The 64,425-nt window shown below is 45.5% G+C and overlaps 1 long non-coding RNA gene across 2 annotated transcripts; it reads right to left on the reverse strand.

Annotated features, from left to right (window-relative positions):
• Positions 1–21,990: 21,990 nt before the first annotated feature.
• Positions 21,991–38,001, reverse strand: LOC129381772 (uncharacterized). 2 transcript variants are annotated; one of them, XR_008609894.2, is made up of 3 exons: positions 37,635–38,001; positions 27,580–27,697; positions 21,991–22,101 (listed from the first exon to the last, which is right to left on the reverse strand). It is a non-coding gene; the product is annotated as an uncharacterized lncRNA (long non-coding RNA). The 2 variants fall into 2 exon arrangements; XR_008609895.1 differs by lacking the exon at positions 21,991–22,101 and adding an exon at positions 24,177–24,399.
• Positions 38,002–64,425: the final 26,424 nt, after the last annotated feature.

The raw sequence follows: 64,425 nt of genomic DNA on the forward strand, positions 1-64,425 counted from the left end.
TTACTATCTAAATTAACAAGCACGGTTCGAATGTGCACAGGCAAACATGCACAAATCACATTCGATGACTGCCGACAATAACTGCCAGAACAGTGGCCTGGGGAAACGCAGAAGCAGCAGTGAGCGAAGTGACTTTTGTGCTATCTGTCGATTCAATGCAAAGTGAGCGTCGAGAACAGAACACGCAAAGCTACCAGCCATCGGCCAGCCTAGACTCTGGCCCCAAGGCACCGCGGCCCGTTCTATCGCGCCATGGCCGCGTCATACGCAGTTGCGGCTGAACTACAACGCCACCCCCACCCACCCTACTACCTCCACCCCCCCGTTTCGTCCCCGCTTTCCTCCCTAGCGAGCGCGAGCCGCGATTGTGGGTTCACCCTGACGCACTCTCACTCGCTCATACAGCTTACGGTGTGCGGTGACGGTGTTATCGCACCCTTGGCTTTAAAAGAAACATCGCGATGACGACGCCGGCAAAAATGCGCCTGGATCGTCCATATGTTTTATGTTGCAATAAAAGTGTTACATCTCCAACTACTCGGCCGCGGGCAAGCAGTCGGGCCTGGCGGCGAATGAACGCTTATTCTGGCAGCGCAGGTCGACTATAAGCTCGTACAGTGGAGTTTACGGCTACTCTGGCCCCATCTACCGCAGCGATGCGACAGTACTAGGAAGTTGACTCTGCGGATCGGCCGGTCTCGACGCGTATTACTTCACTTCGGCCATGGTTGGGGCTGTTTCCTTTTTTAATTATCCCTCCCCTTTTTCTTAGGATACGTCTTGTGACAGTGCAATGGCATGCACTTCATGGAAAAGCGTCGAAATTACGCAGGTGAGAAGAAGAACAAGTGGAACCGGCGATACTGCTGTGTAAGGCTCACAGCCCAGAAGGCCAGCCCGGGATAAATTGATAAATGTTTCCTCGCAGGCCTTACGAACTGGAACGGCGAAAGAAATGGATCGAAGCTGTGAGGGACGTTAAGTAAGTCAGCTTCTGTCATCATATTTATGAGGAGGCTTTGTTTTGTAAATCATGCGACACGTGCGCGTTTCGCAGCTTGGGCAACGCCAGCGGTCATGGTCGGGGCAGCTGCTCAACATTTAAAAGATATTTGTCACGTCTGCTGATTTGAAGACTGCTTAGTGTAGCCTTAGCATTTGCTATGATCAGAATAATACTCCAGGCGTTTGTGATGAGCAATATTTTGTGCCGAGAAAGCTTATTTTATTCTGGCAAGCGCTAATGCATAGACGATACTCGTTTCAGCTGCTGGCGTCAGATGCACAGTTTCACATGGTGCAATTTGCAATTTTTCTGGCGACTTTACATTTGCAAAAATATCCTTGCAGAAGCAAAGCGCATATGCAAGTAAACGAATTCGCAAGCGAAATCAGACCTTGTGAAAAGGGCATAATGAACCTTGATCATCGTACTTGATGAAAAACGAACATTCGCGTCATATAAGTTCAGATCTCGTTGTTAATAAATCTCATTTTTCAGCTGCAGATGGCTCCGAATCGGTGCTAAATCATTCAACCAGGATATGTTCTAACCATTTCGTCAATGGAGAAAAAAGTACAATCGAAAGTCAACCTGACAACAATCCGACGCCTTTTCCGGACGTTTACAAAGTGCGGCAACCTGACGAGAAATAAAAAGACCTGATAAATAAAGGCTTGTTTCTCTGACTTTCCGCGAAGCGACTGGTAGTTGCTCCGATTACGTTGGCAAGTAGGCCCCGGTTCTGTGTTCAGGAGTGAGCCGTGTCAGACCACTTACAACTGCTTCGAAACCGCAAAAGCTTTTGTTTTGTGTCGCGCCAGACGACGAAGCACAGAGAACGTCTGAGTACCGTGGTGTCACACAGTCACCTTCAATCAAGCTCGCGCCCGACCGGATCACATTTCTCAATTTCGATCAAGCAAGGTAACTGCTACACGGTCCAGTAGTTCAAATTGAGTTAGTGTAGCTGACTCAGCATGACGGACTGAAGACCACTTACAATCTCGATCGCGAAGCTCGAGTTCTGTGCGCGGATCATGATTGATTGATCGCATATCGAGCAAAATCGCGATCCAATGTGACCGTTCAGCTGCACCCGGTCCAGATCGAGCTTTATGGCGATCTGAAGTAACAATATGAGAAGGGCGTGAAATGATGGGCTGTGGTTTACAACGCGCAGGAGCGCAATGAGGCATGCATCGCAAACAGCGAGGCGTCGATTAAAAATTGGTCAACCTAATAAAAGCACAACATTTTCAGGGTGCCAGTTTAGTGACTTCAACGTTAGTGTCACGGTAGGCTTTATTGACGTGCCGGATAACATCGTAAAATTGTTTTCGCTACTGCGAGCGGCACTTCCCGTGAAAGTCCAGGTAGGCCACTTCTTTCGCGGAGAGAACATGTGAAGTAGCGTACAGCTTGTCTCGGTTGGTTAACGCGCAGCAGCATGAAAATACTGTCGTATTCCTTTAATATGCCTAAACCCACAAAAGGTATTTTGCGACATCACCGAGGACCACGCTTGCACCTTCATGTACACAAAAAATGGCGAATCACGGATATACGAGCGGATTTCGGCGACCTGTGCGTGAAGTTTAAATTTCGCGGCCTTCTCCATTCCCAGTGTCGCCCTGCTCGCCACAGGTGGCGCTGAGCAGCGCGGCACCGAGCTGCTCAGTGGCGCCGCCTGTTCACTGTATGGAGCCTATATAGCTTAAGGTTTAAGATCTTAAGCGCTTTTTTAAAGTCTAAATATATTACATCAATTTGGCTTGGCCTGTCAAGAACACTTGAAAACTTGTGAATTTAATCGTGTTACAGTAGAAAAACTTTTACGAAAACCACGCTCACAAGGGGAAGGTACATTGTTGTGGCTTAGATGCTTCTTTGGCGATAGCTTTCATTAATTTGCAGCACGATGAAGTTACTGATGTGGGATCAGAACTTCTTACTACTGGCGCGTCACCCTCTTTCGCCACAGGTACGGCATGTGCCGTAAGCCAGTCCGTGGTTACAGTAACAACAAACAAGAGACGCTCGAAATAGAACCACTATTGAAAGGAACATTCTTTCAGTATACCTGCTCGTTAAAACGTTTGATATGTCGTCTAGTCTTGGAGACGACTTGGTTTCAAGGTTCATATGCGCAAATATATCTGGAAAGGAAACGATGATGAACGATAACCTCGTGGAAGAGCGAGAGGTTAGGTTCGCTTTCAAAAATAGACTTGACGAAATATCCTCCGTATGTACATTCCATACAATGGTATTATCGAGAATCAAACTGCAAGGTAGAAGAGAAACAGTTCGTTCCTGTCCTGGGGTTGAGTAAGGACCGCCGCCTTCTTCCGCGACCATCTGAGCTTATTGGTTGCTGCCGCAGAAAGAGGGGCCTCGTTAAATACTCGGTCGCATTCCGCACATTCCCCAGCGTGCATTGTTTTCGATGTACTTCCCAATCAGGGCGGAAAGCCCAAGTCAGTGTCACCATTGTCCGACCGCGTTCAGACCCGACGAAGCGGAATCGCGACACGCCGCACAATCACCACTGCTTGAAAAGCCGCACACGAAGCATGCAGAGGGGTTCGTATTTAGCACGCGGAGGGCGCTGTTCTCGTTTCCCGCCTCGCTATCGGCTTCCTTCCGCGTGGTTTTCGGAAGTCGTAGTGAGAAGGCAGAGCCGGCTGTGCCGAGTTTGTGAGCGCGGTCGATGAAACAACGGCGTTGTGCTTCATCAGGCGTCGCCTCGTGCGCTCCCCGCCTGTCTTTGGCCGCTCGTGCAATGCGACGCCAGCAACGGCGGCTTTCAATTCATCCCGCCTGTAGCTACGTGTGCGGATGGCGGCAGTGTCAAATGAACTCCACAGAAAACTAAAAAAAAAAAAACCTGCAGCAGCACGAACTCCACAGGCAAGCCGTCGTGGAGGAGTAGTCGCTATGGCGCTGCACTGCTAAGCCCGAAGTCGCGCGATCGAATCGCCACCGCCGCGGCTGCACCTCGATGGGGGCAAAATGCACAAACTCCCGTATACCGTGGATTGGACACGCGCTCAGGAACCCCAGGTGGTCAAAATTAACTCGGAGTCCTCCACTACGGCGTGCCTCATAATCATGGCGTTATTTTGACACGTAACACTCCGGAATGTAATTTATTTTAGACTCCACAGGCAAGGGGGGGGGGGGGGGGCGGTCGCCATCGTGAATGCGCAATATTGTCGAAGAGCATCTTCTTCCTTTTCTTTTTTTTTTCTTTTCTTAATGCGTAAGCATTAACGAGGAAGCGCGCCCCCTTTCCGTCACGTAGGACGATCGCTTTGAAGATCGAACCCACAACAGCTAGCGAATTGTCTTTGGCATCAACGCAAACCAAGTGGAGAGAACACAGCGCCCACAAAGCTGCGCTCGGCGCAATGTGTGCCCATCGCAGAACGCTTTCAAGACAGGGCCCACGCATCTCACTTCAACGCGAAGCGACGAGAACACCACGCACACAAAACTACCCAGACGGCACGTCAGATCGGGCCAACGTTGGAAACGTATTGGCAGTTCCTTGCCCAATGATGGCCTAAGATTAACAGTGTGGTTCCAATATTAGCAGTACCATTCTGATTCCTGGCCCGATGATGGCCTAAGGTTATCAGCGTAGCGCGAATTTTGGCTGTGCCATTCTGATTTAGATCCAACGTTGGCCCACATTACACAGTCAGTAAACAATATTGGCTGTGTCATTCTGATAGAGATCCAACGTTGGCCCACATTACACAGTCAGCAAACAATATTGGCACTGCCGTTCAACAAAGCGGGAATTATTGGACCGACTTTCGTACGGATTTGCCAATATGGGTTACCAGTTGGCTTTATTTGGAGGACACTGGCCCGTAATAAGCCGGTTTTTTCCTTGTCGGTTCTTAGTGCTCTACGACTTGCTGAGATTGAACTGCATGTTTTGAAAACTAACACACTCATCACAGGCACACTGCGCAAGAACCAGAAATGTGTTTGCAAACTGCAACCACCTGTGGAACCACCTGGGGTTCTCCCATGTTAACTGCATGCATGGTGCACGGCCATTTATGCACTTCGCCATCACCGAAATGCGCCGCCTGAAGTGAAAAGCCAGTGCACAATGAAGCGAGCAGGAGAATTCGCATAACGGGCAAATTAGCCGCTGCTTTATTGATCATGCATGAGAATATAAGCTTTCCATAAGAAGCAACTGTATTGCGCATTTGCCTGCACATTGTATATTTTGCATGTACGCTCTGCGGCTTTGGAAGATCAGGATTCTGACGAAAATCGAGAATTACAGTGCCACAGAGCTGATGGAACCGTTTTATATTGCATCGAGATGGAGCACATATGTATTAGTGAAACCTTGTTAAGCATGCATGGCATCTTGCGGTGACATAATCATCATGTTCGTATTCCAATATATTTGTTTGTTCGTGCATGTGTAGTAAGCTCCTTGTATGAATGCCCCTGACAGAAAACAAAATAATTGCATGTTCTTGCTTTTCCGTGTCAACAACCTCTCGTCTTTGCCTGTATTAGGCACGGCGAATTCCGGATTTTTTTTTTCGGCCTAACTTTCCGTCCTTCAGCCCCCACTCGCCTCTCCCCCACGCACCCACGTGAGCCTGGTCAATGCTATCAGTCAAGCGCTCAGACAGCTACAAGCTGCTGTGTCGAATTGACTGCTCTCGCAGGCACGGGGGAAAGTCACTATTGTCCTCCTTGTCTCCCTCTGACGCGGCCGCCCAAAGAACGCGGTCGGGCTAGGTCCAGCGAGGGAAAGTGTGGTGTTGATGCCATTTTCTTCATTCACGATTTCCTTTTACCCTTTCCTTCTATGCATCGCTATCACGCCGACTGGGTGTAACGCCACCTGAGTGCTTGCAGTCTTGTCCGTTCTTGTCAGTGCACTCCTATCGTGAAAAATGCTTGCTTGCGGTCGTCATTCCTGTGAAGCCTACATCTTGAAATACATAACAAAGTGGCCACGAATTTTTGTGACTGTTAGAATTAATATAGGCGAAACAACAACTAGAAAAAGTCGGCGCTGGAGGCAACCGTCTCCGGTGAAGGATGAACTCGGATACACAGAAGCATGTATCTTACAATGGTGAGTGCATTTGTTTTGCGCACGTTATAAGTTTTGTAAGGAGCAATATCACCCAAGCAATATCACGCGGTTTATATATTACTGAAACAGCCCTGGCTAATGTAGAGTGCCTGTAATTACAGAGCTCTTTTTTTGCGCAGCCTTTGAATAGTGCCCGGAGTAGAAAACGTGTAAATCTGTGAATTTCACCCAAATTCCAGGACTATGGTTTTCTGAAGCCATGCGTGCGGCTTGATTCTGCTAGTCAACTCGAGGAGCCACGCTTCTTCTCAGTGTTCTTGATCAAGCATCATTTCCAGCTGACAGTATTTGTTTCTTTTTGTATAATAAACGCCTATTTTGCTAGTGTTTCCTGACGGAACTTCCCGGATTCCACACTAAAAATTTCGCACGAATGCCGCATTCTGTCTACACGCTCTGAAACTAGGCTGTTTGTGCTGTAGCAGGGTTTGCTGCAATTTTTAATTATAAAGTACTACGCTGACTAGGTGTGGGTTATAAAAAAGACAGACGGATCCTGCGCATTCTATGTTCGTTGTGAATATTCTGTTACACCTTCTACGCAATATGCCATATATGTCGAAATATTAAAAAGTGTTACCTGACAAATCTCTTGCAAGAAATTTCTTGATTTACCCCTTCGAACTCTCTGCTCAAACTTGTATTATTGTTGCGGTATGGCGATTTTTCAAATTAGAACACTGCCACATACATTTGTCTTACCAGCATCTGTGATAACATTTATTTTTATTTTACAGTGCAAGCATCTCCTCCAAGTAATGGTGAAGTCGCTATGGGAAGTGGTAGCAAAGTCAACGAAACCGCCGCGTTATCGTGGTCCTCGGGGGCCTGACCAGCCCGCCGTCATTCAAGCACTAACCAACCTGCCTACCGACGTCAGCTGCCTGCCCTGAAACCCCTGGCCAGCCCACCGTCTTCGGCACCTTGCCCAATTCCTATCCTGAGGGCAGTGCCTGTAAATAAAGTGTTTGAAGATCACCGAGCGTCACCCATCTAGGTCCACGGAAAATGCCTGCTCGTGAAAATTTATTCGCAAATAAACTGTCATAAAAGTCTATTTCCGTATTATTTCATTATTATTTGCAAGTATTGATGACTTCTGCTTCTTGACATAGTGTCTTTTTGTCGAGCTTTCCTAGCTACTATTGAGGAAGACGGTATGGGGAAAATTGCTATAAAAATGCCTCTAGCAAAAGGTTTGCGGCAAGAATGGCTGCGCGTTCTAGAGCCAGCGTATCTAAAATATTCGTCATGCAAAGGGCATTGGCTCAAAGCTGGCGTTAATAATGGCAACAATATGGCTCAACGCTGGTCCTACGCTGGCAGCACAATGGCTGCTGCATTGGCGTAACATTGGTTCAATCTTGGCCACCTGAGTGCTGGGCCAGCATTGATTCGGTTGCACTTTGCCAATATTTGTCTAATATTGGTACCAATTTCTGCCAGCATTGGGCCATGGTTGGACCATTGCTGGTGTGCTGTCTGGGTATCAGCAGCCGGAGCACTTTGCCCTCATTGCACATTGTCTTCAAGGTAGGGCCCGCGCTGCCGCGCCATGCGCAACCGCTGCCGGAGTACGGTTGATCACGGCTCATAATGGCTCGCATCTATAGGAGGCAGCGTCATCGACCAGGTGTACCTACGAGGTCTACTACACTGTTCAATTCCGTCGCATTCTACAATACGCTTCGGCCAGTGTTCATCTTCCGCGAAGCAGCGGCATCATCCAAACGCACCATCACATACCATGAGAGAACCTTGGTTTGGTTTTGGGGAAGACGACGAAGTGTCTTGTTGACAGAACACTTGTTTTCGCGCTCTGTAAATTTTTGCTGAAATCTTCGCCTTTCGAGATACTTCGCCTCCCCGTCTTGCGGCCATGGACGCGGAGCGTGCCAGAGGCCCGCCTGGCCAGAAGTCATCACGGCTAAACCGCAAGGAAGCGAGGTGGCTCCCCAACTGACACCGAAGACACCGAGCGGTACTCTATTTCGGAAGGCCACTCATCCGACGACAGCTTCATACCCGTCGGGAATAAGAGGGCGCAGAGAAAGATCGTCAACACAGCGCCGTCAACTCCTGCGAGTACAACTATTATGAAGTCAAGGCCTGCGCGCTGGCCACACGTCATCATCTTTGTGCCGGAAGAACGCTCAAGCAACCTACGATTGCTGATCAGGCAAGCCCTATCCCTTTTTCTGGAATGTGAGGTGCCGGATAAAATTAAAGACATCAGAATAAATACACGCAAGTATATACTCGCCATAGACGTGGACAACGCGAGTGCGCTTGGAAAACTTCAAGAAATCACGAAGCTAGGCGGAATCAAAATGCGCATCGGCCTTTATCCCGATCCATGATACATCCATAGCCGGTGTAATTTACGACATTGCCATTCCCAAAGATGACATACCTAGCCTCATCAAGCCGGCAAACGAAGGCACAATCATTACGCAAGTGCGCCGCCTTCGGAATACGCGCTGCGTAAGAGTAATATTCAAGGGGGGTTGTATACCACCCAACGTTAAAGTCGGACATTTCCGACATCCGGTTCGACCATTCATCCAGAAGCCACTTCAATGCCATCAGTGTTTCAGGCTAGGATACGTCTAGGCCATGCGTACCAACTCGCCACTGTGTCCCCGTTGCGCTGAACCTCATGAAGAAGAGACCTGCGGTGCCACGATTCGGAGGTGCGCCAAATGTAGCGGCCCTTGCGCGGCCTCGTCGAAAGACTGTCCCGGCATCAAGAAGCTTGACATCCCTTACATATCTTCGTGAGATTAGTGACCACAAAGTTATTCATGCTGCCTTCACTTTCGCTCCTCCATCCCGCGACATGCACGAGAAGACAATTGGTTTACGTGACAAAGGTAACTATCAGGCTCTAAATACTGAATTAAACGCATTCTTTGGTATCTTTTTAGATGAATTTAACAACCGTTCGATTTATGATAACTGACTGTGGTTTAAAAACAAACTCTGTGAACTAAAGAACCAATTTATTCCCAGGATAACCATTCGATTGAATAGATAAAAACCATCGTTTTCGATATCCTTAAAACGACTAGAAAATGAAAAAGCGCCTTTATCACCACGCTAAAGTTAAGGCAAGGTCATTTGCGTGGGAGAAATATTACGCTGCTGAAGCTGCGTACTTAATCGGAATTCGCGGTGCCAAGCGAACCTTTTTCCACTATTACCTGCCAAACATTTTACTTACTAATCCAAGAAAATTCTGGCAGGTGATAAACCCCAAAGAAGCGCGTATCAATAATTTTACTAACGAGCTGGGTGAATCGGCGACAGATTTAACCTGCGCTAACATGTTCAACAACGCATTTTCTTCAGTCTGCACTAATGAAATGGACACACTTCCTCCCCCGCCATCCACAAATATACAATGCAACATGTCAACCATCACATTCACAGTACGCGGGCTCTTATCTGTGATAGAAAATATTAAGTTGTCTTCATCATCTGGCATCGATGACATTAATCCTAAACTAAAAAAACAAGGGTAGCAAACCGGAGGTTTTAAGTCTGGTTAACCTCCCTGGCTTTCTCTCTTTTGCATTCCTCTCTCTCTCTCTACTAAAAAACCCGAAACACATTTCTGTAGAGTTGCTCTATTTATTATTTTTACAGTCACTTTCCACCGGCACCATGTCAGACGAGTGGAAGATGGGGAAGGTTACTCCAGTCTACAAATCGGGCAACAAAAATTCTCCCCTAAATTACCGCCCCATCTCATTGACAAGTGTTCCCTGCATGATCATGGAACATGTAATCTACTCTCATATTTTAAACTTTCTAGACGCTAACAACTTCTTTCATCCTTCACAGCACGGGTGCCGCAGGGGCCGTTCTTGGGAGACCCAGCTTACACTATTTCTTCATGACGTTCATGCTAATCTTGACCGTAACATACAAACAGACGCCATATTTTTGGATTACGCGAAAGCGTTTGACAAAATGGCTCACCAACGCCTATTACTAAAACTTTCTCGCTTGAATTTGCATCCTGATATCCTAAAATGGCTTGAGCAATTTTTAACTAACTGCTCACAGTATGTCTCATTTAATAACCACGCTTCAAACATTACACTTGTCAGATCAGGCGTGCCACAGGGGTCCGTCCTTGGCCCCCTTCTTCCCTTAATTTACATTAACGTCTTACCCTTCCATGTGTCCTGCCATATCCGTATGTTTGCCGCTTACTGCATTATTTACCGCGCAGTCAATGCCATCACTGACCAAATAACTCTTCAATCTGACCTTAACCGCGTACAAGAATGGTGTGATGTTTGGCTGATGACACTCAACTCTAATAAATGCAAACTTGTCTCATTTACCCGTCGACATCATCCTCTTCACTTTTCTTATCGGATCGGTGACGTCACCGTGGAATCAGTGTAATCCTACAAATACCTAGGTATCACCTTGACTAATGATCTAACCTAGAATGCGCATGTTACTAATGTTATTTCATCGGCTAACAAAACATTGGGATTTCTAAGACGTCAGCTTCACCTCGCTCCAGTGCATGTAAAACTGTTAGCCTATAGATCACTGGTAAGAATGAAACTCGAATACGCATCTGTAATCTGGGATCCACATCAAGCATATTTCGCCAATGCCCTCGAGGCAGTTCAAAATCGCGCCACCAGGTGTATTCATTCCACATACTCTTACAACGTCAGCATATCATCTTTAAAAAAAGAATCTTCCTTATCGCTTCTATTCCTTCGTCGCTGCATTGCCACCCTTTCGCTCTTCGACAGGTTCTACTATTCGACGCTTAATCGACCACCATACATTGTTCCTCGAACGCGCCGGTCACGACGCATTGGCCATCCCCAGCAGGTAGCACAACCACATTCAACCACAAATACATTTTCAGCCTGATTTTTCTACCGAGCATCTAAAGACTGGAATGGCCTTCCTCATCAAATCGCTGCCATCACCTGCTCTTCAGAATTTGTTCGAGATGTAACAACTCTTAATCTACAGAATTGAATGCATTAACAGACTTGTTTGTGTATGTTGTATTCCCACCCCTTATGTAATACCCCTACTACGGGGTATTTAAGAAAATGAAATGAAATTCCCTAGGGCTAAAAGCACGTATTACAGATTTTCGTCAGTTTGTGTACACGGATGTGTTTCCACTCATCGTCATTTTTGAGGCCAATTTGTCGAAACCAATCAGACTTTGAGGGTACGAAGTTATAATGTCTTCAACAAATTGTGCTTGCAGCAAAATCATCGTTTTTATTCGTCGTGAACTTACCTATATTTGGCAACCAATTGGGCCCCACGGCGACAATCAATATAAATGCATCAGAATTAAAAACAACAAACACTTGTTTACTCTCAAAGGCGTGTATATATCGCCTTCAAGCAATTTTGATACTAACAGATTGGCAGATACCTTGAGTGCTTGTCCCGCCCCATGGGTCATCATAGGAGATTTCAATGCACTCCATTCAGCATGGGGAAGTACAAGGACAAATGCAAGAGCGCGAAGATTAGCAAGCATCGCCTACAACCATGGCCTTACTCTCCTGAACGATGGTAGCCCCACCTTTCTTCAAAGCGTGACATACGGCAGCTGCCTCGACCTTGCTTTCGTCTCGAACTCTCTCGCCAGATATGTGAAGTGGTTTCCAGATATTGAGACACATGGGAGTGATCACATTTCCACCTATATAAACATCAAAGGCTTGTCGTCTAGATCTGGTCCACGGAATACCATTCGGACTATTCAATGGGCCAAATTCAAAGCTGATATGGAAGATGCCTGCCGCGAGCGCCTACCCTATGGGCTAGAGCAAACAATTAGAAATACGATGCAAAACGCCGCTCGCATGATGACGATCTCTTCCACGCGAAACGACTTCGACATGGAATTATAGCGACTTCGGGCACTTCGTCGGCGGGCCGAAGGTCCATTTCGGCGTACAAAATCAATCCATGACCTTAGGGCAGGCAGGAGAATGCAAAAGAAGATTCAGAGTCGTATGGATAGATTAGCGTCGGAACGTTGGACAACGTTTTGCCAGACACAAGACCCCGCAAACCACTGCCTCAAATATGGAAAACGGTGCAAGATCTGCGTTGCCTTCCGGAACAGCGTTTTCCATTCAAGGTACTCGCGCTTTTCCAAGAGCGGCAAGACATAGATGTCGCAGAATACTTTTGTGTCCGTATCGCACACCAAGCGACTCGTCCAGATCCTCCAGCCCGAGGTGACGTCCCCCATGCGCGTGATTAGCCTATGGACCTTTCTTTTACAGTGAACGAGCTCGCGGCAGCACTAGCTCTCTGCAGGCGCTTTCCATCTCCGGGTCCAGATGGTATATCATACCGAGCCTTGGGCTATCTCGCAGAATCCGTACGGAGACAATTACAACTTCTCATGGTAGGAGGGAAATGTTCCTGACGAATGGAAAGTAAGCCGCCTGGTGCCACTCTTGAAGCAATGCAAATCCTCACTAGAGCTCACATCTTACCACCCAATAGCGCTGGCCAGCTGTGTAGGAAAGGTAATAGAACGGATGATCTTGGCCGCCTGGAATGGTACCTTGAACACTACAAGATTTATCCGAATTCCATGGCTTTTTTCCGACGTGACCGCTCTTGCATCGACAATGTAGTTGATCTCGTTTCACATGTCCCGCACAAAACGTCCCGTAAGCATCTATCTGCAGCTTTATTCTTAGATTCTTAGATTCTTGTTCTTAGAAGGCACATGCAATAACGTATTACATGAGGCCATTATCGACGCTCTTGCGACGGTTGGCCTAGGTGGTCGAGTCTTTTTGTGGATTGCAAGTTACCTATCTGCACGATCATTCTTTCTGTTAACTTACGATGGCCCAAATACGCGACGCGATACCAGGCGGTTCCTTAAGGCGGTGCTCTCAACCCGATGCTATTCAGCCTCGCTCTTGTTGGACTTGCTGAATACTTGCCAACTACCATCAAGATTTCCATATACGCAGACATCTGTGTCTGGACTTCGGTAGTTACACGTCCTCAGATACGTCCGCGGCTTCAAAGAGTGGCAACATTGATAGCAAGCTACTTGTGTTAACAAGGTCTTAGCATATCACCAGAAAAATGTGCTCTAGTGGCATTTACTCGCAAACCAATGACGCCTTATGTCATCTCAATCAATGGGCTGACCATTTCCTATGTCAGAACCCACAGATTTCTTGGCGTCTGTTGGAGCCCGCACGTGGCCTACATGAAACGGCACCTGACAGCAACTACCCAGTTGTTTAAATGCTTGACAGAAAAACGTCGAGGATGTCAGTAGACGTAATGCTCCATAGAGGTCTTTTTCTCGGTTTCTTAATATATAGTCTACCTGTACTGAACAACACCTGCAAGACAAATATTCGTGTTCTACAGGCAGCACACGCTCAAGCACTCAGAGTTTGCCTTCGTTTGCCCAGATGCACGTCAACAGAGGCTATTATTGCGATTACTCGGGACCATCCAATGCAAGCTCACATTACAGTGGAAGCCGTGAGAACGCACATCATACATTTTGCTCATGCCCCTATCACCACCTTGCAACACTACCTTCAGACAGGCACCAAGTATCATTCTCTAAAACTATGGTCAAGTACAAAGACAAACTTCCCTCGGGCTTCGCCACTGCATCTAAATTATCTATAACCCCTGGTGTCTTATCAGGCCCACAGTACATCTCAGTGTACCAGGAATCGGGAAAAAGTCTGAGCTGTCGTCGCCTCTGCTGAAACAACTGTCTCTGCTTTTTCTGCACGAGAGGCGTGCGGACAGTGTACATATTTATACACATGGTTCTACAAACATCCAGTGTTCGTCCGGTGCTGTGGTTGTCCCAGCAAGAGCTATTACCATCACCTTTAGAACTGACAACCCATCGACATCGGCATCTGCGGAACTAGCTGCTCTTCGCGCTCCACTATTATCAACTACCTCAAGGCATAGTTTCCCCGTGCGGCTAATTGCGCGCCCCACGCAGAGACGCCAAGTTCGCGCTGCACTTTGTTTCGTCAACCGGGAAGAACCTCGACAATGCTCAATCCTAAGTGACTCTAAGGCAGCCCTACCATCTGTGCTGTCAGCTTTGCGTCGAAGGCCATTCGAGCATCTCTTATTCGATATTAGCTGCCTACTCCCTACATCACATGGAAAAGGACACCATGTGACGTTTCAGTGGCTGGGAAGTCACTGCGGCGTCATAGGAAACGAAGAAGCCGATAATGCCACTCGGGCAGCTTTTGCAGACACACAGGAAGAGGCCATACCACTTTCACGGTATGGCAGACTAGCAGACTCCGAGGGCTTGCACAGGAGATCAGACTCTCTCTATGATGCACATCAAGCAGCCAGACCGACCGGGAAAATCGTCAATACCACCTCTCCTCTTTGATGCATCTCTGTATGCCAACTCGACTCCGCAACTCCTTTATCGCTTATGAATAGGGGTGGCATTCACGAAACCTTACTCATTTCGCAGAGGAATGGCCGACAACGCTCTCTGCAATGCCTGTCTTTGCGAGGAGACGCGAGAACATTGTGCGACTGTCCTGCATATAATGTTCAGAGAAAGTCTCTGGCTTCCGTTCTAGCGCGCCTTGACAATAGACCATTATCAGTTGAAACGATTTTCACATGTCGCCGACAGAAGACATCGCAGCTCAAGGCGACGAAGGGACTACTTCGGTTTTTGAAAGAGACGGGCTTGGGCAAGCGGCTGTGACTGTGATTTCACGTACCAAGCAAGAGTGACGGAATGTAACTGATGATGTATGTGTTGTGCTATGTGTTCTCTATCTCTCTCCTCACCATCTTTCATCCCCCCCATCGTGCTCCCATGTGTAGGGTAGCAAACCGGTTGAGCTAAACTGGTTAACCTCCCTGCCTTTCCTTCTCCACTTTTTCCTTCCTCGGTTTGGTTTTCCTTCTGTGACGGCGCAAACCCACTGTGAGGGCTTGGCCAGGATTTGATAGTGCTAGCCCTTTCGTTGTCGTCTCATTCTGACCTCAGTTGACATTTCGGTGTAGCAACCAGTGCCGTGGAGACACCACCCCGGAATTGGAATGACTCCGTAATCATTCCACATTTTCGCGACACCAGAATGGGATGGCAATGAAATGTCGACAACGCTGGAGGAATGGAATGGGAATGGTATTAAGCGCATTTTACCCGTAGTAGAATGGTAATGCAATTACGTCTTTTTCTGAAAATAGAGCAATTTTTCGTCTACGCGCTGTTTTTTTTTTTAATATGCGGAAGAACCAATCAGCCCACGTTCAAACATTAGTAACAGCCTCGAAGTTAACAATAAAGCATTATTTTTAAAATGGCCTAGCTGATTACAAGCACGGTAGATTTACAAGCAACGCGCCTACTACAATTCTGTCATTATAGGCTGAGTGGCTCCGAAGTTTGTCTCAATTCTTCGCGTAACCACGAGTCTATGCCGTTGGTATCCTTCGAGCAGAACTACGGCGGCGGCATACTCTACCCTCCCTCACCCCGTTATGCCTTGTGATTTTTTTTTACGTTAGCGGCGCCTTCACCCCGGCCGCCTGTGTGTCTCCCCACCCTTAACTTCGTTGTTTTGGTTTCTGTCGCCATCGGCAACTCGAACGCATATTTGAATAAGCGCTTATCTAAGTTTTGATGCGTATTGACGCTGGCGCACAGCAAGCTTTCACATACCACCTTGCGCGCCGTCTCACCTCATACTCTTCCCCCACCCCCCTCCCCTAACCCTTTTGCAATACTGTCCTCCCTGTCTAGCTAGACACGCGGACGCTTTTGCTGGAAACTCTGTCGACGAAGCTCTCCAGGTCAGCGCAGCACACAGTCGTACACGATGAACTGGGCGCTCTCTGCAGCCACGGCGGTGTCTCCCCGAGCCTCGACGCGACGATTCACGCGGAAGAAAACCCACGTTCGCTCTATTCTAGGGAGCTCTCTTCTAGGGTGGGGGTAGGGGTGGCGGTAGGGGTGAGGGTAGGGGTGGGAAGCGCGGTGAAAAGTCCAGGTGGCGCCGCCCCCGCACTGGCGACTGTTGGCGGCTAGTGAAGCCCAACGCTTCATTTAGTAGCTCGCCCATACTGTGAATGCTAGACAATGCTTTGAAGCATCCCCCTCGTCTTCCTGTGCCACCACCCCCGCCCTCCTTTCCAGCCATCTATTGCAAATAAAAAGCGCTTCTATACAGTGTGGCCAGGTTTGGCTATATACAGCCAGATTGGGCTACAGAACAAAAATTTGGCGTCAATTTGGGCAACTTGGCTATATGGCTATATTTGAGCTACTGAAAATCTGCGACTTGGCTTTGTTTGTGCTATCCACGTTCCTAGGTGGCTCTCATCGAGTAGGAACATATCTCGAAGGCTATATTTTAGTTGGCCGAGGCGGCAGCGTGACTGTGCTTGTGTGCGTGCACAGTATGCCCCCCCCCCTCCCACTCAGTGCATTGCGCGGTGTAAATTCAAGTGCATCAAAGAACAAAGCCCATCGCTTTGTTCTTTGAAGCACTTGAATGCTGCAGCGCGCTTCACCGTGCTAGCATCTGTGCAGCGGCCGTGTTTGTCCACGCTTCCGTTGCCTTGGAATCCAGTCCGTAATTCTTAATGACCATAGGTTATCTTCCCTCTTCATTACATGTCCTGCCCATACCCATTTCTTTTTCTTGATTTCAACTAATATACCATTAACTCGCGTATGTTCCCTCAACCAATCTGCTCTTTTCTGATCCCTTAACGTTACACCCATCATTCTTCTTTCCATAGCTCATTGCGTTGTTCTCAATTTAAGTAGAACACTTTTCGTAAGCCTCCAGGTTTCTGCCCCGTACGTGAGTACTGGTGAGCCACAGCTGTTATGCACTTTTCTCTTGAAGCATAAAGGCAACCTGCTGCTCATGATATGGGAATGCCTGCCAAACGCACCCCAGCCCATTCCTATTCTTCTGATTATTTAAGTCTCATGATCCGGATCCGCGGTCACTACCGGTCCTAAGTAGATGTATTCACGTAGATGTAGATTCACGTAAGTAGATGTATTCCTAAGTAGATGTAGCACTTCCAGTGCCTCGCCACCTGTCGTAAACTGCTGTTTTCTTCCGAGACTATTAAACATTACTTTAGTTTCCTGCAGATTAATTTTTAAACCCACACTTCCGCTTTGCCTCTCCGGGTCAGTGAACATGCATTGCAATTGGTCCCCTGAGTTACCAAGCAAGGCAATATCATCAGCGTATCGCAAGTTACTAAGGTATTCTCCATTACCTGTTATCCCCAATTCTTCCCAATCCAGGTCTCTCAATACCTCCTGTAAACACGCTGTGACTAGGATAGGAGAGATCGTATCTCTCTCCCTGACGCCTTTCTTTATTGGGATTTTGTTGCTTTCTTTATGGAGGACTACGGTGGCTGTGGAGCCGCCATAGATATCCTTCAATATTTTTATATACGGCTCATGTACAAACTGATTCCGTAATGCCTCCATGACTGCTGAGGTTTCGACTAAATCAAACGCTTTCTCGTAATGAATGCAAGCTATATATAAGGGTTGGTTTTATTCCGCACATTTATCTATCGCCTGATTGATAGTGTGAATATGGTCTATTGTTGAGTAGCCTTTACGGAACCGTGCCTGGTCCTTTGGTTGACAGAAGTCTAAGGTGTTCCTGATTCTATTTGCGATTACCTTAGTAAATGCTTTGTAGGCAACGGACAGTAAACTGATCGGTCTATTATTTTTCAAGTCTTTGGCGTCCCCTTTCTTATGGATTAGGATTATTTTAGCGTTCTTCCAACATTCCGGTGCGCTCGAAGTCATGAGGCATTGCGTATACAGGGTGGCCAATTTGTCTAGAACAATCTGCCCACCATCCTTCATCAAATCTGCTGTTACCTGATCCTCCCCAGTTGCCTTCCCCCTTTGCATATCTCCCAAGGCTTTCTTTAATTCTTCCGGCGTTACTTGTGGGATTTCAAATTCCTCTAGACAATTCTCTCTTCCATTATCGTCGTGGGTGCGACTAGTACTGTACATATATCTAAAGAACTCCTCAACCATTTGAAATATCTCATCCATATCAGTAATGATATTGCCGGCTTTGTCTCTTAACGCATACATCTGATTCTTGCCTATTCCTAGTTTATTCTCTGCTTTTAGGCTTCCTCCGTTCCTGAGAGCATGTTCAATTCCATCGATATTATACTTTCTTATGTGAACTGTCTTACCCTTCTTGATTAAGTTGGAAAGTTCTGCCAGTTCTATTTTTACTTTAGGATTAGAGGCATTCATACATTGTCGTTTCTTGATCAGATCTTTCGTCTCCTGCGATTGCTTACTGGCATCCTGTCTAACGGAGTTACCACCGACTTCTATTGCACACTCCTTAATGATGCCCATAAGATTGTCGTTCATATCTTCAACACTAAATTCATCTTCCAGAGTTAAAGCCAAATACCTGTTCTGTAGCTTGATCCGGAATTACTGTATTGTCCCTCTTACCGCATTGATCGGCTTCTCAAGTACAAGTTTTTTTCCGTTCCCTCTTCAAGTCTAGGCTAATTCGAGCTCTTACTATCCTATGGTCACTGCAGCGCAGCTTGCCGAGCACGTCAACATCTTGTATGATATCATGGTTAGCGCAGAGTATAAAGCCTTTTTCATTTCTAATCTCGCCATTCGGGCTCCTCCACGCAGGCTGTCCCGTTTGCAGAAGAAGGTATTCATTATCCACATATTATTCTGTTCTACAAGCTCTACTAATAACTCCTCCCTGCTATTCCTAGGGCCTATGCCATATTGCCCCACTGGCTTGTCTACAGCCTGTTTCTTGCCTACCCTGGCATTGAAGTCGCCCATCAGTATAGTGTATATTGTTTTCGCTTTACCCATCGGCGATTCCACGTCTTCGTGGAAGCTTTCGACTTCCTGGTCATCATGACTGGATGTAGGGGTGTAGACCTGTACGACCTTCAATTTGTACCTCTTGTTAATTCTCACAACAAGGCCTGCCACCCTCTCGTTAATGCTATAAAATTCCTGCATCTTACCAGCTATATCCTTATTAATCAGGAATCAGACTCCTAGTTCTTGTCTCTCCGCTAAGCACCGGTAGCACAGGACGTGCCCACTTTTTACCAAAGTATATGCTTCTTTTGTCCTCCTAACTTCACTAAGCCCTATTATATCCCACTTTACTATAGCAGGAGACAACTAAAAAAAACATCAGTGGGCAACTAAGGCACCCGAACCGCGCGGAGTTCTTACTCCGGCAGCCAATCACGGAAGCAAACGAAATCGCTGTCATGCGACCATTTCAATATGGCATCGTGCTGAATACCTCCGGAGCGTCTGCTGTTCTTGAAGAGCCTTTTCATCGGCGGAAGCGATGAGGTGGGCAACAGACATGGACAAACTGTATGTAGTCTGAGCATTTCGCTCTTCAAAAGTCCGCAGTATAGTTCATTCCAGTGCTGACCCCGTTTTACTCACGAAACTTCACTGCAAACTGAACTGCAACTTGAACATCAATAGTTGCAGTGTTTTGTTCAGTTCTAGAAAGAATTAGGCTTTCACCGTTCCCCTATACCAGACGAATGAATAGGTACACAATCACGAGCTTATTTTATTTTTGTGGTGCCCGCCATATTTAGGTAACAGCGAAAGTTTGAAGTATGATCTATTTGCAGCATCGCGGAGGAACAGTGGCTGGCGGTTATGAGGGCGTGGGTGGAAGCTTCACTACAGACTTGACTTGTATCCGAATATAACATGGCTATGCTCTGAAACGGAGAGCAATAGCGCCGGCCATCGTGGCGCTGGCAGGAAAAAAGAAACGCACGGGTCGATGACCCGCTCCAGTGTGCTCATGGCCAAGGCTTCTGGTTGAAATATCGCGCCGGGCACAGAGTTCGACGTACTCCACGTTTCTCACGTTAAGCTTTACTGACATTTTCCTTTGCATGCGAGAGGAATTGTTAACCTGAGAGCGTTAATGGGCAACACATCGCAGAAAACCCGGTGTCGTTGCTGTTGTCCATATGGAAAATATGTTCCCGAACTACGCAAGCCCTACGGCTGGCGCATATGCCTTACTGAACTAATTGATTTTCTCAAAGTAATATGCTTCAGAAACTTCGTAAAGTACGCTTTACACACAACCTACAGGCATGATAGCTTCGGAGAGTAATTTCAATATACGAAAACATTATTCTCTCACGTGGAAGCTCAAACACAAACCCCTTTTCAGCTACCGTTTGAGGTCTTTCTTGTGGGAGCAGCGCGTCCCCTCGGTTCCTTGCAGCACCATCCAGATGGCACTCGCGGCAGCGGCGGCACCACCCATGCGGGGGGAATGAAAAAAATTCTCAGTGCCCTTCCATTCGGTGAAAAGGATGACCAGCGAAGCTGTGTATGTGGGCGCCTTAATGGCGAACTGCACCTCCGAAGCTGGTGGGTCCGGCATCTTCGGGATCGGCCCACGTATGGGAAGTACTTAACGCCTGCTTCACCCGCCGTGGTTGCTTAGTGGCTATGGTGTTGGGCTGCTGGGGACAATGTCGTAGGATCAAATCCCGGCCACGGTGGCCGCATTTCGATGGGGGCGAAAACACCCGTGTACTTAGATTTGGGTGCACGTTGAAAAATCCCAGGTGGTTCAAATTTCTGGCGACCCCCACTGAGGCATGCCTCATAATTGGATCGTGGTCTTGGCATGTAAGACCCAATAATTCGCTTAATTCTTTTAAAGCCTGCTTCACCTCCGCCGCAGATCAGACCAGCATTGCACTATCTTATCTTGCATGTGTGGGGACTGCTTAACGCCTGCTTCATCTCCGCCGCGGGTCCGGCCGGCATTGCACAATCTCCGCGATCGGCCCACGCATGGGGAGTGCTTAACGCCTGCTTCACCTCCACCGCGGGTCGGGCCGGCATTGCACATGTTCAGGATCGGCCAACACATAGGGAATGCTTAACACCTGCTTCACCTCCACCGCGGGTCGGGCCGGCATTGCATTATCCTCAGGATCGGCTCACATATGGGGAGTGCTTAACGCCTGCTTCATCTCCGCCGCGGATCGGGCCGGCATTGCACTATCTTCAGGATCGGTCCACGTATGGGCAGTGCTTAACGCCTGGTTCACCTCAGCCACGTATGCTCACGTATGCGGAGTTTTTTGCTTACGACATCGCCACGAAAATTTCCTTGGACGGTAGAGGACTACAGCTTCGCTGTAAAAAGAACGAGAAAGCTCGCCTTCGTGCACACCCTTATGAAAATTACTGTTGAATTTTAGTAGATATTCCATTGCCGTCCTATTGCTCAATCAACAACATTTTTGTTGAAATATCATTGTCCCACTTTTGCAGATTTGTTGACCAGCATTGAAAAGTGGCCACCGTGAAACCATTGTAATTCCATTTACCAGTTATTGTCTTGGCTTTCTATGGAATTCCTATGGATGAACAATTGTATTTCCATGAAATGTAATGTGGAATACAACAATAAGTTTATGGATTGTAAAGTGGAATGCAACAATAAGTTTATGGATTTTCAAGTGGAATGCAACATTAAGTTTATGGATTGTAAAGTGGAATGCAATATTAAATTTATGGATTGTAAGGTGCAATGCAACATGAAATTAACTAATGTTGATATTCGCCGTTGAGGCATCGCTTGGTCTCGGGACATCTTCAAGGTGCATTTTCTAGCTTTCCATTACAAGGCCTCTTTCCCTGTGGTGTTAGAAAAGAAACAACTTCGTGATTAACAAAAAGCACGTGAATCATTCCTTTTATATAATAGCCCACAAATTTATTGAGCTTCAGGCTCCTTCATTTCTCTTGCCAGCATTGAGGAGATGATGTTCTTTACGTGGGAGAGGCTGGCAGAGGGAAACTTGGAGCATGTGTAGTCTGGTAAAGAAATACAGCATAAGATTACCGATGCATACAGGATTTTCTAGCTTTCTAATAAAAGAATAACAAATTGAAGCCTTATGCTATGTTTAAGTGCAGGCCACACTGCTAGTGTCAGTCATAAAACATCATCACACAGTAATTTAGCTATACGTTGTGTACTTTGAGCCAGGGTCTGCAGTTATCAGGTGTGCACCACGATATTGTAGAGAGCAGAGGCAGAATGAAGCTAAACATCCCAGTACTGGCCCCAAGCTCTTTGGCATGCATAAAGAACAGGTCAGTGTGTTAGCAGCTATTCATTGGAATTTTATATAATTCATTTGCACGTACAGGTAATCCTCCATAACGAAGCCAGTAAAACCAGCACTTTACTTCGTTGTATAAAAATTTCGTTGAATGAAAATTTGACCTTTCATAAATTTATCCTCAAAGAAAATTTCTCTTACCCAAAAGGGTGCGTAAACCTCATCAAATTATCGGGCAATCGGAAAAAATGAATTTCAATGACAAAAAAAGTTGAGCTTCACCCAAGAGTGGAAGCAATGATGGCAACACTAAAGTATCACAGCTATATGAAGGCTAACAAGCGTTGACATACAGCCTTGTTGGTAAGACACACTTATGGGTCCCCGAAATGGTCCGGACAAATTTTGTAGGCACGTGGGGCACAGCTACAGTAAAACATTCGCACAACAATCTGTGTAAAGCATCTCACATTAGAGGGATCCCGAAATGATTTTGATGATTCCGTACATACTGAGCCATTGGAGCATAGGTCCTTCTGATCATTATTTGACACATGTAAGTGCTCCGGTTAAAGCACATAATTTATTATAAGATTTCAAAAATTTACATTGCTGCCGATCACAGCACACCACTCGGCTGAATTTTCAGTCGCATCTAACCATTTGATGCAAACTGTCCTAATGATGCTGGTAGGGCAAGCTATCCGACTGGCCGCGCAGCGTGCTTCATCAATAATTTTTTTAACTTTATGGTGAACCAATGTTGTTCTTAATAGTTGGAATGTTAGTTAATTTTTCTATAAAAAGAAAGTAACAGAAAGAGAATGCACAAGAAAAATTTCTCACTACACTTCCGGCACACAGCAAGTGTCGTCTGCTTGTGTTGCAACGTGCTCCATTTTTACGAGAGCTCCGCAGTCATTGTCGGTCTCAGTCCTTTCGCAAGAAACACGATTCGCCTTTTTTACGTTGAAGGCTGCAAACGTAGTAACTGGCAATATGTCAAGCTGCGACACCATGTCCCTCTGCAAGGCAGCAGACGAGCGAAGTGGCTGCAGCGCATCGGACTGTCGATATCGAATCGGCGCCAGAATTTGCACGTTTGCAGCTGTCACTTTACACCGGAGGATTACTAAAAACCACAATAGTGTTTCGCGAGTCCGGTATTTGGGTAAATGCAAGCATAAGGAGACAGGGCCTGGCCGTTTGACTGTGCCGTTTCACAGGATGAGCAGAAGCACAGCTGTATCCTACGCGTCTACAAAAATTGTCCGAACCGTTTCAGGGGCCCTTTAAGATTACTTTAGCCAATTACAAGTTACCCTCTTCCATAACCATGCTTTTTCTCCAACTCATTCGCCAGGCTAAGCTCAGCCTTCACTGGCTCTGCACCGTGATGTGACATCCTGTCATCTCCTTCTAGTTGTCTTGAGCCAGCACACCAAGCCTCTCAAACTTCTCCACCAGCTGACTGGCAGTCGATCCCAAGCGAGAGCTGTCGAAGCAGCATGTGTTGCGAGCATTCTGTCGCAGTGCCGAGCGTGTTTGGTTTTCTGTTAACCACAGGCAAAATTTGGAGATTTTGACGGATGGGTGGAGGCGTAAACTAAATCCTCTCCATGCTACTGTTGCTGTGATAAGGAGCTTTAGCCTAGACGTCCGTGAGTGGCCTGATCGCTCTGTACGGCCCAGCTACCTGGTGGTGCCGAGCTTAACCAGTCAAACTAAAAGCTAATATTGCTGTGCTGGCGCATATCTCTTGCTAAGTAACGCATGAGGAGATGCGAATGTTTAAAATAATATTCAAAACTGGAATTTGGAGTTGTACCACTAGGACTCGGATACGAATAGGGTCCAAGGCCTCCTTGAATGGCTGGATTAAGTGCAAGTTGCTCTTCCCACCCAGGAGCGGTTTGTCCCGTAGCTCCTCTGGGGTGAATACATTCCAGAAAAGAGCCCTGGCAAATTTACCAAGGCCACTTTCGCAAGCTCAGCATAGCTTATCTACGGTGCCTTGTTCAACTCTCACACCGGCCCCAATGTCCACCTGGGAACATGAAAAAAATATTATGTGGGAGCTGTATAGCCCATCAACTTTTGCAGAGTAAGATTCAGAATTTGCTGGCAATGACATATCTAACAAAAAATTAAATTATGCTGTTTTACATGCCATAACCACGATCTGATTATGAGGCACACTGTAGTGGGGGACTCCTGAATAATCTGGACCACCTGGGGTTTTTAACCTGCACCTAAATCTAAGTACACTGGCGCTTTTCCATTTTGTCTTTATTGAAATGCGGCCACTGTGGCCGGGATTCGATCCCACGAGCTCATGCTTAGCAGCCCAACACCACAGCCACTAAGCAACCACAGCGGGCGACACATCTAGGAACAAATAGCTAAGTTTAAAGGAGAGAAACAATGCGGTAACCTGCAGCAGTTACTGACATGGCTTACAGCAGCAAGTTGTTTTTCATCCACTATCATTTTGCTTTATCATTTCTACACTTAAATAAAAAAATACAGATAACTTCCTTTATGCTTTATTTGGCTTATCTGTTGGTTTCACATGATTGTGTTTAAAAAAATTGGGCCCCTCAGTTCCCTTTGTCTTTAATTTCATAATGAGGGTCTTGAATCAGGCAGGTTTGATGTCTCCAAGTAGCATACAAGAGTTTATTGGTGAGCTGCCTGCTCATAAAGATCACATATGCGTCACCATTGGCCAAAAGGATGTTCCACATCCAATGGATTGGCATGAGTAGAACTGGCTAACAAACCCACGGTTACACATAAACAAAATACCCAAGAATCTAGAAGTTGGAACAGTTGCCACGGTAACGCAATTTGTAGTGCAGAGGTTGTGGGTTCGGCTCCCACCGGAGGCAAGTTTGGTTTTTCTAGCACTTTCATATCCATTCATGATTTCTACACACAGCATAAAGGCAGAGGAAAAGCTCAAGTGCATACTACTCTGATAAGCACCATAGCCCTCAATATCAGGTGACACTTTTTTGTCATGTAACACCACAGTGACATCCATCAAGTGAAATTGTACAAGCTCATGACATTAAAGTTACTGTCTGGTGATGGTGTAAGTTATCAGTGGCTTAAAAGGGTTTGAACGCAAGCTCATTGTTATGAATTCATCGAACACGGATGAGAAAGGGAGCAGGACGTGTGCTTTCTAGCAATAGTAAGTACAGGTTCAGGCATGGATGCTACACAGCACACGTTATATTAGGACTATACATGACGTTTCTAGCCAGAAAGATAAATGCATAATTACAGTGAAGACACTGACAAGTTTCCTCAGGCATCAACCCTAATGTGTGCTTTCACAGACGAAATTGATATGAAAAATGCAGCCTATCAATGAGAGGTCATCCCGTTTACTACCTTTTTAAATAAACAGCAATTTCTGATAATGCATTGCTATACCAATGTGCATGTTCCTGCCTTTGACTCGAAGAGACTTGGGGCTTGCAGAGAACAAGTCTAAGGATAGTGCGAAAAATTTATTTTTCTGACACTACCATTTCATGCATTTATGTTAGCTAGCTAAGACAGAGGATATGATAGATATATGCACCTTTGGGCAAGCAACAAAAGCTCCAACTGTTTGTTTGGCTTGATTTACAACCTTGCCAAGTGCCATTTTAGGTCGTTTTGACTAATTTGGGTGCTTCTGCAAAATAAATTGGTTACGAAATTATGAAAGCAATCACTTATGGTTCTTTAAAAGCACCTGTCTGTTGTGATATACTAGATTGCACCACAGTCAAAATGCAGCCACTGAGCCATGGCAGCATGTGAAATTAAAGTGGAAGTGGATAAATGCACAAGTTACGCAGAATGAAAAAGCGATCACTTGCCACTTTGTTCATTTCATTGTGCTTTCTGCTGTCTTTTTCCAAGTTTTTGTGCTAGCGGATGCATGCACATTTTATTTCTTTTCTCTCGTCCTTTGATCTCTTGTTATATATTGAGCCTGTAGTACTAAACACGAGCGTTACTGTGCCATAAGTAAAGGGTAGTGCAAACTGATTTTATGTTGATTCCTTCAGTGCTGGGGTGGTTACGAGCCTCTTCAGTCAAGCAGAGCTACTAGATTACATGTATTTAGCAGCGTGTCGCTGTCTACTAACGGCCGGCTCGTCATCCTTACACAATACTGGGCAGCTCATTCCCACCAACTTACTCGTCTGATATTTACGAGAATCTGCAATTATTATTATTATTTTATTTATTGCATTCTGCCCAATTCTAACTAGATTGGCACAAGTAGTCGGGTAGCAAACACGTCGGCATCAATGCACTGCCCAATGCTGTGGAAGGGCACCAAGCAGGAAATTAGTAGACAGTGACATGCTGGTAAACACAAGTAATCTAGCAGCCCTGCTTGACTGAAGAGGCTCACAACCACCCTAGCAATGAAGCAATCACCTTAAAATCAGTTTAGACTAACCTCTATTTATTGGCACAGGAGCGCTCGTATGTATGCATTCCGTCTTTGGCGCTAAGAGACTTCCTGAAGTGAGAAGATGTATTGTACATTTTGAGATCGGTGGAATAGCACTTCAATATCCTTTTTTCTCCCTTAAAGCAAAAAATTATTCTAATAAAGCTTTCTCAGTTTAATAACAACACAATGAGCTATCACAAGAGGCAGTGTTTGCATATTTTTTTTCAATTCATTGTTAAATTAGCACACCGTATCAGCTTTCTTGAGTGGTCGTCACATGTGTACACTATTGTACCATATTCCGTCCAAGCATATATTTTTCTGCATTGTACAGGTCCTGACCATTTGCCTGATGCAAAATTTAAGCTTTTACTGGAAAAAATCCTAAATACAGACCAGTTTACTGCCTTTCGATGGCCTATAAAAATGTTAGAAATGGCTGATAATCGACGAATGCATTATGGTGTAAAACTTCTTTCTCTTCATTTACCTGAAAAATTTTCTTGTGCTTTCATAAGAAAGGAAGAGTGTTCTTGCCAGCGCCTTTTATGACATATAGTTTGGCACTTTGTGACCAAGTTCACATGGTAATAACGAAAGCAAAAACCTTTTCGTTGAAAAACATGTTTCATGAAATTAACTTCATTCTTATTTTGAAGGGTCTTCAACTTTTTCAAAAGCAATGACAAGTGGTCAAGCACCAAAGTTAGGACAGCTGCTAACTGTATAATGTTGCCAACATGTTTAAAGGCTTTTTACCAGAAATGCAATCGTGTTTTTCTGCCATCCGCTTCATATGTTCCACTTCATCTGTTAATTCCTGATTTTCTTCTTGAAGTGCCTTTACCTGAACAGTACAGGTGCTGCATGGGTTGATCTGAAATTTAAAAAAAGCATCTATTTTTTTAAAGACATACAAGAACAATTGGTTTAGCAGTATCACGCACACGAAAATTATCTGTGGGCAGTGCATTTTCACAGACTGTCTTCGAAGTTATCAACATAACGCCTTCTTACAAACACGCCTTAATTCAATATTGCCAATGGTAGTTGACAAACTACAGAAGCACCATTAAATCAGGCCTTCGGCAATACCAGTTATCCGGTTGCTTGATTCCCGACTTATTCAAAGATTAAAACTGGACAACCAGTGATCAGTCAGCCTGCATGGTTGTTTGATGAATAATATTCGAATGTTCAGATGTCCCAATATTTTTGTTTACTCCACACAGTTAAACGGTTTCAATGGAAACCTTATTTAAAAATATATAAACACAGACAATGATCACTTTAGAATAAAAACAGGAACAGCGCAACACAGGGCGAGCGAGTAAAGAGCACAGGACAGAGCGCTGTCCTGTGCTCTGTGATGTGCTGCTCCTGTCTTTATTCTAAACATGAACCAACCAGCCCCACTGAACACAATGCTAACAATCATCACTTGCTTCATCATCATCAGCCTGGTTATGCCCACTGCGGGGCAAAGGCCTCTCCCATACTTCTCCAACTACCCCGGTCATGTGCTAATTGTGGCCATGTTGTCCCTGCGAACTTCTTAATCTCATCCGCCCACCTAACTTTCTGCTGCTCCCTGCTACGCTTCCTTTCTCTTTGAATCCAGTCCGTAACCCTTAATGACCATCAGTTATCTTCCCGCCTCATTACATGCCCTGCAAATGCGCCCATTTCTTTTCTTGATTTCAACTAAGTTGTCATTTACTTGTGTTTGTTCCCTCACGCAACTTGCTCTCTTATCCCCCTTAATGTTACACCCATCATTCTTCTTTCCATAGCTCGTTGCATCGTCCTCAATTTAAGTAGAACCCTTTTCATAAGCCTCCAGGTTTCTGCCCCGAGATGGGTACTGGTAAGACACAGCTGTTATACACTTTTCTCTTGATCGATAATGGCAACCTGCTGTTCATGATCTGAAAATGCCTGCGAAACGCACCCCAGCCCATTCTTATTCTTCTTATTATTTCAGTCTCATGATCCGGATCCACGGTCACTACCTGCCCTAAGTAGATGTATTCCCTTACCACTTCCAGTACCTCGCTGCCTATCGTAAACTACTGTTCTCTTCCGAGACTGTGAAACATTACTTTAGTTTTCTGCAGATTAATTTTTAGACCCACCCTTCTGCTTTGCCTGTCCAGGTCAGTGAGCATACATTGCAATTGGTCCCCCGAGTTCCTAAGCAAGGCAATATCATCAGCGATTCGCAAGTTACTAAGCTATTCTCCATTAACTCTTATCCCCAATTCTTATGCTGTGTCAAGTCCTGTACATTTCTGAGCCAATTTTTATTTGTATTTACTTATACAGAAAGAAGCGGCGAGCATGGCCAGTACTTTCTAGCGATGCCTTTTCTCGATGCCAATGCCTTTCAGTGCTTTTCGCATTTATGAGTGGCCTCTTTCAAAGCTCCGCCCAAAACACAGCCTCGCTTGACCACTCACTAAAGCGAAGAGCACTGAAAGGCATTGTCATCGGGAAAAGGCATGGAGGAAGGTGAGCGTAGGAGAGGCGCCAGCCAACACAGACGTGTTGGAGGAAGTGGACGGAAGTCGCATGCTGTTTTTCGCAATGTAGCACTGGTAATGGTGCCCCAAATGAAACCTTGCCATAGCAACCATGCCCCTTAAGCTCTCACTGCTGCGCTAGGCCTCTGAAAAGTGAGATAAGCTTGTTCGACCCGTGTATTTCTTGCAGCACATTATGTTCACAAGACAAGCTGACTTTGAAGCGAGGTGTGTAAGCTTGAAAGATGTTTTGGGTCTGTGAGTGCAAGTGTCAGCAACAGACATACTCAAGTATTCTCGGTGCAGGTCTTTGTCATCTTCTTCAACGTGCCCCAGATGGGCACAGGATCGCGTCTGCTTCACTAAAACTGTTCAAGAAGTTTCACAGGCTTTGTTCTTATGCGCATCAGCAGCACACACTTCTGGCAGCTCATAGCAATGCAAGTTCAAAGCTCGTGCCTAACTGTTCTGGCAAGCTGATTGGAGGCACAAAGGGAGATGGCACACCAACATGGCTGCATTTCCGGCTTCAATAATGTGGGGTGCGTGACCGGGCTAGTTGGTATTCCATGGTGAAGTGACTGGCGCAAGAGTGGACACTAAAAGGCGACAAGGACAGGCGCTTGTCCTTGTCACCTTTTTAGTATCTCATTGTCTCATGTCCACCCTTGCGCTAGTCACTTCTTCAAAAATGTGACGTCAAGCCCTCCTACTTTGTTTCTTTCCTCCATGGGAAAAGGCATTGCTACAAAAACCGGCCCATGCTTGTCTTGACTAAGTAAGTCTGGTTAAGTACCAACCTAGTTTACATAATGAGCTTATTCGCAACCAGTGATAAATGAGGGTTAGTTTCTTAAATTTACAAAGATCTTTTTGGTAATAGTGTAATGAACAGCGAGCTATGTCATCTAACCTTTCAATCTCCCTCCTGTACTATATATACAGCTGGTCCCACATAGCTTGAGCCAAAGTTTTAAAAATGAAAGGCACTCCGGACGCAAGTTGAACCAAATTCATAATGTTGGCACTGTTCTAGAGTTACTCAGGCTGTTTTTTTTTTTATTTTCCCCTTAACTAACGGATTATTTATGTTTAATTAATCAACTTTTTAAGTATTGGCTGCAGACCCCAAGTGTGAGATGCAAAGTTGTAGAGCATTTACAGAAACCTCTCAATAAATTGTTTCTAACACGATATATTTCACATGGCCCCTTTTTCCGCGTTCCAAAAGAAAGCCCACAAAATATGAAAAAATACCACGTGGCGGGGCACTTGTGCACTGTTATTGTGCTGCTCTGATGCGTGCGATGGATGAACAGGGTCGGCTGCAGTGAGACTGGCCTGCAAGAGGGTGTTATGCCTGGTGTAGGTATCCGGGCATGCGGCTCTTATTGCAGGACGGTGCAAATGCATGCTGCTGGCCAAATGTTGCCAAAGCGATAAAGCATCTAAGGCCACAAAAGAGAAAAGATGAAAGCAGCATTTTGATTCTGCTTGAAAGAAGGAAAGGGCGAAGTGCATGGGAATGATGGAAAGCAATGACTGCTGCTACAATTTTGCCTTTGTACACAAATGACCTTGTAGAAGTTTTCAAATTGAACGATGATGCTACAACTTTAAACATTAGGGCTCGAATAACAGCGGATAAGTCACACGCGGACAAAACTAACTAATGGTAAAAAAACCTTGGCTATATTCAAGGCAGATTACACATGTCTTCGTCAGACAACTCTTTCCGTACTGGCCCCGTCTGCTCTCCTTCTCCCATTTACTGTCTACAAGACTTTCTTTTAGATCTCGCACCCCGCGCATGCACATCACTTTGTGGTCGCAGTATCGGGTGGCCGCGTCTGGCTTCACACTTGTGCCCTGTCACCAGCGTCAGTCCCCGAGAAAGTGCGCCCACAGGCTGTTCCTGTTTACCGGATGTAGATCATACCTTATGTACCTCGTCTGAACCAATTCCAGCGAACTGCAATGTTGGGGGTGAGGACTTACGGAGTCGCCATCTGTCAGAAGCGCCTCCCTTGCGTAGTGTGAGAGATCACGCGGCGTGCTCCTCATAGGTTCCACTTACAGCGCTAAAAAAAAAACACCACGTGGCGGCTCTCCTGGACATTTATGTAAGTACTAGCACAACGAGGGAAGTTTTTGACTGTCGATATAATAATCTTCGGCAAACTGAAAGCACCGAATCGTTTACAGACGCTATCTCTTTGCCGAATACATATGTACAGTGAGCGCCACTGCACGCGGTTGCCAGGATGGAGTCTCCCTAATTGCGTGAAAAGTAGGCAAACGCTGCGAATAAACTATGTGAAATATGTTCTTATAGTGGGCTGTCTGTATAACCAAATGGAGCATAACAGAATGAAGCCTCAATGCAGCGATCGCACGGGTTCGCAGCGACCGACTGCGCGTCTGCATGCATGTCCGCGAACAATGTTTTGCTTTCGCTGTGAGCGCGTTTTCGCACCGTGCGTGAGCTTTAGGGTGCAGCATATAAGCATTTGACAGTACAATGGCAATCTTTGCTGCATGGACGCTATCACAACTGTTCAAAAATAATTTTGTGATAGAGATTTCAACACCTACGGTGACTGTGATGTGCCGTCGCAACGATTCAGTCTTTTTTTGTCGTCTAAATTCTTGGACGTTTCAATATTATTTCTCAAGTTGCGTCGCACTGTATGCTTATCGGTCTTCTTAGCGTGCAATTTCCCTGTGCTTCTTTTTCGTAATTCAGTGCAATAATTCATAACACACACGTGACCATATGCCATGCCTTTTTTTTTAATGCGCTTCTTGCCGCTCCCTTTCCGTTCCAGTGAACTTGCCAGTATCTAGCATCAACAAGTTCATAGACCAAAACCGTCATGACATTAGCCAGGCAGTGGGCGCGGGCAAGCGTCTCGATGCGCGTTTTCTGCTACTCACCGAACATCGCGCAGTCCCGACACCATAGCAGAAACCTTCCTCGCGTCTGTTTGCTGCATACCGGAGTTGTAGGTGATGGCTGTCTGCCGGTTCTAAGTTTCGCGAGTCAAGCTTCACGTGGCTCCTTGTTCTGCGGCTACGTGTGAATAAGGCTGACACCAGGCTCCATTGCGTACGTCCGGCACAATGGCACCGAGCAGCAGCCTACCATGCTGCGCGCTTCCAAATGCAGCCACTACCTATTAGAGTATGTTCAAATATTGTCAAGCGGTAAAGCCTAACCACTTAATCAGAACCGCAGCACAGGTGGCACTTTAAACTTTCATTTTCAGCTCGCTTCGGTGCTTCCAATGCAGCCGATGCGGCCACTGTGTCCACGTAACCCCTCATGTCACGTCACGCCGATGGTGGCATGAGCTTTTCCAGTGGTGGAGCTCGCCCCCAATATCCAGAGCTCCTCAGGCACCCGTATCCCTGCGTGTTCTCTACAGCAACGCTATTCAGCTGTGACCAACGTTGAGCAGCGGATATAACTTACTCCAATGAGGAAAGGGAGGATATGGTTTTGGCTCTAGGTGCGTCAAGTGGACATAGAAGGCGTGCACTTTAGCTATTTCAACACTGGCATCCAGGTAAGCATCTGAGCTCAATGATGATTGTGCATGCATATGAAACGCTGAGACAGACTGGGACTTTACGAAGAAACAACATAAATCTTCAATCCTGGGCGAGGACGTGGAGACAGATACTGTGTAAGTTTTATTCAGACCCACGTGCAAGTGCTCGTAGTGCGGGTGCTGAAGCTGGAGTGCCAAATTCCTCAATGTGGAGAGTACTTAAGAAGAGGCAGCCTCATCCATACCACATGCAGCTGCACCAGATGTTGGAGCCCCGCTATTTCAAAAATCGAAAGAACTTTGCAAACTGGAATATAATCAAGGCGGAAGATTATCTTCCGCCGGGCTTTGCCAACAAAACATTGTGGACTGATGAAGCTACCTTCTCATGTAATGCCCAAGTGGACATCCACAACACTCACTATTGGAGCAACGAAAACCCTCACTGGGTTTTGAAGACATTACCAATATCAGCGGTCGGTTAATGTGTAGTGTGGAATTTACGGTGGCACTATCATTGGCCCCCTGTTCTTTAATAACATGCTTACAGGCGAAACATATGAACAACATCCTTGATGGGGCGCCTGAGGATTTTCTTTGCCGAGTTCCATTGACTAGGATCAAGGATATTTGGTATCAGGATGATGGTGCTCATGCACATGCACATTCCCGCAGCAATGGATTGGACTACATAGGCTCATTGCTTGGCCAGCATGGCCGCCAGATTTAACTCCCTTGCTTTCTTTCTCTGGGGCCACATCAAGGATCAAGTATACCGGACACCAACTACAACATCAAAGAACCTAAAAGAAAACGTAAGAAAAGTTTGCAACTTCATCCCTGATACCATGATCAAGAACGGCTTGGAAAATGTGCCTATGAGATGGTGACCTCTTCGAACACGCATTATAATCGAAAGGCGCTTTTTGGATTGAAAGTCACTGCAATATCATTCCTGCCCTAACGCCGCCTCCGTGCCCAACCCCATTACACTCCATCGGCAGGCCGCCAGCTCTTGTCCATTTCAAGAACAAAAAAAAGAAAGCTATCTTCTTGTTCTCTTTCGTCTCCTTAGATGCTTTATCGCTTCGGCACCGCTCGGCCAGCAGCACGCGTTTGTGCCGTGATGCGATAAAAGCCGCACGCCCAGATACCTACACACCACACGTAACGCCCTGTCGCGGGCCAGTCTCACTGCAGCCGACCTTTTCATCCATCGCACGCTTCAGAGCAAGTAGCACAATAACAGTGCACCGTTGCCTTGTGACATGGTATTTTTTGATATTTCGTGGGCTTTCTTTGGAACGCGGAAGAAAGGAGCACGTGAGATATATCGTGTTGGAAACAATTTATTGAGAGGTTGAAGGTGTTCTACAACTTTGCGTGTCACACTTGGTGTCTGCAGTCAATACTTAAAGAGTTGATTAATGAAACCTAACTAATGCCTTAGTTGAACTCGGAGTATCTCTAGCCAGTGCCAACATTATGCATTCGGTTCAACTCGCAATTAAAACTTTGACTCAACTTATGTGGGACAACCTCTGTGTGTGTGTGTGTGTGTGTGTGTGTGTGTGTGTGTGTGTGTGTGTGTGTGTGTGTGTGTGTGTGTGTGTGTGTGTGTGTGTGTGTGTGTGTGTGTGTGTGTGTGTGTGTGTGTGTGTGTGTGTGTGTGTGTGTGTGTGTGTGTGTGTGTGTGTGTGTGTGTGTGTGTGTGTGTGTGTGTGTGTGTGTGTGTGTGTGTGTGTGTGTGTGTGTGTGTGTGTGTGTGTGTGTGTGTGTGTGTGTGTGTGTGTGTGTGTGTGTGTGTGTGTGTGTGTGTGTGTGTGTGTGTGTGTGTGTGTGTGTGTGTGTGTGTGTGTGTGTGTGTGTGTGTGTGTGTGTGTGTGTGTGTGTGTGTGTGTGTGTGTGTGTGTGTGTGTGTGTGTGTGTGTGTGTGTGTGTGTGTGTGTGTGTGTGTGTGTGTGTGTGTGTGTGTGTGTGTGTGTGTGTGTGTGTGTGTGTGTGTGTGTGTGTGTGTGTGTGTGTGTGTGTGTGTGTGTGTGTGTGTGTGTGTGTGTGTGTGTGTGTGTGTGTGTGTGTGTGTGTGTGTGTGTGTGTGTGTGTGTGTGTGTGTGTGTGTGTGTGTGTGTGTGTGTGTGTGTGTGTGTGTGTGTGTGTGTGTGTGTGTGTGTGTGTGTGTGTGTGTGTGTGTGTGTGTGTGTGTGTGTGTGTGTGTGTGTGTGTGTGTGTGTGTGTGTGTGTGTGTGTGTGTGTGTGCGCGCGCGCGTTTCTTTTTTTGGGGGGGGGGGGACTTCGAGGCTTCGAGACTTTGGGGGGGGGACCGGCCCAGCACTCTTGTTACTACAAAATTACTTAACAGACAGAATGCAGGTAGTAACCATTTCAGCCGTTCATTCTAAAACCATGTTCACTAATATTGGCGTGCCCCAGGGTTCCATATTGGGTCCACTTTTATTTTTATTATGCGACAATGATCTGCCTAACTGCCTGTCCTTTTCGAAATGTATACTTTATGCAGATGATACTACTATTATTAATTCCAATAAATGTATCACAACCTTAGTATCTAACCTTAATGGCGACTTACACAGCCTGCTGGAGTGGTGCCATACTAACCAGCTACAGATAAACCCGTCTAAAACGAAATTTGTTGTATTCACTTCTCACCAACGAACACTTCACTGCATTCCTCCTATCTTATTGGGCGAAAGTTCTATCCCTGCAAGTTTTTCATGCAATTATCTTGGCTTAGAAGTTGACAAACATCTTAAATTTACTGAACACATAACCAAACTAAAACAGAAGATTACCTACGGGATTAGGGTACTTCTAACAGCACGAAACATATTTGACCATCAAACATTACTATCATTATACTTTTCATTTATTCATACCCACATTAATTACGGCGTTACTTGCTGGGGAAACACTTGCGTAACCCATTTAAACTCATTGCAAATTCTACAGAATCAGGCTATTAGGATAATTACATTAAGCCCATATAACAACAACGCCTCATATCTTTTACGAACTAATCACATTCTTACAGTCACACAACTCGTTAAATATAATCTGGGTACCTTTTTGTTCCGTCAAATCAATTACACACGATGCAAAAGCTTGTTACCACAATCTTCTCTATTAAATACTAATATTACCAGGTTTGCAATAAATAGGAACTTCATTTTACCTAAAATACATACTAATTATGGCAAACAGAGCGTCCATTTTTCATCTGTCGCATTCTGGAACACACTACCATTATACATAAAAACACCTAAAATTCACGAATTCAAGAAACAACTAAAAGATTACATTCTGTCGAATACTGATGCCTAGTCCATACTCACAACCTTTCTTTCAGGGTGCCTTCATTTCATTTTCAATGCCATACAGTTACGTTTCTGTTTCTGCCTCACATATACATTCGAGTTAACTAATTCTACTGTGTTCGTAACGTCATCTACGCAGTTACTTTATCAGTTGTCAACGAGATTGTGTTACAGTGCTCTTTTTCATGACATTTATGCATATGTAATTCTTCAACCATGGTATTGATACTAAAACCTGTAATTTTTCTTTGTTAACAATTTGTTGAAAACTGCTGTACTTTTGTTTTATTACGTTTAGTTTGTAAAGGAGGTCCCATTGCAGTCTTTGACTCCGGGACCTCCTCCTGAATATTCACAACTTGTAATCATTCTAATAATCTCAATAAAAACCGATTCTGATAAAAAAAAGCATTTGATAACGTTCCTCATGAACGCCCATTTGTAAAACTTTCATACGTTAATTCTTTTGCTTTTGAATGAATTTGTGACTTCCTAACTAACCGCCAGCAATTCGTGCACGCTAAGAAACAGTTTTCTGCCTACCTTTCTGTCATCTCGGGCGTGCCTCAGGGCACTATCCTTGGCCCACAATAATTCCTAATATATATCAATGATTTACCGAGTAATATTTCTTCTAACATCACACTTTTTGCTGACGACTGCGTGCTACATATATCGTCCAATTAACAACCTGTCTGACATTCACTCCCTTCGGTCTGACTTGCATAGGATCGAAATCTGGGGCAACGAGTAGCTCATGTCACTAAACCCCTTGGGTGCCCTGGAGAACCTGCGCCGCCTCTTTTGTTATAATCTCAAGTGCTCTTCTGAAGCGTCCGTTTGCCGGTTACATGTCCCCTCCGGGGAGCAGTGCTTGTAAAAAATCCTCCAATCTCTTGTCGCGACGATAAAAGCGGCCCGCGACTTTTATGCGACACTAGTCAGAACTTTGCTGAAATATCGAGCACAATGACTGATAGGCGGTCAAGCTGGCACGAATTTGTGGCTAGGCTATATTACATTGCGCTGCTCGGGCATACGTATCAAAAATGTCAAGGTCTAGCACACAAACTGGTCGCGTCGACCATATTCGCTATGTTTTTTTTTCCCGTGTCTTAGTGATCAACTGATTGTACGTGCAACACGCTACACCGGCAACCTGGACAGCGCATAAACATTTCTGATACAGGTTCCGTGTAACGTGGATGAATCCAACAGGCCTTTAGTTGGGATGCATCATGTAACCACGCAAACGACAACGGACGAGGAAAGAAACACACAGGACAGGCGCGGATGTTTCCTCGTCCGTTGTCGTTTGCGCGGTTACATGATGCATTCCAATATCGACCACCAACTAGCCCGCATCTACCTGTTAAATATGTTACTAAAACACGAGATGTACTCACCGAAGGCAAGGAGTACTGCCGGGTCCGGTGGCGCTCCTTCTTTCCAACTGATAAGTTGAATACTTCTTTAATTGACCCGTGCTGCGATATGAGACGGAAGGCCACATCCGCGTCGGCCAAAGCTTTCACGGGATACACGTCCCACTTGTTATCGTCAACTCACTTTACAAGGACGTGAGACATCTTACGCTCCAGCTGTCCGAGCAAACAAACGCACGTGCAGAGGCCGGAAAATAAAATAAAGAACCAACTTGCCGGGAGACGACTAACAAAAATACGTACGAAATGGCGACAGAAAAATGCAAACACGACGCAAACGAAAGAGATGGTATCAGTGTTTCCTGCTCACTTTTTAGATATGGCTATGTTTGGCGCAAAATTATTAAAAAAAACTCATAACAAGAACTTGAAACAAAACTTTAATAAATGTTTGCGGCCCTGTGAGTCACACACTATTGCCTAATACTATAAAATGCGTTTTCCAGACTTACCTCTTCGATATGCTGATCTAACGTTTCACTGTTGAGTCATTGAGCGTCGAGGCAGTTGATCGTCTGGCAACGCTTTAGGTTTTCTAGCCAGCGGGTGTACTACTACGTGATTGTATGACTACTCTGCTGTACTGCTCCGCATTCGCTGTTCGCTATGTTTTACTGTGTGTTGCGCTCTATATTTTATCGTAAAGTAATCGTGCAAGGCCCAGCGCCGTTCACGAATAATGTCGCCGAAAAGACAATTTGGAAATTACTTATGGGACCCGTCCATCGACGTGCCCATGCGCTCAAAATAGGTTCAAAAACGTTCATCAGTTGGTGCTTCGTCTGCCGCGTTGGACAGTGAACTGGGTTCTACTGATGCAAGTGAACAGTCTGTGAAAAGGAAGCAGACGCTGACGCAGGCCACATCGCACCGTTCCCTTCAATTGGCGCTGCAACTGAAGACTGTCATGCATTGGAAAGCATGCATGAAACCTTTTCTACCTCGTCGTCTGAGAGCAGCGAATAGGAATGTGACGCTGATTGCGCTGACGTGTATCCTGACCACGGCGAGCAGCAAGGATGACTTGGTAAGCGTTGTGGTGTCAGGCGTAATTTCCAGATATTATTTTGTTGCTCTGCGTCTTATTTTGCGCCGCTGTAACGCCTGTCACAGGTTATCTCCTGAAGCTTATGCAGCGTAGTGACCGAGTTTATATAGTGAAACTATTGACGTGATGGAATGAAGTTGGGAGCGTACCGATGCGATCATTGCTCGCAGCAGTTATTTCTCTCAATTAAGGACAAAACCACGCTGTTAAATTGATATTACTGATGTAAACACAGTAATCAGTAAACTGTGTTTGCTGATGGTAAAGCATTAGTGAACTGGTGCTGGTAAAGTGGAGCTGAGGCAGGAACAGAGCACCGCAGAGCCTTAGAATACGAAATGTGCTGATGAAATTTCCTAGGGTTTTCCTTTAACGTTCAGGGGTTATCTTGGCGCCTGTTCTAGCATATATACATAATGCGTGCGTCCGTGCGTGCGTGCGTGCGTGCGCGTGTGCGTGTGTGTGTGTGTGTGATTTTGTCGTGTTGTGGCCAAAGCCTGCTTTTTTGGGGTTGTTTGCAAATGAAGTCCACAAATCTTCCTTGAACATCTGTCGCAATTTAATAGTGCTCCAAAAGTACATGTTAAAAATATCTGCTGTCCCAAAGCACACATTTCATGGCAAGACAGTGCTTAGTCTCACTGTGCTGCATGTACCATGGCTGCTTTAAAGAGGTTTCTTTGGTGGCCATCTGGTGTTCACCATGCAGAGTTGGCATCTGCATTATTTCGAGGCAGGTTCACAATGTAAAAGGGGTAGCTTAAAATGGTGCATTAAAGTTGGTTGCCAGGTAAAGTAACATGTTAGCCAGTATAAACTCAGTGCCACAAGATAACTCATGAAGCCCTTGTCATGGCAGGACTTTCTGTCCAATTTACTGTGCAGGTAACAAAACAGGCATCTACAAGTGTATGATTGTAATGTTGTACTTTTTCTAACACCACCATTGTTTACTACCATTCCTCTCTGCTTAGGATGAAGACCTGCTTCCCGGAGCCAAGCTTACGAAAGCCGAAAGCCTCTTAATGGTCATGGCCCACAGCTTGCGCCATGGCTGCTCAAAAGAAGCCACCGATAGCCTACTGCAGCTTCTCAGAGCTCACTTGCCAGAAGGTGTCGCGTACCCAACATCAAAGTATACTTCTTTTTTGACACTTTGCCGGAGCCGAAAAGCAGTATGCTAAGAACTTATACTGTAGTGTGTACTCTGGGTATATTGGTGAACTAGCAGAATTACCAAGAAATGATGTGGTCGGCAGTCAGTGCAATGTGAACTATGCGAGTGGCAGCTTACTGAAAAGCTAATTTTTTCTTGTAATGCATATGAAGGGCCAAATTCAAGATGTGTTAGAATCAGGAAAGCTGCAATGCAGTAGAACAGGCACTTCCTTTGATGTGTGTGACATCACAAAAAGCTATATGTACAAGCTGCCTGTGACTTCGAATGACATTACATTGACATTGAGTACTGACGGTGTGCCCCTTTTTGAAAGTTCTAATGCGAGCATGTGGTCTGTTCTTTTGATGATTGGTGAACTGCCATGCAAAGAATGTGCACAGACTCTTTTGTTGTCTGGGCTGTGGTTTGGCACAGGGAAGTCATCAATGAACTCTTTTTTGATACAGTTTGTGAAAACAATGAATGAAATATCCACTGGACTTGTTTGGAGGGACAGCAGTGGTGTATCGCACACGTCAAAGGCATTTCCTGGTCCCCGTACAGTAGACAGCCTTTCCAAATGTGAACTAACTAGTATGACACAATTCAACAGTGCTTATGGTTGTGCATCGTGTGAGTACTCTGGGCAGGTTGTTTCAAAAGGAAATGGGTTTTGTTGTGTGTGTCTGCCAAGTGCTTCTGCAAACAAGCTCACAACACGAGTCATTTTTGTACCATGCTCGAAACGCCGTGCAGGCCCCTAGTTGTGGCATCAAAGTAGCAAGTGTGCTGACACTTCTTTCATTTTTTTTTCATTTAGTGAGGGCTTTGTAGTACACTACATGCATGCCGTTTGTTCTGGTTTTGTTCGGGCAACAATGTTTATGTGGCTGAAGTCCAGACAGTGCCACCGATTTCATCTATGCCAACATCTTGCTGATGCAGACAAATGTCTTCTGAGCCTCACCCCCATATGGGAGCTGACGAGGCTGCCAAGGTCTTTAAAGGACATAAAGGAATGGAAAGTTGCCGGTTGTGGGAATCGGCTGCTGTTTTGTTCCCCAGTTACATTAAAAGGACGCATTCTAGAAAGACAGTACAACCATTAGTTGAAATTTTTTGTGATCATGCATTACCTTCTTGACCCTTGCATCTACATTCAGCAGCTTGCTACAGTTAGGAGAAAGATGAAGAAATTTCTTCTTGAGTACCAGGAATTGTACGGTATCAAGTACATGACATATAATGCTCACCTCTTTTGCATGTTGTCGACAGTGCCATAAACTGGGGTCCTTTGTGGAGTCACCCTCTTTTTCCATTTGAATTTATGAATGGTACACTTAGTCAGTGGCATCAGATATCCACAATTTCAGATTGCCAACTGTAGCTGCACCCCACGGCCCATATCTATCATTCCACAACATTTTCTTCCTTTCATGAAAGCTGCCCTACAAGCTGGTACATAGAGTAGCTAAAGAGGGGCTTTTGCGACCATTGAGTGGTGTGCTAATAATTACTCTGTCGGCTAAAAGTGGACTATTGTTCGTTGTGAAAAGCTGCAGGTGAACATAATCGTTAACAGTGTGCTGTATTAAATAGTACTAACTTGCTATACAGCAGTTCGATAAGTAAGGTGTCATTGTTGCAGAAAACTTCGCTTTAGAGGATGTGCATGATGAGAAATTACAATGGCTGCACCATTGTCTCTTTCAAGCATAGCTTATGAGACTTCTAACTACCGTATTTACTTGAATCTAGGCCGGCCATGATTCTAAGCCGACCCCCGGAAGTACGAAGCCAGAAAAAGAAAAACTTACCTCGAATGTCGGTGGAACAAAAAAGCGAGGACAGCGCTCGCAAAATGAAAACGGAATTTATTGAACAATGACCATGCCGAGCTCATTCTACATTATCATCGCTGCTAGCCTCGTTGCTGTCATCTTCAAACACTGCAGTATCTTCAAGCAGTAAATGCCACCCTCATTACAGAGCAGGCAAAAAAAAAACATCTCCCATTGCCTCCTCCAACAACGGACGTTTTTTTATCGATGCCGACTTCCTGCCCGGCTTAAAGCTTTGACGGTGCCTCTGCGGCTAGCACAACTTTTCATTTGAAAGCAGCACTATAGTAGCATTGCCTTTTAGTGCCATTACGATAACGCCACGCTGCACACCGATACCACAGAATAAAAAACCAGGTCAGGTACGACATAGGTCAAAATCACGTCACTTGTGTGCTTCAGCTGCCTACTGGCATGGACAGTAGCGGCTGCAGTACTGACGTCTCTAGATGGCACTAGCTGTGCACCATTTTATAAATTTCAATTAAAAACCAGTGCATGTTTTAAGAACTTCAAATCTGAGCTGACCCTAGAGTTCGGTATATGATTATTTGAAAAGACCTATATATCGGCCTAGATTCGAATAAATATCGTATAATCTACCTTGTGCCCTTGTAATGAAAAATATAGTGCACTAGTTCAAAACTAGATGTTTGCGTAATATTTTGTTTGAGATAAGTGAGTGATAGTTGTCCAAATGGCATGGTGAAGTAACATTTTCCTTAAACTACATAATAAAAGATGAGCAATATGAGATGCCATCAAAGGGCTTTAGACTTGCTTTAGCCATTCGCTGTCTGGAAGTTGCTCACAAGACCTTACAGTCACTTACATCACTTGTTACAAAATGACTACTGCAGCTGCGTTTTGATTTTCCAACACCATGGAAAATGTTACATTACCTTGCAACAGCGTTCAGTTTTGTAGGAAAGCTCTATGGACTCTTTTGAATTAAGCACATCCTATTTAACCATGTTTGCTTTTGTTAAGTTATTACGTGATGTTGTGCCACATTTTTATGCTTTGGTATGATGTGTGCTGTGAGCAAAAGTGATTTATACAAATTTTTTCATGTATAGTATGCTTTTGTACACTATATTGTGATGCCTGTGAATAATAAATAGCATTGTATGTCTGGTTCCTTGAGTAACCGCTGCTTGGGGGATTAACACACAGCTTCACGAGTGGCCCCTCATATTATCACAAGCAATACATTGGAATCATGGGGTGGCACAGAACATGTGTTTCATTTTCTCTTCATTTGCTAATCCACGTCTGCAAATCTGAAAATTAGTGCAGCAACACTGTGTGGCCAACAGCCGTCTTCATTTGCATGCTAGATCTAACTTGCAAAATATAGGTCTGTTGGGGCATATATTATAAGTCCAAACAATGTGACATATTTCGAATGAGCTTTTTCCTCTGAAGACAAAAACACGTTTCTTATTCGACAATCACTTAGTGAAATAGCTAGGGTAATGGAAATGTACACTTGCAGCATGCTAACAAGTATCATTACACAGCATTGCACTTGTATCAATACAAGCTGGCTGCTTGTAAATCTGCATATAGACACGTACATTTAATAAGAAACAAGCAGTGCAGTAGAGTTAGAGGTGGTATTTTCTTTCATATTGTAGGAGACGGCTATCCTGACTCCCTTTAGGATAGGATGCATACTCGTACTGTAACGAGTGTGACCTAGCTGACCCTCAGGCAACAATCACGATGGTTGTCAGTAATTCGCAGATAGTTGCTGTTGCCTTGTTGCAGTGTGCCTGTACTCTACCCTAATTTACACCTCTGGAATATTAAGAAAACATGGATGCCTGTTGAGAAATTGTAGAGCAGAAAAACATGTACAGATAAAAGAAACTACATCACAAGCAAGCATTCGTATCATTCTTTCTGTCTGTGTTTTCTCTGCTCAGTTTGTCAACATGTGGAACAACAAGCCCAAACAGCCACAATTCTGAAGAACGCCTGGCTTTCGTCATTCCATCTAATACTGGTGTCACAGAGCCACTTTCGATTGCAATCAAGCCTGATATGGATCAAATTTCTTGATTGCAAGTGACAGTGACAGCTGATAACACTGTCCAATTAAGTGATCCTCATGGAGTTTCAGGTGTCGCAGGTCCAAGGGACTTGTCAAATTTGTCTAATGTGCTGTAAAAATTTCAACATAAAACATTTTTTAAAGGAAAATATTTCGTTTGTCATTGTGAATAGGGCCCTTATCATCAGCTGATTGTATGACACTGTTCTCGACGTATTCTTGCTCCTCATTATTATTCGCTTTATTATGCTATTCCTTCATTCTCTCAGTTTTCTGTTTCATTTCTATATTTATGATTTCAGTAGTCTTCAGTATGTAAACAATTGCCCTAAAAAATTTAATGCTACTTATAGTGCTTGGATCCACACTAACCTTTGGCTAAGCATCGAGACACTGTATCAAACAAATGGTAGTCAGCCTACGATCGCGATAAAGAGGCTCGAACGCGATGCGCGTATTATTGATCCTAATGGAGCAAGATCACGATTGAAAGTGACCATGTGGTGCCGGTATAATTGCAACGTGAAAATACAACGAGAAATCAATGGGGACGCATTCAACGGAAAAATCATTGTCAGTGCACAACGGAAATTCCGTTGAACTATCGTTGTAGTGAGTCAACTGGTGTTGAAGTTCCATGTAATTTGACTTGACTCAATTATAGTACAACAAATCGACAATGGAAATTCAACACCCATTTTCGTAAGGGCTGCAGCATTCAAGACCAGCGTTTGCAGGCAAACATTATCGTTACATAAGCTGCAGTTGCCGGGAAGCGTGAGAAGCAGTCAGGAAATTTTGAATGCTATAGCGTTCCACTCTGAAAGGCGAAGGTCAAAGGGACTGGGAACCAATTTTCATGGTACGTATATTTTTCATTGCAATGGAAGCTTACCCGACAGATTGTATAATCATGAACTGGAAGCGCGGAAAACGCCGTGGATCATATTTTACTAGAATTTTTTTATCTGCAGTAAGCATGTCGTTTACAGGAAGCATGTTGAAAGCGGTGATAAGTGAGTGCAATTGTGATTATACGCCGGAATTAGTGAGAGGGAAAGAACAAGTGCGGCCATAATTATGAAAAAGCGTTATTTTATTTATCAAGTCGATGGACCTGCGATTCATGTTTACACAGTGTTAAACTATTTCGTCCATAATAGCTACGTGTTTTCGTTCTTTCCTGTCCAACTACTTCGGTGTTCAACCAGTCAAAACGAAGCCAATTGGATCGAAAACGAAACGACGTTTTGCACGTGATAAGCAGTTCAGGCTGTTGCCGTAGCCATGCTCGCGCTTTTGAATTCCGAAGCGCAGAATAATGCGCGAGTGTCTGATAATGTAGCAATTGTAATTCTAAGCAATAATTATGTTTGTACTTAATGACAACCGACTTACGTACAGTAATCTCGCAGTCTACATACAAAGTACCAAGGTTTCACTGACAGGCCTCGCCAATTACTGGCTTTTCAGACTTTCTTTGCCAATTTCAAAAGCCGGAACAGCGTGCTGGATTATTATCACTATAAATCATGCTCATTTCTCTTCCATCAACGTCTCACCACACATTGAGGCAAGTTGTCAGTCCCTTTAGGTGCCCTCCAGGGTTTTTGTTCGTGCTCACATTCGAGAATCATGTTGATAGGTTCGCGTTCTGCAGCTATTCCCTGGAACTTGGGTTTCCCGGGCCATCCAAGAAAGTGTTCTGTGTGCAAGCGTGATGTTACTGCTGTGGATCTCAAGGGTCGACCGTCACGGCATCACAGACGTTTTCTTACGACGGGTTGTGCGAAAACGGATTACCGTAGTCGAATGTGAAAATGTATGTGTGTGTGGTTCCCCTCATATCAAAATGTGTGCGGCTGCCCTCATCAGTGGGCAGCTCGGCAACAGCTGCGGAATGCCGCCTAATGCTGTTTCTTGCTTAGGCAGTTCGCCAGTTTTTCGAACCGCCGTCTGTGCTGCTGCCTCCACGCGGCTGACTGCGCCATCACCGGTGCAACAGCACGTGGCTGAGCTCGGCGAAGCTGCGCAGGTTATGTTGACGGCCCTCAGCCGCCTTCTCTTGAGCGGTGATATCGAGCTTAACCCGGGATCCACTACAAGAACCCGGTAGACTAAATCTGCTATAAGGGCTCGCTCTTCTTTGGGCCATTCAAGCCGCTCTGCTGATTCGCCGAATGCTTCTAATCATGCTCGAGAGCTGGTGGTTGAGGAAGAATTGTCGAGATCCGATAATCCTTTGCTTGTACAAGTTTTGACTGAAATATTGCATAACAATAAGGACATGGCTCGCGACATTGCAGATATAAAAAGCTCTGTTGGTATGAGCTTCAAGGCATTGAATCGGGCATTTCTGCTGTTGAAAAGGCATTGGCGATCCCTGCTTCGCGGCCTCAAAATTGTCAGTTACATAACGAAATAGCTGCACTGAAGCGAACGGTCACTGAGTTGACTGGAAAGAATGAGGATCTAGAAAATCGTTCTAGGCCGAACAACATTACTTTGCATGGCTTATCTGAAACTACTGATGAAAGTCACGATTCCCTTCTTTCCAAAATATCTGAATTATTTCAACAGAGTCTTGGTGTTCAATGTCCTCGCAACGTTTTGGAAGAGCTCGTGAAAGCCATCCACGCCCGGTAATTTTGAAAATGCTTGATTTTAATGACAAGCTTACTTTGCTGAAGAATGGTTTTAAGCTTACGCATTCCGGACTTAGGCTTTCTGAGGACTTTTCTCGCACAGTTCCTGGTATTAGGAAGAAACTGTCGGAGGCGTCCAGTCAGCATCGCAACAATGGGTCTTCTGTTAAGATAAGGTTTGACCACATTTTCATTGACAACATTCGGATAACTGGTGCGATTCCACCAACTCTCTTGTAAAAGACTCTAATCGTCGCAACTTTTCTAAGACAGCAGGATCCGCATCATAGTCAACAACAGGCTGACCCTCTTCTACAACTCAAAGAGAGCTTACCATTAAGAACTTCAACGCTAGATGTATAGCAAATAAATTTCCTGTTTTTCTTGCCCTTGTTTTGTTCTATTCACCTGACACTATTCTTATCACCGAAACTTGGTTACATGCGGGAATTCATGACTCTGTTTACCCCGCCAGGTTACGTCACCGTGCGAAATGATCATCATAATGAAAGAGGAGGTGGTATTGCACTGCTTTTTCGCTCGGATTTCAAATAAAAAGTCCTCTTCTCTGCACTAGACGTAGAATCAGTAGGCTGTAGACTTTACTACGGTAAACAGTTCTTAAACATATGCATTTTCTATCAACCCCTTAATAGTTCATGGGAAATTCTTGACAAACCTGGACCAACTTTTACTCCAAGAGAATTTAGCTTCCTCAAATGTCGTCATACTGGGTGATTTTAATGCTCCCGATTCGACTGGACGTCTCTCTCATTTTTTGATCATGGTAATGCATTAAACAGGAAATTGGTTGAGTTCCCTTTATCGCTTGGCTTAAAGCACGTCGCTCACAGTCCCACCCATGGGGACGCAGTACTGGATTTCATTTTTCTCAGCACTGATTTAGCCAGAAAGGTTTACAAGTACGAAATAATTGATGGTATCTCGGATCAGAACGCCGTTTCAACGCGACAGCGTTAAGGAGCTCCTGTCGCAGAAAAGCCGGTGTCGTCGGCGTTGGCGGCGTTGGCCGTGAGCGAAAAGCCCGGAAGACAATTCATAAATAAAAACCACTTGCAAGATGGGCTGGGTGAGAATTGAACCAGGGTCTCCGGAGTGTGAGATGGAGACGCTACCACTCAGCCATGAGTTGGATGGTTGAAGGCGGGACGAAAATGCCTCTAGTGAATGTGGTTTTGCTTTAGAAACGTGACGTAGAATGTTATACTGTGGTGTATATCAGTTTTATGAGCATGTAAATTACAGAAGTCGCAGTTAAACGCGTAGCGAAATACGTTTTCGCTACATTTCTTCTGCGCTAGCCGCACACGTAGAGCCATCTTGCGGCAAACACAGAAGACTTCCTCCTCGCAATCTACGGTGCTGCCCCGACAGTTGGCGCGCCAGTCGCCCGCTTCTCGCCTTCGTCTCGTTTGAGCGCATTGGGGATGTGCGGAGACCGGTGCGAGGCTCGTCGCGGCCCGGTTGTCCGTGCCGATCACGACGTTTGGCTCGCTTAGATCGTTTCCCCCTCCGAGACACCGAGTTCTTTGGTTCGTTCCGCTTGCTCAGGCGTCTCGTAAGTGATCGCTGCGCCATAGCGCACTGTCTTACACCCCGTGGCGGGTCGTCGGGAACGCCGTCGCATTCCACTCTTGAAGGCGAACCTTAAGCGTGCTCCATTTTTTTCTATCGGTAAAGCAGCCGATCCGTAACCAAAATTTGACGTTGTGCACGTTTCGAGACATTTCTAGAGCTGGTGAGGTCCGCATCATAGATGATCAATCCGATAATTTCGATGCATTTTCTGCACTTGGACTATCTAGTCACGTTGACGCGCTCGTGGCGTGTTTTGAAAGCATTGTAAAATGATGTATAGATCGATTTGTTCCTTTCAAAAGTAAGAAAAAGAACAATAGCCTGCCCTGGATGAACCGAGAACTGCTGCACTTATGGCGACGTGCTGGCAGACTTCGCACTTAACTCTCGAACAATCCTCAGGCATGCGTTTTGTACGCTCAGGGTAAATATGAACTCCAGAAAAAAAAACCACCTAGGCTAAAAATTTCTTCTATAATGTTCAGTTGCCGAAACTGGACAAGTCTAACCCTCGTAAATTCTAGTCTTTCATATTTCCTGGCTCTTCTTCTTCCACATCTATTAAAATCAACAACAGCGTTGGCAACGATCCATTAGAGATTTAAGAACCGTTTAATACATATTTTCCGTCAGTGTTCGCCTCAGAAGATTCCAGTCTTTCTACACTTACAACTAATGATTCTTATGCAATTGATGATATCAACATTAGCCTAGAAGGTGTTTTGAATCTCGTACTAAACTTAGACAATAAGATACCAGCCGGCCCTGATGGAATTCCGAATTTCTTTTTAGTACTATTCTCGCTATGGACATCTAAATATCTGTTCATTATATGTCAGTAGTCCCTTAATAGTGGCGTTGTGCCTTCTTCATGTAAAAGAGCTAAAGTACTATCTTTATATAAATCTGGTGACAGACAGCTCTTACCTAACTATAGGCCTATTTCTTAAACTGCTACCTCATGTAAAAGAATAGAACACATAATCTATATGCATATAATAACGTTCCTTGAAAATAATACCCTATTCAACAGCTTTCAGCACAGCTTCAGGCGCGGTTTCAGTAGTGTAACCCCACTTACGGAGTTCGCTCATGACCTTTCTCATTACATCGACTTAGGTAGTCAGATTGACACCATTTTCATTGACTTTAGCAAAGCTTTCGACACCGTACTACACTCTAAATTGCTTTTGAAACTCCATAATATTCTAAAAAACCCTTAGTTGGTGTCTTGGATTTCCAGTTTCCTTTCTTTGCGTTCCCACTTCGTATGCTATGATTCTACGAATTCGTCTGTAGTCGACGTCGCCTCAGGGCTTACACGGGGTCTGCACTTGGCCCTCTACTATTCTTATTGTTTATTAACGACCTTCCAGATCATGTTACTTCATAAATGCGCCTCTATGCAGATGATTGTGTTATGTACAAGCCAGTTGACTCACTCGCTGATCATCAGCGCCTTAAGGATGCCATTGTTTCGTTTGGTAACTGGTGTGCTACCTGGAAAATCCGCATAAATTTTGATAAAACTGTTATAATGTCTTTTACTAACAGACACTTGCCCGTATGTCTTGATTATATTTGCAACGGTGTACCACTAACAAGAGTTTTTCAATACAAATATTTAGGCGTCATTTTTACACCCACCTTGTCTTGGTCCAAAGTTATAAATTACATTTGTAGCAAAGCATTAAAAAAAACTTGGCTACATCCACTGCTCTAAGGCACACTAAATCAGTAGAATACAAAACACTTATTCGCCCAATTTTAGAATATGCTTCCTCCCTATGGAACCCATATGAACAATGCGAAATTAATCGTATTGAGTCGGCCCAGAGGAAGGCTATTCGTTTTGTTTACCGTCGCTTCGACCGAGACTTTTCACCGTCAGCTGCCCTTGCTGAATTAAACCTCCAGTTTCTTTCTAGACGGCAGCACATAGAATCTCTGAAGATTTTCTATTCTTATAAGAACTCTCTTTGTCACCTATCAGAGCCCTCCCTTTTAACGCCTGCTTGCCCGACTTCAACTAGAGCTTATCATGCCTCTAATAGTAGAACACTCCACCAACGCACTAGCACTTTCAGATACAATTTTTTCCCCCACATGATTGAACAGTGGAATTTGTTACCTACCGAAGTTCGTTTGTTACCCATTTCTCAATTTTTAAATGCTATTGCTGATGTATAGTTCCTTTTTAGAACTGGTACAGCACAACATACAAAGGAAGAAACAAGCCGAGCCGGCCAGATAAAGGAACAGAGCGCTGACTTCCAACTGGTTTAATATTAGTTCTAGAATTCAATATCAACTCGCCCATTCCTCAACCCTAGATAGTTCCTTTACATTTTTTCTATTTCTATGTTCCTGTTCTGCATATAATATTTAGTTTTACTCGCATGTACACCTACTCCTTCCATAGCCCTAACGGGCTGCAGTATGTATTAAAAAGTGGCTAAATTTGGCTACAAACTCGTTTTGCTCTTTTTTTGTGTCTCGCTACATTTGGGCTACCGTTTGTATAGCTTTGGGCTACGCCGCCTTGTCGGACCCGGCAACACTGCTGCTATTGCGCACTACTCCACTGGCTCCTGCGCCCAGTGGTTCGCGCACGCAGTAAGTTCGCCAACATGGCACATTCGAAACAATTTTTTGAAATTACTCACGAAGAAAACAAGCAAGCTGCACGCTGCAAGCTTTGCTCCGAAACTATGCATGCTGTAGTCGGAGTTTCATGTAACTTGATTCGGAACCTAAAAAGAAAGCACGAGCCTGAGTACAAGCAACGAGAGAAAAGCCTGGCAAGCCCGCCGAACATAACTTCCGTCTTCACCGCTGCGTGCAGCTCTGTGCATGTTCATCGGCTGCTCTTGACGCCGCCAATACAACACGATTTGCACTGACAGGGAGCCTTTCGAGTTGTCGAAAGGAAGGGATTCAAACAATTCGTAACGGTAAGTTTGACAATATTATAAGCCGCATTTCGTCAAAGTAACTGCATAGCATTGTTCCAAATTCAGGTCGCCGTGCCGGGCTACAAGTTTTCATCGCGGGATGACCTCACAGAGAAGTTCCTGCAGGGAAACAGCCGGCAAAGTATCAGCGCTGCAGACCAAGATATCATCGTCTTTGAACGTCTGTATCGCACTAGACCACTGGAGGTCACGGTCTACGGAGCGCTTCTTCGCTGCCGAAGCAACATTCGTGGCCAGGCACGGCTCACCTTCTCAGTTTCACTCGCCTGACGGGGAGCCACAAACCTGCTCGGATACGCTCCGAGTATGGCGTAGCGTTGCTGCAGTGAAACATCGCTGACAAGGACAAATATGTATTTTCGTACAATTTAGCCTCCGTTAACTGTATTTCATTTTGCAGGTCTTTGGCGTGGTGCCAGATAACGCTTCATGAATGATAAAGGCATTTGCATTTACCGGGTGAGAGAGCGAAGAGGACGATGATGATGACAATTTCGACGACTGCCCGGGACGCTTAACCAAGGCGCTTTTAAGCGAGTTCTATCAGTTGGAGCAATTTCGTTTTGGCTGCGCCACCCACAGCCTGCAGCTCGCCGTAAAAGAAGCCGCTCGGCAGGTGTGCGCGATTAAATAACATATTGGTTTCATCTTATGTACATTGATGCGTCGTTCATTTGTTACCATTTTCACGAACAATTCCTTGGACCAATCTTTGGTAAATAATTTGCCCTTAATGCATGGATAAAGAATGTATGAATATAATAATTGCAGTTTGAAAAGTAAGGGCAGAAAACTGTGCTTATTACACTTTGGGTGCTTTAAAGCTTTATTATACTACTACCCTCAGCCCATGTTTGTCGAGCGTACCTCGCTTTTTTCATGTTGCAGATTCGTGGTGCATTTGCTGCCACGGCCGAGGTCACGAACTCTGCTTCCCATAAAATAGTGGCTGCGGATGATTTTTCTGCCGCAGGCCAGGCACCAAGATAACGCGACTTCGAGGTTTGCTCTCGCCACATTAATGAAACGTTCTGAAACACCTCTAAAGACAAACAAAAACAAAACTGGCACATCATGTAAAGAACGCTTATGGTGTCACGAAGTTACATTTTATAAGATTTCGATTTGATTGATTCCTTGGTCAAGCTATTTTTGTCTTATTGTATTTTGTGTTCCTTGCAATTTTACTCCTTCCGCGATCTTCCTCTCCTTCTCTTTTTCGAAACCAGCCTCCTCACCCCGCCACCCCAGTAAATGACATCCTACGTACGTTACTCCTTCTGGAACAAATCGCTTTGCCCGTAAACATTGATGTATGGTACTTCAGACCAGTCAGCGAGGCAGCAGTCTGCTGGTAGTATGTTTATATGAATGACGAAGCCCATTTAATCCAGATAATACCAGCCATAGTACCGTAGCCATGGCAATACACGCATGACATTTATTGCTGAAGAACAGGAAGGTACAGCCTATGCATAAATGTGCACTCAATTTATCATAGGGCTAGAGAAAACTGCTATGTCTGTCACCACTTTATTTTGTCTAATGCAGTCTTGAAGAGCGTCAGTGTGTCGTCGAGTTCAATACCCTACGGTTACCTATGTCATCATTCTCTTTCTCAAACTTTATTGCATTACATGTTTGCCATTTGTGTTACCTGTATTTGCAGTGGCAATATTCACTAAATGTCGTGCTCGCTTTGTCTGAATACCTAAATGGCGAGGAAGTCGTACAAAAATGCGGCGCCATCGTTGCATCTGTACACAACAGCACCGCCGACACGAAAGAAGTGTGGAATGTGGCCGGTCAGCATTTGTAATCTCACAACGCGACGAGGTGGAATTCGCCGCTGCGAATGATGAGAAAGCTCGTTACCACCTTTTCGAGTCATCCAGGCCTGACAGAAAGGCTGCACGCGTGCAAGAAAGCTAAACTGTCTCAATATGAACTGAGCTTGGCGACAGACTTGAATGAGCTTCTATCCCCTGTAGAGGAAGGCATGGAGTTGCTGCAGAAAAGGCGTGAGACACCCGGGCTTTTGCTTCCCGGCGTTGTGAAATATTAAAGTTTCCCTTACATAAACATATACATGTTTTCTGGACACGTACCAACTAGTGCCCCAAGCGGCCCCGGCACGAAGCTAGCGTGTGTTCAATGAAACGAGCGGGTTTTTCGCGAATAACAAAAACTACAGGTCGATTATTGAAAAAGCCAGGTGACACACATGTTCTGGAAGATAATCCACACGGGCCAAAAGGCGTGATCACACTCTGGCAAGCAAGAAAGTTGCTCCCAGAGTGGTTAAAGATTCAGCAATGGAAACCTACGGAAAAGACGAAAATTTGTACTCGATTTTCGAAACATAAACGGTAGCTGTAATAAAACTACGACATATATCGTACAAGTCGCTCCAGAGTACGTTGTCCGGAGAGTCGGCTTTCGATTGATGCCTATCTCGACTCTCTACACATGGCGTAACACTGTTCCCAAAAGCGATTTTTGAAACACAGTCGTGGAAGTATAAAAACGCAAGCGTATCACCCGCGGAAACGTTGCAATCCGTGGCCAAGTCGTTTAATCGCTCGCCCCTGCCGTTCCGCGTCATGCGTGGCAGCGGTTCAGTGCCGCGCTGCGTGACAGACCCTTTTTATTTGAACGCCACGTAGGACTCAGTTCGACATTCTCCCGCCAGATGGCCGAAACACAAAACTCAAGATTTGGTTTCAGTTTTTTTTTTCAGGACTGCTCTTCAAATATTATATTGTTTATTTTGCATACTAAAACGTTTTAATGGGTTCCTAATTAAGTCATCGCTTTTATTATCAGGTTTTAGTCCTTGGACAACATAATAACAAGCATGTGCATGCCTTTGTGTTACGTTAAAAAAAATTGTATCGTGCCTTGTAGCATGGACATACTCAGGAATTCTGGACATTTCACCTTCATCATGCTGTGGAAATCACAGCAATGCGCATGCGTAACTGAATGGGCAACATTTAAAAAAAAATATTTCTATGTAATAGCCGAGTATCAACAAGCATCAAATGTCTGCGCCAGTAGGTTGGCCTTTGTAACAACATATGGATTTATGCCACTTAGTTGGAACATTGGTGGTGCATTAAGCAGTGTTTTGGTCGGGGATGGCCGGTTATGTCACACGACAGGAGGAAATGGTTTTGCACCCTCTCAGCAGAAGACACATTGACTTAAAGAAGCGCGAAATTTAAACCATAACGCGATACATTACAGCTGAAGCTTTGAACGTAATTGCAGAGCGAGTGTCATTCGTCTGTTTGCACGCGCATGTTTTTGTGAGGCACCAGGGAAGGAGAGGGAGTATATATGGGTGTGCACACCTTGAGCGTGCGTGCGTGTGCACTTGTATTTGCGTGAGCCCGCATGTTTGAGTCCCAGTATTTGGATATAGCTGCGTACGAGTGCGTGTATGCGTGTGCGAGCATACGCTTGTTTGTGTGTGCATGCAGTTCAGTGTGCGTGCGTGCGTACATTTTTATTGCGTTTGTGCGTGCGTGGACGCGTGTAAATGTGCCTGCGGGCGAAAATTTGTCGTAGCTTTGTGTGTTTGCGTTTGTGTGAGCGTATGCGAACGTGCGCGCGTGTGCGTGTGTGTGTGCGTGTGTGTGAGCGAGCATTATCTCTTTCAAAAAGCGAAATAAATGCAAAAAAAGGAAACAGTTCCCCTCTACTCTGTGAAGTATGAGTAGCGAAGCTGTGTATGTGGGCTCCTTAATCGCGAATGGCACCTCTTCCGCAGGTCGGCCCGGCATTGCACGAACTTCGCGATTTTTTTCTACACGCGGAAACGATAGTGGTGAAGGTAGTCCTTAAAAGGATACTAAAGCGGAAAAATAGATCAGTTTAGACTAATAAAGCATTGTTTGGTAACCCTGCAGGCAGTCATTTCAAAATAATCTATTCAATATGAGATGAGGAAATGAAGGTCGAAGTATCAGTATTTGAATTTCGCGCCGGAACCCGAACGCCGGTACGTCAGTGTGACATCAAGGATTCCAAAGTACGTTCTCGCATTTGGGCCGGATTGGCTGAGTAAAGGTTCCCGAAACTTGCTATGTTTAATATTTGGTTCTTGTAGAACAAAATGTAGTCACTCTGTACCGCTGTATAAGTAGGCCCTAGAAGATGCCATCAAAATCCATGACGTCACAGCGACCAGGTGCGAAAACTTCATGGAGGCATCACCACCCGTCTTTCGTTCTTGCGCTTTTTCAGGCTTACGAAGCGTCGTATTGTGGTTAGAGTGGTGCTTTTAGTATCGTGCAAATGTAATGTGTTGATGCCGAAGAAATCATTTTTCTCTTTAGTGTCCCTTTAAGAGGAAGTTTAGCTCGGGTGCTCCTATTTAAATTCCTGTAAAAGGGGAATTCCTTTTGTTCGGCAACCAATGCGCCAAATTTGTCGAAGTTTGTTGCATTTAAAAGAAAACTTTAAAATGTAGTGACGTTTGGTTCCGAATTTTTATTTAGGTTATCATTTGTTCATTAAAAATTGAGAAAAATCGCAAATTTTTAGGAAACGAAACTATCACGTTTACAACTTCGTTATTCGGCAATGGAAAATTATATCACAATTCTGTGCATTGCATCTAACAGTACATCTAAAGCGGACAAAATTTATATATTATGCAAGAATCTCTAAAAATTTCGTCATATGCCAATACAGCTTTTGCAGAACCCTTGTACACAGCGTAACGAATGCATGTAAGTTATAATTTGACATATCAAAATTTACCGCTTTAAACGGTATAGCGGATGCCGTTTACAGAACCGCGATATGTTTCTTGATGCAGAGCTATTGGTTTGTAAACTTCCTGCTTCTATTTTCTTGCACTTTCCAATTTTCGATTAGTTGTTTATCAAAATTCAGCCCCTAAATAGACATTCCGCTTCCAACAAACTGCAGATAAGTATAATTCTACTGTTTCATATTTACCACAATAATAGTGCACGGATTAAGGCACTTTCGTAGTAATGAACTGAATGTCCAGCAGTTTAAAAAAGGCATTGAGAACCAATGATTGTTCCTACGGTTACATGCACGCGGGCCCGTGAAAATATGGAAACGATAAAAGTAACCTGCACTAACTTGGTGAGATAACAAAAATTGATGAGTGACATTGAGCCCACAGAATCTATGGAAGAGTATCTTTATCCAGGTCAAATATCAATATCAGGTACTGATATATAAAGCAGGAAACTTATACAAAAATTTCATGTATTGAACAGCACATGGAAGGCATTACCGAATCGTGATCGCCACATTACCGATATCCTTGAAAAAAGTTTAGAATCATTGCACTCTACCGGTTACACAATATGGGACATAAACCTGGAGGTTAACAAATAAATTTGAGAAGTCGAGGACTGTGCAGAAAGTGAAGTAACAGAAATTGTTGGAGATAGCATTAAGGCAGCAAGGCAGTGGCGTAGTAAACCGTGGCAACTGATATGCTAGTTGAGATTAAGAAAAAAATGGGATCGGCGGGCAGGCCAATGCACGTCTTCAATCACTTGTTGCCAATTTATAACAGGTGATTACATAGGCGTGACAGAATGGATGTCAAGGAGAGAGAACTGCAGCGAAGGATGGTAGAAAATTGCGTAATGGGACAAAAATATGATGTTTGTAGGCATAGGATGCAATCAGCTCGCATAAGACGGGATTGTAGGGAGAGGCATTTGTTTTGCAGTGAACAAAAATAGGTTTGCGGTGCTGGTAGTAGAGGCTCGTGAAGGTGCGACAACCGCAGTTATGAACAATAAAGCAACGTTGCGCCGACACATTGTTTTATTATGCATACTACAGTAAAGGCTTCCACAGTTAAGGGCACTTAGTACCAACAGCGCAAGGAGCATTTTTCTTTGTAAATAATGGTTTATATGCGGTTGATTCATTCCAACAATCCACTTATTTGCAGCAAAACCTTCTGCTGCTGGAGGCGCTCAACCGCCTGGTGGTAGTAGGCGAGCACCAGGCACGTGCTCTTGAGAGTGTGGCAGAGGTCCAGAGGGCTGCTCTGCAATAGAAGTATCGGTGCCCTCACTGCTCTCCAGTCGAGCCCCCAGAAGACACCATATAAAGAAACTTTCAGTTTATTATTTTGTTTATTATTCAAGAGCGTGAATAAAATTATCGCAGTAAACATTGTGCTGTGCATATTAGGACACATGTGACATGCGCTTGGTGTCTCTTCAAAATGGGTGAAAACGTAAGACAACCAGCGCGACTCTTGGACCATGTAAATGAAAAATACACTAATGCAGCATACACGTCATTGCGCTGTTTGTTCTCTCTATATGCAAGAATACAGTGCGTGTTGATTAGCCACAAGATGAACGGTGTGTAATTCACAATGAAAAGACAGGAAACAGCAGGAGCTTAAAGGCAAGCTGAAGAGTCTGTCGAATTCATTAAGACGCTCATATACGGATCCGGGAATCTTATAAACTATGCAGGTAAAATTTGGAGTGGGGGGGATTTTCACTTAGGAGCGCCGTAATCGTCGGTTCAAACTGCGCTGTCGCTCCGCCCCCCGTCGAGTGCCGCGCGCTGCTGCTGACGCTGACGATGCGAGCTGACACCGGAAACCGTGGCGTAGTGACGTCAGCACTGGTGTTCCGTTCCTTCACTGTCTCCGCGACCATGCCTGACCGTGCTTGTTTTTGCGTGCGTACTGTCATAATCTGCTTCGCTCTACTCTGCATTCCTTTGTTTGTGTGTAGGTAGAGTTGTAGTTGACGTACGTAGCATCAATTGAAGTGGTGGGCCGATCATGCCGGCGTTCTGTGCAGCCTACGGTTGCACGAACACCAGTGGCCGCGACGATGTTCCGATGTTCTATTACTTCCCTCAAGACAAGAAGCTTTCAGCTAAGTGGGAGGCTGCTGTGAATGGGAAGAATTGCAAGTGCTCAAAAACAACATTGCTGGGCTCTAACCACTTACGCGAGGACGATTACTACCACAATTTATCAATAATGCGTGAATCAGTGCTAGCGCGGCTTGCTGCTAGCAGGCTTTCTAAACGCAGCGCGAAAAGGTCGGGGCAACGAACGCACTAAAACAGGACGGGTGCGGGTGGGCGGATGGTAACTGGTCTTGGAAGACCTTATGAATACACGAACTCGTCCAAACCTGGATTTTGATTTACTGCTAGCTCCTTCGTGTTAGCACGCTGAACGGATGTGCATATGTTTATCTCCCACCCTTGACGCAGGTTTCGCCGCAAACCGCCGTTAATTTTTTATTCGCACATGTGTTGTGAAACAGCCTACATGCAGCTACCATAACGCAGTGGAAGTGGAAAGTTTGCATGTGTTTTAAAGCCGGTGCACGTCAGGGCGCTGCGCTCCCCCTCACGCACAGAGAGAAACCGCCTGTCTCACGTAGCCGTCGGAATTCGCCGCCTTTACTGCTCCGGTTACGAGTAGCGTGCGGATGGCGTGATGATGAAGGCCACTACACGCCCTACAACAGCCGGAAACCTTTTCCCGCATGTAAACCGTCTGTGTAGATTGCCGACAGCTTTGGGGCAGCGCACAAATGGCGACGATCGCATCCCTGCTTACGTTCCACGAGGAGGCATGCTGGAACATAACGGTACAGTTGTTTGCCCGGAAACGAACTCACTCGATTGCTGAATGCGATTGCTGAATGTAGCTTTGCAAAAAACATACTCAGCAAAGAACATTTCTAACACGAGGACATGCTAACACTTCGCTTTCGTTCGCGTCGAAAGCACTACTTGCTACCAGCATCTTTTGCTTCTTGGAGAGGCCGGCTACGTACATGTAGTGAGGAACGCCGAAATTCTCAGAGAAGCGGAAGCTCTCGAAATTTACCATTACCGTCTCACCAAACCACAGCGCCAAACCACCTTGCACCGTGCTTCATGTGTAGCGGCAGTGGTCGGTGCGGACGAACACCATTGTCGACGTCACGAGGTGCCCGACGAATCACAGGCGGAAACGGGGCGCGCGAGCTTCCCCGAGTATGCTGCTGCACTTTTCGTCGAAATAAAATCTGTTTGCGATTTCTTTCGCTCAATTTCGACGCGATATCTCAATGCGGAGGGTTGAAAACCATTACGTACAGCTCATCACTAAATATTTTTGAAAACTCTTCAGATTCCCTTTAATAATGCTATCACCTATAGACTGTGCATATTAATGCAACACTCCCCGATTGAAACATGCTATTATATGCATGTTCGATACCATATATTCTTTAACAATGTCATATATTTGCATGTACTAATTTTCACACAGCTTAAGCCCTTGCATAGCTCACTTGTGATGTATCTATTTCATAGGCCAAATAATGGTACATTTTGCCCTTTTGTGTTGTATGAAAAGCAGCAGCCTCTACAGTCGGATACAACTTCAGAAGGCAGGAGAGGCCCCACCCAGATGACCAAATCGCAGCAGCCGATTACCTCCACGTCTAAAGAAATAGTCCCTCTCCAACGAGCGGGTATTAGTGCGTCCGGCGGCACAACGTCAATCTAGAGTGCGTGCCCATTGGTGCAGGCTTGTGTTCACCTACCTTTGAAGTGGAGATGCCGCGGCCTCTTAAAGTTGTATCCGACTATAGAATCACGTAATGCCTTGCACCGGTTGCATACGCTTTAGCAACTTGATAGTACACAACGATAAGGAACAGAAATATATAAAGGCATCCAAGCAAAGCTGGTTCGCCACATTTCCATTATGAGGGGCAGTAATAAGATCTCGCCAAATATTCCCATGACATCCTTTAAAACGAGGTGGTGTGTGGCACTTCTTTAGAATCAAAAACAGATTACAGTGAATGTTGTGTACCACGTCAAAACAAACTTAGCTTGGCTATCTGCACAGCATGTAATGGAAGCTTTAGCTTCACATAGGAAACAAACTGCTCGGCTCAGTACATTTGTTGAGTCCGGTGTGGCACCTATTATGTCAACAGTGTCAATATAAAAATTGCACTTTCCAAAAGCCATCCATTTCACCATTATTTTTGTATGACGGTTGTTTCAATCAGTGCTTCTATTACATAAGCAGGGGGATTTGAAAGCAAAGCTTTGTTTGCAAACCTTCAGACTTGCATATATGTGGCAAGACAGTGGCATGTTGTCGAATAGCTCACACTTCCTCGGTTCTGCACCAACGAAGCCCAATGCTCTATTTCAAGTAGGATTGCGCAACAATTGGACGACACACAAAGAAGAGTAACACATAGGAGAGCGTTCTGCTGTGTGTATTTATCGTCTTTGTGTCCCGTCGAATTGTTGTGCAATTCAACTTCACGCTTCTATACCACCGCACCCAGTCTTCAACCTCACCAATGCTCTAGTTATTACGCCACAATGGCGCACATATTTGAAATGTCTAAACACAAATTATCTCTCCAAAAAATCACCAAAAGAGTTAAATTTTGCAGCACAGGTGTATGCACGTGCCATATTCTTTACCACTAAACTCACAGAAATCAAAGGGGCAAGCATTAACCAGCCTTACTGCTGCCGTTATCATCATTATCATGACACCAATGGAAAGAGAGTGCCCCATTTCAGTAAAGAGAATGCCGGAGGGAAAGACGTGACAGCGAGGCTTACAACAAAAATATCAGTTACAAGACATGTTCAATGCCAAAATATGCTGCATATCGCTCATCCTACTTTGGCATTGCGGCAAGCTTTTACACGTTTGAGTATATCACGTTTTGTGTAATCATTGCTCTAAAGCTGTACAAAAGGTCCTTTTGCTCTGCAATGTTTATTTTTAACATGGCGGGTTAAAGACCCACTTTTTATTGGCATCTGCACCACATTTCTCCCAATAGGTAATTTTGCCTTGGTGGTTCATGACATCTTCACGCACACCAAGTTCTGCAGAGCATTGGATCTGCATTCTTCTACTGCTGAAGAATTAGAGCCCCATTATGAGACCAAAATATATGATTTCTCCATCGAGAATAACGCTGCCACTCCCCTCAAAAAAATACACTGATCCTCTGGCGCATGCATCAAGAGTGAACAGAGTATTTTCTTCATGCAAGCCAGCACACTAAGATTCTCAATGCATTTTCATTTTGCCATGAATGCATAGGCACAACCGGCCTGGCGCAACATCCGCATCTCGCGCTGCAACGAATTGTGCGATGCCTCGCTGTTTCATAGTGTGGCCGATAGATGAAGCACGACCAAAATTTACCTTTATGCACACCAAGTAACTTCACCAATGAAGAACCCCAAGTTATTGGAGATTAGCATTCATAGGGTACTTCACACAATTTGTGATATCAATTTATCGATTTACACTTAATTAACCTCTTTCCCAAGAAAGTGAGCCATCAGGAAGGCACCCTGACAGACAAGTAGAACAATCGGCAAAAAGTCAGCAACCAGCGAAAAAGTCACTATTATAGGCAGCCGCATGTGGGATGTCGGTATCACAAAATTTAAGTCGGCTACACAGAAGTGACAAATTTGGCAATATGGCATGTCTAGACATTGCTTCAATGCTAATCAAAGTAACGCTGACATTGAAGGTGCCTTAATTCCTACGTACGTTCCGTCGACACACCCGACTACGTTCGTAATGTCCCCGTGAAGTATGAACCATTCTTTTATATATGCATGCTCAGCCGCAGTCTTCGGGAAAGCCAGCCATCGCTTACGCACTGCTGCATCAATAAACGCGTCAGACAGATTTCTGACACGGCAGCTCACAGTAGCTTGGTGACGTCCAATGTAATGCTCGGCGCCGACGCTTTCCCTGAAAACTCCCAGTCCTGTAGAAACGGAGGGCGCAGAGGACTTGCTCGTCGACGGGGAGCGAATGAAGCCCGCCACACTGTCTCCACAGACGAGTCTTCGCCTAGCTGGTCACAGCCAGCGCACTGATGTCTTCGGCAGGGGAAAATGAAGCTGAAACTTCACTTCGGTCATGTACGTGAACGGGTCCAGACGGTCATACTGACGCTTGCTGCCGCTGGATGCAATGACACAGGCTGCTGCTGCCGCTGCCGTGTTCCCAAGTTGAACTCGGAGGGGGTTTCGCGACGTACGAGTTTAAAACGAGTTCGCCTGTCAATCAAAACCAGGGCTCACGCCCCGCGCGAGATGTGTAACTCTTGTGCGCCCACCCACCATGGTTGGGCCACGCCCAACTTATTTTTCGGTATCATCGACGCGATGCCGAGCTGAGAGGCATCAACAACTTTGACCGCCGACATAAAACACACACAACGCATTGTCATCGGTGATGTACTGAGCCCCACTATCAAAAACAAAGCGTTGACTGTCACAGTCACTGTCAGTGCCACTGTCGAATGCGTCGGATAACGGTGCGCCAGGCAGGGCCACAGAGACTCCAATCCCAGCTTCAGTAGACGGTACTGCGACATCCTCCAAACGCAGAGCAGTAGTAAAACAAACAGGTGAATCGGGAGCGTTGTCCGCAGAAGTCAGCGAGATTAAGCAAACTCTCATTGGGCTGGCAGATGGCTTCAAACAGGTCACTGCTAGCGTCAGCTGTCTCACCGATAACGTTCGTCAAATTCAGGTTGCACTCGGAGACCCCAACAGGGGCCTCGGAGCTCTCGCTGATCGCATCGACGCCATTGAGGCGCGAATGGCTTCATCCGCCTCCGTCGTACAACCGCTCACCGTTCCCGCCATACTAAAGGAAGCTAGACTTCAGTATCCCACCAGGGCGCCGACAGGAGGTCCCAGTCTTTGCCCTGTTAGGTGGTAGTCCATCCGGTCCGCCATAATGGATAGGTCCAGAGAGAGTTTTCGCATTTGGCAATGGAACTGCAGGGGGTATTCTAACAAAAAAGCCCCTCTGCAGCAGTTCATGTCTTTCGCTGTCAAACCTCAAGTCATTGCTCTCTAGGAAACATTAGTCTCCGCCGCCTCGCTCCAGGGCTACAGGGCCGTTTTGGGCCTGCCCGGGGGGCGAGGGATTTGCACATTGATTGATAGAAGGCTGAGTCGTCTCACCCACGACCTCAAGCTGGCGAGTGGTAGAATTGAATATGTCATGGTTGAGATCCTGCTCGACGTACCACAGCAGAATCGGCGCAGAAACAGCGTGTTCGTCCTCAATATCTACAGCAACCCCAGGGACTCACGCCAGCAGTTCAAGACCATCCTCAAGAAAGCGACCGACTTGGCAGGCCCTCGACCCTTGGTCGTCGTCGGTGGCTTTAACGCACCGTATGGCATCTGGGGTTACGTCTACGACCCTACCAAGGGGTGCAACCTGTGGCAGACGCCAACGTGATGGACCTCGCTCTGATCACTGACAACAATTTTCCTACGCGCATCGGCAACTCCGTCACCCGGGACTCGACATCCGACTTCGCGTTCGTCAGGAACGTTGAGGACGTGGGCGGGGAGAACACCGCCATGGAGTTCGGCAGCGACCACTACATTCTCGAGACCAACTTCAAGGTGTCTCGGAGTAGGATCAAGGAATTCACGTTCATTGATAGGGACCGATTTCGCAAGATTCGCTAAGAACGCGGCAGAGCCAGGGCACCCACCCCTCTCGAAGAATGGTGCGAAGGCGTCCGGAACGACGCTTCCGCGGCTACCAAGAAATTGGGAACCGATCTCGTCGTCGAGCGGATGGACAGCAGACTTGCCCACCTGATCGAGGCCAAAGACGCCCTGCTCCGCCGATGGAAGGGTCAAAGGCTCAATCGCAGACTCCGAGAAAAGATCTCGGAGCAGAACAAGGTCATCGATCTCCCACTGCAAGGCTCTATGCCAGAAGCATTGGGACGAGCTCTGCGAATCCATCGACGGACAGATGCGCAACGACAAATCCTGAGGTATGCTGAAGCACCTTCTCGACGAAAGCGGCTCGAAGTCACATCAGAGGCATACGTTGGCCCGGGCCCTTCACGAAGCCACCAGGTCTCACACGGTCGATGAGCTCGTCTCAAAACTCGTACAGAAGTACTTGCCCGTCCGTCGCGACGGAGATCCATTGACCCAACTCCCGGACTACTGAGGCCCTCACGCCCCGTGCTCGACGAAGACTTCTCCATTGCCGAGGTCAGACAGGCCATCTTCGCGCTCAACCGCAAGTCTGCTCCGGGTCCAGAAGGAGTCACCAACAGAATGTTGAGAAACCTTGAGGACACGTCGATCGTCTTTCTGACCGAAAAAATCAACGAGTCCTGGAATAGCGGTGTTGTTCCTGCAGAATGGAAGATGGCCTGCACGGTGCTCATTCCCAAGCCCGGCAAGACCCCGAACATCGAGAATCTCAGGCCAAGTTCGCTAACCTCCTGCGTCGGCAAGGTCATGGAGCGCGTCGTCCTGAACAGGGTCAACGGGTACCTCGAAGACAACGAGGTTTACACGTACAACATGATCGGCTTCCGCGCCGGAC

This window comes from Dermacentor andersoni, chromosome 1 (genome assembly GCF_023375885.2).
Source record: "Dermacentor andersoni chromosome 1, qqDerAnde1_hic_scaffold, whole genome shotgun sequence".
NCBI classification, from domain to species: Eukaryota; Metazoa; Arthropoda; class Arachnida; order Ixodida; family Ixodidae; genus Dermacentor; species Dermacentor andersoni.